General features: G+C 39.4%; 1 protein-coding gene across 3 annotated transcripts; it reads right to left on the reverse strand.

The window, feature by feature from the left end:
- Positions 1 to 10673: 10673 nt before the first annotated feature.
- LOC149303244 (neutral amino acid transporter A-like) lies at positions 10674 to 32060 on the reverse strand. Of its 3 annotated transcripts, none has more exons than XM_089481489.1 (8): positions 31525 to 32060; positions 20917 to 20959; positions 19941 to 20003; positions 16474 to 16640; positions 15834 to 16067; positions 12419 to 12613; positions 11560 to 11694; positions 10674 to 10908 (listed from the first exon to the last, which is right to left on the reverse strand). In XM_089481489.1, the coding sequence occupies exons 1-8, from the start codon at positions 32058 to 32060 to the stop codon at positions 10674 to 10676; spliced, it is 1608 nt and encodes a 535-aa protein (XP_089337615.1). The 3 variants fall into 3 exon arrangements, with proteins under 3 accessions (XP_089337615.1, XP_089337616.1, XP_089337617.1); XM_089481490.1 differs by lacking the exon at positions 19941 to 20003 and adding an exon at positions 19509 to 19531 and having other exon boundaries at positions 16474 to 16647; positions 20851 to 20959; positions 31525 to 31925; XM_089481491.1 differs by lacking the exons at positions 15834 to 16067; positions 19941 to 20003; positions 20917 to 20959; positions 31525 to 32060 and having other exon boundaries at positions 16474 to 16613.
- Positions 32061 to 72089: the final 40029 nt, after the last annotated feature.

Here is a 72089-nt window from a genome sequence, read left to right on the forward strand (position 1 = left end):
AAACATACCCTAACGTGGCTCACTTTATCGCCTTCCGTCCACCAAACCTGAGACATTAACGTTCGGTAGAGTGATGTCAAGATAATGATACATCAGCTAAAAGAACACAATACTTATGATTGCAAATTGAAGAACAAGATATACGATTTTTGATTAAAGGGAATCAGCATCTCACCCGCGCCACATTCTGTATGGGGTCCGCAAAGACCCAGCCGGAAGAAGCTATATTAATACTAATTGTTACATTTTGCTCTAAAAGCTACGATTTCATGGCTTTAAGTTTTAACCCTTTGTGGGTCATAGAGGAGTGATTGTGTCACCTCTGAAGATGCTTCGGTTAAACTGCAGATACTACAGTAATATATATATATATATATATATACATACACACACACACACACACACTGCATGATGTGATACATATAGTAAACAAAAGCAACTAAATACAGATACACAACAATAAAACATTCCAAACATATTTCAGAATCAGAAAACTATCCAGGAAATAAATAACTGCAATGCATTGATTCTGCTTTCGAATTAGTCCGCTATAGGGTGTTTTCACATTATCGCAACATACATCAGATAGGCGTCTATAAAGCAACACAAACATTACCTTAGCGATATGGCGGTATGCTGATATGAACTGGCAGCCTCCTACTCACTCAGGCATGACAAGACTGGTTTGCAAACCAACACCTCTTCCGGTGACCCATCGGTAACTCGACTCTCAGCCCCGGCAGCTGGGAATGCCTGTGCCAACCTCAACATGGCCGCTGGGAATGTCTATGACAACCAATAGGAATATACCAATGCCAGTCGCAACATGGCCGTTGCTTCTGCTTGGGTGAACTGGGAGTCCCCTTTGTCCGGGGTGTGTGTAATAAACGGCTCTGCGGCGAAGACCAGTGACAGTTTTGCGATATGTTGAGGGAGGGTAGGTTTTTCCTTCATTACAATAACCAGGGAGCTGTGTGGCTAGCCTGCTATATATTGCTTTAAGTAGCAGCAAACTACGATTTTATATAATTTTAACCCTTCGGTTGCCAGAGGGGTGAGGACCCCCCACAGACAGTTGGAAGGAGTTAAACTGTCACTGGTTTTAGTTTATACACGTTGTAGCTAGGTTTCTTCTTTTTTTATCTTGCATATGCATTAAAGGGACATTCCTGCCATCATCAGTACTTTTAATGTAATGGAGTTTCATAGTTGATCAAGGTCAAACCAAGGCAAGATGGAGGGGCAGGACAAGGATGTGGTGTTAGAGTGATAGTATATATGCTTGTTATGGGGAAGGGGGCGCCACAGAAGTACTGCACCTTAATGCTTGCCCTTGTTCTCATAATGTGTGCTGTATGGGAGACTCGTACGGCCGGTGATGAGTGGGATGGATGTGGGGTGAGCTGGTGGGTGGCCGGACTTTATAATGCATAGTTCATAAATTGCAACTTGTTACCTTATCCCCATCCCTTTCGACGTGGTAGTTTAAATATTTTGATTATTGTTATTCGGGGTGCACAGACAACACCACTGTATGAGTCTAGACTTTGTAGACTTCTATCTTATGAGTCACATGTTTGATCAGAGTGAGAGGTGAAATTCACCATTTCCTACCTACTGAATATTTCTGTGCTCCTTCCATTTTGGTTTTCAATGCAGTTCTTCCTAGTCTGTTCCATATTGTATTGCACAGGATTTCTCAGATTTATTGGGTAGTCTGTATATATACTGCGCATGATTATAGGCTACTACGTTAACAAGGGTGTTTTCTCTGGACTTAATATGGGATTCTGTGATTGACCAGACAATGGTCACTGGTAAAAAAAAATGAAAATGTAAAACAAAAAAGGAAAACCCCAAATACTCTGTAACGATAATATACATTTCCTCCGTTCTGGCATTTAGCATACCTTCAGTTGTTGCTGCAATACAACTCTCATAACAACCAGCAACCATTTCACCAAACACTGACTGGTTTAAAATACGTTGCCGTTCCTAAAATATTTGTGCTAATAGCTTTACAAAGGGACTGCATGCATATGTGCTTTTCATATTAACAATCTCTTAACTGATTCAGGCCTTTCATCCCACCCTCTATTAAATGGAGTTATCCCTTCCCCCAATTCATTTGGTCACCTCTCATATCAGTTCAGGGAAATAAAATATAAACATAACGAATAGCAAGGCATCTTTGGGGTTTAAAAAAAAAAAAAAAAAATTCAACAAAACTGCATTACTATTTGTGTTGCGTTCACAAATTGTTTTTAAATAAAGCTTACAGTACATTGGCAGTGGAAGGGTTAAATGTGCTTTGTGGTGGATGGAGCCTCTCCTGCCAGCTGTCATTGTGATGACATAATAGAAGCTATGTATATTACACTTGTTCTCCACACACAGAGTGCAAACCATTTAGCAACCATTAGCAACAAATTAACAGATATAGGAAAGGCTGAACTTGATGGACGCATGTCTTTTTTTCAGCCTATATAACTATGTAACTATGTAATTTTGAAGAAAGTTGGCTACCTGACAAAGAGATCTGCTTATTGTCGGCTACCTGGCAAAGAGATTCGCAGAGTGTCGGGATTCCAGCAACAGATCTGAAGAACTGCAGGCCTTTCAACCATAATCACCCAAATTAATAATTTGTTCTTGTTTTTTTATCTTTTTATTGTTAGTCAGAGTTGACCTCTTAGTGCCCAAAGGGAAGGGGAGTTCTACAAGCCATGGTTCCTCCTGTAGATGGGAGTTTTTTCTTTCCTGTGTGAAGAATGACTCTTCGTGAGTCCAGAGGTAGCTCCTTTATCCGTACTATGTATTCTATTAAAAAATAAAGGTTTGTTTGTTCCAGTAATTGTTGCTGCCTATGAGTAATTCTTGCTAAGTACTAAAAGGAATTAAGTTAACATTTATTATTTCAATATGTCTGCACTGATGTGCTAATGAACCTTCTTTTCCGATTAGCAATTTTATTTTATATCATTTCAGTTTGATGTTACTGTGAACCAAAAATTAAACGTTTAATTTATTTATTAGAAAAACAAAGGTAACTAAAATAACAATAAAAATAATGCACGTGGCAAGGATCCAAACGGGTATGGACACTGCCAACACTTGTACTATTGGCTACCGGTTGTGGCCCCACAACAGAGCCAAGGCATGTAACAGGACGTAATTTGGATACTTGGAAGAATTACGTTTCTTGGCCTTTTTATATAAAGAACTTAATGTCCAAATATAACCAATTTTCTATCATACAAGACAGTTTAAATCCAAAATCTGATGATACTCTTTCTTTATAGTACTGTTAAGCACTGATACACAAAGGCATAATGCATATAGACACCTCCCCAATATGTTGGGTTTTTGCAGCACTGTTCGTCCGCTTCTCCATGGTATCAGCTTCGTTGACCAGGTCTTCTGTAGAGCTTAAACCAACAGATAAAACACAGCTACTATTTTATTTTCTGTGACATTATTAGCCTCCTTATACAGATCTAGATGTTCCACCCATGCTGCCCATGGGTGGAAATCCTGCAGTGTACCTATGAGGGACATTTTACAACATTCCTAGGTAGATGCTGTCAGTAATGTTACTATATTCCTTGCTTTGTGGGTTTAATACTTATTCTCATTGCCACTGTTATGTTCTCTGTCACTCATACTCAGTATATACAGTATCTCACAAGAGTGAGTACACCCCAAACACTTTTGTAAATATTTTATTATATCTTTTCATGTGACAACGCTGAAGAAATTACACTCTGCTACAATGTAAAGTAGTGCGTGTACAGTCTGTATAACAGTGTAACTTTTATTCTGTTAGTATCTTTATTGTAGAAATACAATGTTGGCGTTGTCACTTTAATTTTATGAAGTGCAATATAGTATATAACATAGATACTTTGTATCCTATTCAACTGTCATCAGCGCTTATTCACTGGCCTAGTATTAATGCAAATGTCTCCTCACTGTCTTGCCAGTCAGGACCAAGATGGAGGTGTCTCTGCAGGGACAACCAAGATGGCACTGCCAGTAGAATGGTTTATAGATATAGATAATAGTTTGAAGATAGTTTGAAGATAGGACAATGGATAAGGGCATAGGTGATTAAATGGTTACTCTACTATGAGGGCCAGAGAGGGTGTGGCACTTCAGTGGTACAAAATTATGGGAGGTTAGTACACAGTATCAGTATTGCTTTATGAAAACACTAGTATTAAAGACATTTATGTTTTCATCACATTTTCGTCAAACTTTATCAATCATCTTCCTGGTTATTATAGGGTTATAATAGAAATTGCTTTCAATTTGCATATATGGAGGATATATTCTCAGACGAAAAAATTAATTATATTGATTATCATATACCTCAAAATGATCCCTCAGTATCTTTATCTTATGAGTTCTCGTGATCACTACAGTATGTAGAATTAGTGACGTTCTTTAATTATGTAATAACCTACCTTAAACAATAGGTGGCAGCAATTATATACAAAATTGCAGTACGCAGATAGATCTGTCCAGGTCTACAATTTCCTCTAAGTATCTGCATCTATTGCCAATGATGCTTGCCAGAATGTAGGACAAAATGTCTGATGCCTGTTAATATATCTTGTCTTTTAATACAATTATTTAGTTTACGTTATTTGTAATAAAGACACACATCATGGATGCTCCCTGTGCACATTTCCACCCCAGGTACATAAGATAACAAACATTCAGGATTGTAAGCTCATTTGAGTAGGGCTCTCTTCACCTGTTGTTTCAGTTTCAGTCATCTTGTTATATTCTAATTGTTATGTTCTGTCTACCCTTTGTACAGCTCTGCGGAATCTGATAGCACTATATAAAACAATAAATAATAATAATAGTAGTAATTCATGATTAACAAACAGAATTCATGTTCCTGCTGTCTAATACTTCACACTTTCAAATAAGCTCCAATGAAAATGTGAGAGGTACAAACTTTCCCAATAGCCTTTGTGCACAGCCAGGCAGAATAACCTAGTAAGAGAGGTACTTCAATAACTCTGATATTTCAAATTCTTATGATAAAATTAAAGGGTACAGTTGGTATTCCCATTTACATTAAATGTTTTAGAATGTAGGTGGTTACATTGATGTAACAAACAACTAAATTGAAGTTTGCTTTTGAGATTGTTTAGAGCAGAACGGGATGTTCCGGTTGAGATATTTGGCTATTGACATTAACCTTGAATGCAAGATCTTTTAAAACAGAATCCTGAACACTCGGTTACTTGCATTAGAATGATCTGCATGTCTTTACTGATTTATTCTGCATAAACTATACCCAAGTAACGGTTTCTATTACATGGAAAATAATATGTAAACAGCTGCAGGTTGGCTGCAAGTGCCATACACCTCCCTTTGATACTCTGGTGTAACTTTGTGCACTTTTATGGCTGGACACTCACGACCGCACGGCAGGGGTATCTAGCTGGCTGCCATGCATATGTCATTAAGTGTCCGCTGGCCTTCAAGTGCCAATGCTGGTTTTCTTCCAGTCCAGCCCTGGTGAACATTATACGTTATATAGTTTGGAGCAGAAGTATTTACACAATGCATTATTTCTGGGCTGCAGAACTGGATACTTTGTTTTAGCTGTTAGTCCAGGTACCAAATACCGTATTTGCTCGATTATAAGACGACACCCAAAATCTGAATATTAATATAGGAAAAAAGAAAAAGCCTGATTATAAGACGACCCTCTAGGAAAAAAGTTTTACTAGTAAATGTTAATTCATGTTAACAATTTTTTTTGTTTTTATTTCCTTTTATTTACCAACCTGCCCCCAGTTATGCACATCTGCCCCCAAGCTTGCCACTCTGCCCCCTATATGCCACGCTGCCTTTTACCCTCCTATATGCCACTCTGCTTCATGTTATGCCTTTTAACCCCCTATATGCCATTCTGCCTCCAGAAATGCCATATGCCCCTATATGCCACTCTGGCATATAGGGGGTTAAAAGGCATATCATGGGACAGAGTGGCATATAGGGGGACACTTACACACCCAGACAGTAATATACCCACTTACATACCCAGACACTAATATACCCACCGAGACACTTACCTACCCATACATTAACATACCCACTCTGACACTTAGATACCCAGACAGTAATATACCCACTTAGACACACTTCCAAACCAAGACACGCACTCAAGCAACTAAGGCACTTCACTCACTGCGATGCCGGGATTACGCAATGACGCTGTGTGACCCCGCTAGGCCCCGCCTCCTCCAGAAAATTGAAGAAGTGAGTCTACCGGATCAAGACGCAATAGATTTCACCCAATGAACATTAATGAATGCAAAAACAAATGTAAATGAAATACAGGATTTTGAAAGAGCATTTCATGACCCATTGTACAGCGCTACGGAATTTGATGACACTAAATAAAACAATGAATAATGATGCAATGTCATCAAACTGGGAGTGCGTGTGCACGAGGGTATCAATAGTAATGTGCAGGGCAGAAATGGCAAATGCTGAATTGATTTATCTTAATTTAAGTAAAACAATATTACTCCTGAGAAATTGTCTTATGATTATCTAATGTTTTGACTACAGTCCGTTATCCCTCACAGATAATAATTGCTGAAATTATATTTTACACAATAAGTCCACATGCCAGTGGAATAACAATTCTCTACACAAACATTAGATATTAGGGCCATGATGTGCTGGTAATATTAACTCCTCATATTCTGTGATAGGTGACTAAAGCTGTGAAGAACGTACCTGGAACTTTACAATGGCCTGATTATCCTGAATATACAGGATCTGGAACAATGTGGACATCGCCAAAAGTCAGACTCTGACTCATTTGTTTAAAAATTTTTACTTTTGTCATAATCAACACTAGACAAGCAACATGAAGCCAGTCTAAATATACATGCAAATACAACACTCAAATGGTACATATGTAAAGTTTACAGGTGACCAATAACAAGACACTTAATTTTGCAATTCAATTATTATTGGTTTATTCACTAAAACGATACTTTGTACATCAGCCAACCTGCTTGGTTGGCCTTGTATAATGCATCGTAAATAAGAGGTTTGGAAGATTACCTCATTGATTGAACCATGCAATACTTTTGACAAAGCAATATGCAAGAGTTGGTCCTTCATAATGTATAGTGAAGCCGGTGGGTTGAAATTGCAACTCCCCATGCAAAATCCTTCTGTGGAGTGTATTGCAGAGGAGCAATTCATTATTCATTATACAGGGCCACCAGTGGAGTGTTTCCCCAGGAATGGGCCCTTTATAAGTCAAACTTATACATTATACCGGGCCACCCAACCTTCTCCTGCAGCAGAACCTCACAAGGGTTGGACCTTCACAATTTTAGAAGTCGAGGAGCTCAGTCCACAACTACCCTGCAAACTTTCCTTGCTACTCTGCATTTACTGAATAAACCCTTTTAGAGAATAAACCTCCTTATTTTTTGAAGATTCTGAAACTATATCAAAAAGCGAACACAAATACAGTGGCTATTTCCAAATGGTCTCTACAACCACTCACATACAGTAGGTCTTACAAAACAAACATCTATTAGGCACTATACAATAGATTACAGCCCGTAGACAGTAATAATTCTTATTAAACCAAAGCTGTTTTTAAGTCTTGGTTGGACCAAAGGAAATACCCTCATATAAAAGGCACCTTTCATATAGACCATTTGTTTTTAAACTGTTGATTGTAGATGACCGCTGGTTCGTAAGATATTTCGAGGTGTGTTTTTCGGGATGACACGTGGTGTTTATAGATGGAAAACGTAGCAGGAGAGACCATCATCCAACTAGATCATTAGGTTTTGTATCGCCTTTAAATATTTTTTTTTACATTTTCAACTTTGAAATCCAGCACAGGATAGGAAGGTGCCCCTTGAGATACAACACATATTATCAAATTGTGTTTAAAATCAAGATACAAAAAGTTAGTCGATATAGATTTGAAAATGTAATGCTATTCGATATGTAAGGGGTGATGAAGCCCATGTTACAAAACATAACATACCTGGGAATTTCCTAGGGTTGTCTACTCTAATCTCCCACTATCTTGGGGGTGACTGCAATCAGAAGGTGGGGCTATTTTCATGTAGGAGAGGGCTAGCCCCAGTTAGACTTCAATGAGGTGGGAATTAAAAAGTAGGAAGGAGTGTTGAGAACATTGGTGGGGACTGGACTTGAACAAACGTCCTTCCTCAGAGATTGAATATACTGAACCAGAGCCATAGGGATGCAGCACTTCACTAGGGGACCACAATTGAAACTGGGAAAGATCTCAGCCAAACATTAGCCAAACATTTCCGTTCTGTCTGTTACACTAATGGCAAGTCTGTTCCAGCTCTAATAAGTGATTATTGAGCTTGCATTGACCTTGTAACACAGTCATTTATAACCCGTTGAAACAGACTCATGGTTCTCTCTTTGATGTAGCTCCATGTTAGGAAAAAATCATTATTGATCTCTAAAGCCCTTCAGTACATCTTGTGTAGGATATATTTTTTTCAAGGGTTTTAGAGTTGTTTTATAGTCATTATATGTTTAAAACAACACTTAATAACTAGGGAGAACTTAGTAAGGATGAATTCTGAGTTCTCTAGAGAAAGGCTAGAACGCTTTAGCTAGGAGGGATGGGTGGCAACGGCGCAGTATGTCTGACACAGACAAATCTATCCATGAAACATTCCAAGACCCCACAAAAAGAGCTGGCTATGGCAGAATGGTAAATGATCTGGCAGCATTCTATTAACTCTATCTTCACTGACCATAAGTGGAGCTACAGGTAAAGCGCATATAAAAAAAATTAAACTTTCAGTAGAAAAAAATTCTAATTGTTAGTCACACTCCCCTCATTGGAACAACACACAACTCCATCCTAGATAACGCCTTGGAATGTCCCTATGGTTTAGAGATTAGAGATTACATCTTGTTTAAAAGGGAGACATTTGTTTTTTGGCACAATGAAGCAAACAGGTTTTATAAAGTTGACCCAATCTTTATCAACCTAATAATTAATATTTTACAAAAGGTATGTAACAATGTTACATACAGATGAAAATATTGTATTAAAATCGTATTTCCATATTAAACAGAATATATAGAATTTGTTAAAAAAGTTGCAAGCAAATACTTTAAGAGTTGGTGCTAGTAATCTGTTCAGCAAAATCATTATAAAGCCATATATGGTATTCAGTTATCCTCCATAATACCAAATATAATGCTTTGCAGTGACATAATAAATGATGACAACAAATAAAACCCATGTTTTCTGTGTGTTCAGAGTTTAGTCTATTGATACATTTATGCTCGGCATTCAGGAGGCATAGCAACTTCACTTATCACACAACTATTCCCCTATCACCGTATTCCTCCCTAAAACATTTTGACTGATCAACAGCCCTTGATTTATGTTCCTATAGATAGAATCTTATATAGATAGGTACCTTAGGGGCGCTTAACACTTTGGAAAAAACAGCTCAACATTAACCTATTGTGCCACATGCCAGTTTTGTTTTACCCTTGCCCTTTTACAAATGAACCTTTAAATACCAAGCAATATTAGCCAACCCTTTGGCTCACCATGTAGTCCCATGCGCCATATGGCCATCAGGTACACCCGGCAAATGGCTGGTGGGTTGGTGGCCAACAGTCCCTCCGACTCATCTTCAGTAGCTCAATTCCCCTCAAGTGCAAAGGGCAACCTCATGTATACAGTAGGAGACTGCATACTTGTGATTTATCACTTGCTAGCCTTCAAGTGCCAGGGGCAATTTTTCACTGGCAATTTAACTTTTTTCAGAAAACCTAAAGTCCAATGGTACGATTAGCTGAAATAAAATAAATAACAAACCACTTTATGCTTAATAGCACAATTGCTGAATAAAAAAACCAGCATTAAGTGAATTGGCTAATACTTTTATCTTATAGAAAATCCATATTCTGTGTAAACATGGGTTATTTCTAAAAGGGTTTTCATGTTCAATCTGAGCATATCTGCTAGTCTAATCACTTATTCCTAGGAGCACGGCTTCCCCTCTTTTCAACACTGTTGTTTTAGACAAATGGCAAAATAGTTCTGTTCACAGCCTTTCAAGATGTAATATTTTGGCAGTAAGCAGAGAAAACCCCCAGGATCCTCTTTTCTTTTTTTTGGTTCAATTAGTACATGTATAGGCACACCAAGGAATGCAGAATTATTAGGACACATTTTAAGTAATATAAAAATGCAAAAAAAAAACATTTCTAAATTACACAGATTATTAGTTTTCCAACTATTCACAAATTAATCCACTCTCAATTGTTCCCCAGGTACAGTCCTCCCTTATCCACATAAATTAGCTATTAAAAAAGCATATGAATGTTTGACCTTCTTTCCAATACCAATGGTTTTGAAATAAGACCCCAAACTATAATAGACATGTAAAATGTATTAGTGTCCTTTGTATATGTGTAAGAGTTCTTTGCATGACTTGATTTGCCAGTTGTATTCCTTGAAAACTGGATTATTACCCCCTATTCTAGACTCTACAGTGGCCAAAAAAGCAGTAAACAGATGGTCTCTAAAAGCTGAAAAGGTCTCATCTCTAAGTCTTATGTAGCCAATCACATGACTCTAAGTCTTATGTAGCCAATCACAGGACAGATTCCTTTGATTCTGGAACACTAATATCAGGAGGATTTAAAGACTGGTCCCTATGCATTACAAGAGGAGATGTCTCTGCTTCCGACTTGAGGTTTGGCACAGCCTCTACATAAACATCCTTGAGTTCCGGCTGGTTCTTCGCGATTTCTTTTTGGTTCAGATAATGAAGAATTCCCGCACCGAGAGCATCTCCTTCAACATTTACAACTGTGGTAGTGCGGTCCCTTGGAAGAGGAAACAAAATGTAAGTATGTATAAATATAAACTTCACACATAAATGAAAATTATTTTGATTAATATCCCATTGGTACTTAAAATGGTTTGTATGCGAGAACCCAATAGATGTTTAGTACATGTATTATATAACATGGCCTATCTAATAGTGCATGGAGTCTCTACCAGTAATGGAAGACCCAACTGCTACCTAATAATTATCTTCCAAAAAATGTAATAGTGAGTTGTACATAATTTAACTATATATAAATAAACCATTCCCTGACTAGGAGTTACAAAGCAAAAGTGCTTTGAATATTGCTCCTGGAACTTTTGAAAATGTACACTAGTAAATTAAATAACCCACTGCTGCACTTAGCATATTGTGGGATTGCATGTCCAAGGGTGTATTGATACTGGCTACATCCAAATTATATTCTGAATCATAGCGATGCATGTCGGAGAATGTATCACTTTAATTCCAAAAGAAGAAAGAAGCCAAACCGTTTATACATCAGGATTAATTTAATGAGAAAACATGTAGAAACCTATTGTTTTTATAAACAGTGATATTTCCCATTTAATAATCCAACCCAGCATGAATGCTCTGTATAAGGGCACGCAGTTTGGTGATCAAAGAACATTTTTATTTGGATACTTACACAATCCAGTCTACAGCCAGTATCAGCGACAGGTCATTTGTGGGGAGTCCGATAGCCTCCAGGATAATTGCTATTGTGAGAACGCCTCCTGCAGGGATTCCTGCTGCTCCTACGCTGGATGCTGTGGCAGTGACGCTGCAAACGAGTTAGAAATTACCTTTAGCAGCTGGGTATAATAGACAAAAGGGCAAAGATATTTATCTATTATTAAAGAGCTTATGGGATGTGATCTATGCTATGAACATATTTATATATTGGGTTTAAGTCATGAATTTATTAATATCAGCCCTTCTATTACTCTCCAAATGCGTTAATGTTTCCTCAACTCTATCTCCACAACCCACCTCCAAAAGCCCTATCACCTATTTTGCAGCAAGGGAATTTGAAAAATAATCTTGTTTCTATACACATTTTTGTGACTATTATGACTGTAGAAGACGCCTACACACCATACATTCTGAAAATTGGGACATCATGGAAGGAAAGATGGACTGAGGGATTTGGGTTCCAAAGTTGGGCTGTCCCTATCCTGGCCCGTATTCTTCACCATTTTGGAATTTATTCTAACGCAGGAATTTGCAGTAGAGTTGCACATATAGTACTTCAAGACGTTTTAAACAACCAACAGCGTAGAGTGTTTCCTGCAAGAACCTTATCCATCAGAAGAAGTGACCCCTGAGTTTCCTAAAGCTTATGTGACTAGTAATCTTTTTTCTATGCTGGCCCAATAAACAGTATCACCTTTGATTACAAACTGAATCATGGACTAAAATGTCTTTATTCATTATTCTTATCTCTATTTTCTTGTAAAATCTTCAATTTCTCCATAGGTTTAGACCCTGTTAGTTTGATTACTTACAGAATAGTGAAGATTTGTCCGGCATTAAGTTCATGATTGTTCATCTGAGCAATGAAAACCGCAGCCATGCACTGGAAGATGGCAGCTCCGTCCATGTTCACAGTGGCCCCGATGGGAAGGATAAATCTGCTAATCCTTTTATCGACACCATTGTTTTCTTCAATACATTTAATCATGGTCGGGAGGGTAGCAGAACTGGAGATAAAGTGTGACATACACAGTCAGATGGTTGGAATGTTCTTGCTGTTTATCTAACCAGAGCTGAATTTGAAAATATTATATATTTGTACAAGGCCAGATTAAGCCACTTGGGGACATGCAGCACTTATAGAGAAAGGGCCCCTTATTTCTTGCTCCCATCTATTTTCCCACAGTAACATAAATAAAACATAGTTAGTGTAAAATAAAACAAAAAGCAGTTTATTGTGAATTCTTCTACAGTCCTAGAATGATATCACACCCTGTTCATATTAAGTGTTGATATAACATTATGTCCCAAGTAGGTCTGGTGACTGCATATATGCAATCCTGTAGAATAGGCACTTCGTATGTGCTGCCAGTCTCTTGGGACATTGCACATGACTGTTGGCAAGTGGCACATAACTCTTGGTCAAGACTGTCCCGTCCCGTTCACACAGGACAAAACTGTAATGTAGGGCACAAGATATACAAAACCAGCTAGGAAGCAGCTAGGCACGTAAACTGCTCTAAACTGCCCTAGACTTGCAGTTTATCAGGCATTGTTCTTTGAGACCCTTGAAGCCACTTGTCTGGGGGCTGCAGTCCTCTAATGATCAGGGTACAAGCTCCAGCACAGCCTGTGACTGGGCACACAAGCCCACGTAACATGAAGGTGAAGGAAAAAAAGGACAGTGACGCAAGGGAAGAAGAAGGAGGCTGAATGAGTCTGTGAGCTAACGCCCTCCCGCTCTTTCTTTCTAGTTACAAATACTATAAATCAAGTAAGTCTACTACAAGATGGAGACCCAGGGGATGGAGACCCTACCACTCTGGGGCCCTGGAGCATTTTCTGCACATGCCCCTTGGTTAATCTCACTCTGCAGTTGTATAACCACACAGTACTTATGTTATATTCATATAGAGTTAAGCCTAATTGACTTATTTCAACATAAGTTGAGACTCATGCTCAATGATTTAAAAAGCAAGTTCAATTTGGTAAAGATGATACCTTTATTGGTTAAGGGAAATATAAGAGATTCCAAGCTTTTCAGACTATGTAGGTTTATTCTTCAGGCCTATTATGAACAGCTACACATAACACCCGTCACAATCATAGGCGTAGGAACCCCTAAAAATCTGGGGGGATAGCATTTTTACTGGTAGGCTATACCTGACCATTTCACCAACAGGGACTTTTATGACATTGCATTATAAATACATAGACATTAATATGTAGTTGGCCCCCCTTTGCAGCTATAACGACTTCCACTCTTCTGGGAACGATTTCCACAAGATTTTGGAGAGTTTCTGTGGGGAATTTTTGCAACCATGCCTTTATGGACCTTGTTTTGTACACTGGGGCACAGTCATGATGGAATAGAAAAGGACTTTCCCCAAAACTGTTCCCACAAAGTTAGAAGCATAGTGTTGTCCAAAATGTCTTGGTCTATCACCTTCAGCTCATAAAACGTTCTACTGGATGAATGGGAGAAAATTCCCACAGAAACAGAAAAATCTTACAACCACAGATGGACCCCACTGGACACGGCCACAGAGACTACTATGATGTATTGAGGGATCCATCTAAGACTCCTAACACGTCATGCACACAGGAACATATCCACACACTTAAGCACTTGAAAAACATACATACACAATAATACATCCCAAAACATTCCCACCCTAATATACCTAGACACATGCCCACCATAACACACCTGGAAACATACCAACATACCCATAAAAACAGATATGCACAATAACATACCCACAAACATACGCTATCACACCCAGACACACATTCAAACACATCCTTCACTTACTCTGCCTACCCCTAGATTTAACATGTGACGCTTTGTATTAGTGATGCCCTAGACCAAGTAGAACCCCGCAATATTCTCTTGTGTCTAAATGCTACATACAGTGACACGCACTCATTTTAACCAGAAATAGCCCCGGATTTAACCCTAGGTGCCCCTTGTTAAACATGTGTTACAGGGAATCATTCTCTTCCCTTTAAGTACGACATGCCTGCTCATACACACACATATGCACTGCTCTTACGCATGCCTGCCCACAAAAACACACATATACGCTGCAATTGCCTGCACATACACACTTGCCAGTACTCACACATATGCACTACCCTTATACACGCCTGCCCAAACATACATAAACTGCTCACACACACATGCCTCCCCATAAATATACACTGCCCTTGCACATACTTACACAGACGTATACACTATAAGACAAATACACTCCTTATATACACACATATACACAGCCCATACAGACGTACACATATACACAGCCCATACAGACGTACACATATACACTGCCCATACAGACGTACACATATACACAGCCCATACAGACGTACACATATACACTGCCTATACAGACGTACACATATACACTGCACATACACACGTATGCACATACACTGCCCTTATATGCGCGTGCCCATACACGCACATATACACACCTGCCCTATACACACACACACACACATATGCCTGCCCAAGTGCCCATACACATTCATAAACATTGCCCATATACATGCCTCACCATTTGTATATGCACACACACATATCTACCATCAGACCCCCCCTTCGTTTTGCACATCAGACCCCCCTCGTTTTGCACATCAGACCCCCCCTCGTTTTGCACATCAGACACCCCCCTCGTTTTGCACATCAGACCCCCCCTCGTTTTGCACATCAGACCCCCCCCCGTTTTGCACATCAGACCCCTCCCTCGTTTTGCACATCAGACCCCCCCTTCGTTTTGCACATCAGACCCCCCCTCGTTTTGCACATCAGACCCCCCCTCGTTTTCCACTTCAACCCCCCCTCGTTTTCCACTTCAAACACCCCCCCCCTCGTTCTTCACATCCCTTACCTTTCTCTTCTTCCTTTCTGCTTTCTCTTCATCCTCTCCTTCTGGTTTGCCGCTCACTCTCAGTGCAGTGCGGCTGCGCACAGCTGTTTATGCTGAGCGCCGGGGCTGGGATATAAACGTCATATCCCATCGCCCGGCGCTCAGCGACAGAGAGCACACTGATCTCCCCAACCAGTCCTGCACGCTGCAGCTGCTGATCGGGCAGCTGTGCACCACTTACAGCCCTGGGGGGGATTTCTCTATTATCGGTCCCCCCACATGATTTCCTGGAGGGGATCCATCCCGTCCCCCCCGGTTCCTACGCCCGTGGTCACAATTACAACAGACTTACCTTGAGCATGTTGCAAAGGCTGTTGCAAAGGGTGTAATCAGTCCCAACAGGAACCTGAATGGGTTTTTACGTGTAAACGCAAAATATATCAGCGGAAGCACTATTCCTCCATGAATGATGTGACCCAGGATGGAGGCCATTATATATTTCCCCAGGCTGGTCACCAAAAGCACAATGTTCCCCATTTCAACAAACTTGCTTCCAACGAGAAACATAATTCCAACAGGAACATACCTGTTTGAAAACACACAGAAATGCCAACTAAAACATTGCAAAGAGCTGCGTCCAAATACTGCCCATTTAAATGGACACTTCAATGTCCCAGAAGTATTTTTAGCTTCCGGCTGTTGAACTACAAGTCTTATGATCCTTAGAAATTGGCAGAGGAAGATGACAAAACACTGGCATGCCACTGAAAGACATTATATGGAAGATGGAATGGTGTTTAAGAATATGGGAAGTAAGAAAAAAAAAGTTTAAATAAAACAGAAGAGTGTCCAGTCAAAATAGTGAAATTATACTGTGAGGAAAATGTATGGTATGGGGTGTAAATGTTATAAGAGAAAAATAGCCTTGGGGCTGCAGTTTGCCCATCCATAATGTAGACTGTAAATTAACTCACATACCTGACGTTACTTACCACATAATCCAGGACACGAGAACCATGGTGGCTTCGTTAAAGGCGTTAAAAAATCTTATAAGTTCTTCACCTTCTGGCCCCAACTTTTTTAACGCCACTCCCAGCACAAGTGCAAAGAGGACCAGTCCTAAAATATTCATCCCATCAACTTCCGCACCCACAGGCACCTGCAAAGTCAGATATATCACTGATGTTCATGGACTGTTTAGGAAGAGTATCAAAGCTTTCCAAGGTACAATATAGAAAAATCAGATCTCCAAGAAAACCCACATCCCATACTATTTGAAGCAGCAGTTCAGACCCTAAAGTGCTTTAGAACAAGAGCTTTCATTCTCAGCGATTAAGCTTCAATTAAGAAAACAAAGGGTTGGGTTTTCAAAGGCCTTGCAAAGTATGTTCCTGGTGATTAGTTTGGTCGCTGACTTCAAACGTTCCAATATCTGTTATATTAAAACTACTGGCCGTTCTCCGAGGAAGTACAAGAAAAACATCCTGAAATTGTATCTAGTGTGCATTAACCCCTTCGCGACCTTTGCCGGTTCAGGACCGTCATAACAAGAAGGTCACTAAATGACCTTTGACGGTCCTGAACCGTCAAAAAATTAAATAAGCTTAGAAAGTGATCAAGGATCACTTTCTTCGCTTAAACGGCCTTGCTACAATGCCTCGATGTCGAGGCATTCAGCAAGGCCGAGATCGGCATCGGGGGCCATGTCTGGCCCCTCCCCGGGGCGTCAACAGCCGCCATACATTGTATGGCGGCGGACGCCCGTTTTAAAAGCGTTTAGGAGGCGATCAACGATCGCCTCCTAAACTTAAATGGTGTCGCTGGAATGCCTCGATCAGGAGGCATCCAGCGACACCAAACACTTACCTCTGGGTGGGCTGTGACCGCTCCGGAGAGCGGTCACAGCCGCCGCTGCCGGTGATCTTCGCCATCAAGCAAGATGGCGGCGGCCCGGGAAATAAAACAATAAAGACGAAAAAGTTCGCTAGAGGGTCTCCAGACCCTCTAGAGAACTGGCTCCACTTGCTGGTTGAATACAGGTACTGCATTCAACCATGCAAGTCAATGGAGCCCAGCTTTCTAATCACTATGTGATTAGTAAAATATTCAAAAAAAATAAAAATAAATAAAAACTGGAAAAAAAAATTAAAAAAAAATGTGCTAACATTTAAAAATAATTATGCAGTGATGTCACTAGATGAACCATCCAGTATCAGCAAAATGTGTAAAAAAAAATATAAAAAAAGTATTAAAAAAATAAAATAAAATTAAAAAATAAAGTTTATTATTTTGAGCAAGTGCTAAAATTTCTCAAAAATCTCAACAAAGAGTTAAAATAAAAGCACTTCAAATACCCAAGGGGTGTCTAATATATAAAAAAAATGGCTGATGGGGTAAATTGGAGTGGCCTAGCTCAAAGATAGGGCATAGGTACAGACTGACCAAAATGGAGAAAAAAAGCGCACTTCCCAAATGTGGCATTTTAAATCTGAAACAACCCGACAAACCCATGCATGTCGGGTATCACTGCACTCAGGAGATGTTCCTGAACACACATTGGCGTGTTGTTTGACAGTGGCATATACCAGGACCTGTATATCTATAACTAAATTACAATTTGTGTGAAAAAAAAATAAAAAAAATTACTATTACAAAGTTTGACAAAGTGTAGTTCTATAATTGGTGCATGGAAAGGGTTAAAATAACAGCATTTGGAATACCCTGGGGTGTCTAGTTTTCAAAAATATATGGTTTGAATGGGTTAAATTGAGTTAACCGGCTTCAAAGATATTCCAAAGAGGAGAGGGAGGCAGAATGACCAAATGACCACCTGAATTACGCATTCCCCTAAAAGTAGCCTTTTACCAGCCAAACAATCTGACGAACCCATGCATGTGGGGTATCGCTGTACTCAGGAGATGTTGCTGAACACATATTGGGGTGTTGTTTGACAGTGACATATACCAGCACCTGTATATCTATAACTAAAGTACAATTTGTGTGGAAAAAAAAATAAAAAAAATTACTATTACAAAGTTTGACAAAGTGTAGTTGTATAATTGGTGCATGGAAAGGGTTAAAATAACAGCATTTGGAATACCCTGGGGTGTCTAGTTTTCAAAAATATATGGTTTGAATGGGTTAAATTGAGTTAACCGGCTTCAAAGATGTTCCAAAGAGGAGATGGAGGCAGACTGACCAGATTTGTTAAAAAAGATTTGGAAATCATAAAACGCTGCTTGTACTTATTGCCCTATAACTTACAAAAAACAGCAAAAAAACATAAAAACATTGGGTGTTTCTAAACTCAGGACAAGTAGTAGAATCTATTTAGCTAGTTTTTTACTTGCTTTTTTAGGTGAGTAAAAGATTTTTCAAATAAAAGTCATAAAATGTGTTTTTTTTTTCAATTTTGCACCATGTTTTTTTTATTTTTTTTTATAGTAAATAAGATGATACGATCAAAATAATGGTATCTGAAGAAAGCCCATCTTGTCCTGAAAAAAACAATATATAACTTATGTGGGTACACTAAATGGGTGAGGAGAAAATTACAGCTGAACACAAGCACCACAAAAGTGTCAAAACAGCCTCGGTCCCACAGGGTACAAAACGAAAAATGAGCCCGGTCCTTAAGGGGTTAATTTCCACTTTCCTGTAATCCACTAGACAGCAGTTCATTAGCATTAGAAGTACGAATTCTAAAGAGATCATTAAGATAGCTGTCTGCAGTACAAACCTAAAATCAGTATGCATACTCTTAACTGCATGAGGACATGAGTTAAATGACGCATGATATTACATCAACTTTTATCCACTTCCGATAAAAAAAATGTTTTTCCAAAAAAAAAACAAACAAAAAAAAAAACAACACATCAGTAGTTACAAGGGTACAAGGGAGGTTACTAGAAAGTCTGCACAATAGCCTATAAAAGTCTGCATATGTTTTGTGGACAGCACCAAATCATAGCCCACGGTCCATGGCTGTACCATAACAGTATTCCAGGGATAAACTAGACATTGCAATTTTACAATGGACTGGTTTGTGACCTATGGAAGTGTACACTAAAACGTGGATAGAGAAAAGCTTCTTCTGTCCTTCTAACTACATCAATAAAATAATTGGAGAAGATAGGAGTATAGAGGGAGATAGGAATTTACATTTAAACAATTTCTGTACGCCAAAAGCCCTAGAGTCGACATAACTGATTTTTTGGACCAAAGCTGGTCCTTCAGCATCCTGCTTCACTGTGACATTCAAGGAAACAGATGGAAAATTAGGATTAGTGACCCTGCAAGAGCTCACTTTTGTCACTTTGGTGTCTTGCTTTCTGGGCAGGAGATGTGTCCATTGACGTAAGAGCGTGCCAAATAAAAGAGACATTTGTGTCCTAATATATTTGTATCATTTAATACTAAAAATAATCAACCCATTCCATATTATTTTAAATTAACTCACCTTTTCAACTGTTACATTGCCATCGGTAGTGTTCCTGGTGTAGGTTACATAGTCAGTGGCATACTGTAATAAAAGAATACATTATTCGGGGACATCACAGTGGGTTTCAGTAATAATATCTATTTAATCCATCCAATCATACGATTACTGTTATTAGTGTAAACTTTGCAGCCAGGGTCCACCGGCATCTCCCACTGAAAAAAGTCTCCTTGCTTTATACGGAGTCATTAGAAAGAATATGGTTGGTCCTGGCCAATACATTGCTTTATAATGTTTTTTGAGAAGACTCAAGCTCTCCAGTTACATTTTTTTTTACTGTTATTTACTCACTTAATCACAGATTCTAGACTTCTACAAAACAAGCTTCTTTGTAAGCAATCCACAACTTCTATTAAGCGGTTAAATGGGTTGCGCAGAATATTAGCTCATCTACGATGAAAATGTTTTATATGCAAATTCCAGCTCATAAAAAGAAAGCTTCATCTAGAAATTCAATGCACTGTAGTAAGCTGAAACACTCTGATTATGGGTAAAGAAGCAAAGGCATCATATACCATTTACAATTTAACACTTTCAGTGCCAATATACCTATTATTGCATAGAGAGCCACCCCACTACTCCTGCAACCGCCACCAGTCATTAAAATGTAAAATTCATTATCGTGTATTTACTATTTTGGAAATATAATATAATACTACAACAATCTTTGAGACTTGCCTTTGATCTAATGGGGGCTGCAGTGGTGTGCTTTGATCTGATTAAACAAGCACTTGGAATCTGTGGATGCTGGACTGTGATTAATCAATACTTTACTGTATTAAATTCCCAGTTGGAAATTGACCATAACTGTTGTTTTAGGAAGTAATGACACATATGAAAGGCAAAGGTGGAACATTAGCTTCCATGGGACTCCACAACTTTGCGTCATGTCTCTGATGAAAAGTAAGGCTTAGCGTAAGAATTGTGTCCTACTTACCGATCGAAACGCTGCAGCTACAAGGTTGGAAGGCATCAAGTTTCTGTAAATAAAAGTACGAATATATTGTCACCGTGAGAAAAACATTATCAGTATTTGTGTTCAGTCTTCATTGAACCTTCTATTCTAATTTTGTTTAAGAATATAAATGGTTAAATTAAACATTTTAAATCTGTTACAAAACACATAAAAGTAGCATGAGCTTTCCTCCCAATGGACCTCACAGCTAATCCAGGTTGCCCAGGTTTTAGGAGTAGGAGTACACATTCCACTGATAGTAGCTTCCAATATTGCTTGCCAACAAAGATGTGTTTTGGTAAAACAAAAACATGGAAATACATTGTAGTAAGAATTTCATTATTTATTTGTTTGTAAATCTTTGCAAATAAAACTGATTTCGACCTATAACAGTAACATCCCTTTTTTCCCAGCCAACAAGGAAAGAAAGCTGGTTCAAGGTCTGCAACCAAGGAAAGCAGAGTAGATTTACTGGTAGATACGTACAGACTGGGGTATTGTGATCTTGGATCTGACACAACTTTATATTAATCAATAGGGCATACAAACCTGTTTATGCTATTTACATATCTGTTGCATAATTTATATTCATATATATTTAGTAGAGAAAAGAAGGTAGATGTATGGCTTGCCAGCCAGGTAAGGCTTTATTAAATAGCATCCTTTACTATTTTGGAAACTGAAACAGCGAAACTCAGCTCAAAGACACATCATCCATTGCGAGTCTTCATGGTTTCAGACTTGCAACAAACTTTGTAGCAAGTTTATCTGCAATCAGTAGTTTGCAGTGGCCAAGGCATAATGCCAAATTAAATTGTAATACCAGAGGAACCAAGGATGGAACGCACTATTGAACCCCGAATGAGAACACACTCAAGGAATCCAGAAGACCTCAACAATGAACGCTACCAAGATCATTGAAAAAAATGCTATGTGCCACACACCTATTCCAAACTAATCACACTCATAACTGGACATGCATATTTATTCAGACATGCATATTTATTCAGACCTCATATATGTTGATAGTTTTTCTTGGTTTAAACTGATTTGAGTGAAAATGAAACAATACTTAAACACGGTGATCAGAACATTTGCTTTGTAATTCTTTGGAAATCACTGAAACAGCATCACAGTTTTAATGATCCATGTTTTGCAGCATTTGAGCTTAACAGAAAAAATCTACTTGAGCTAAGCATGTTGTCCACATGATGACCGATGAGTGGCCTCTAATCAGATTGTTTTTTTTTTCTGAATTATTTTATTGCTTCTGTTAAATTAAATCATAATGATATGTCTCAAAATGTGCCTTCCTGCAACCATCCCAGCAGCTCATTAACTTGCAGATCATCCTCACTCAAAAGAAAAACGCATTATTTCTTCTTGGCAGTAAAGGAACATTTTGTTGCTCCTTAATAATTTGACCTGGTGTATAGATGGCAAAGATGAATTTATATATTTTGTGCTCCTGACTTTTATAAGATTTGTGCAGTTGATATCTCTCTCTCTCTCTATACAGTATATGATACATTTGATATGATATATATATGATATACATATATGATATGTATATCATATATGTATATCATATATATGATATATATATATATGATATACATATCATATATGTATATCATATATATATACATATATGATATATATAATATATTTAAAAAAAAACTTTTATGTATAAGCTTACAACTAGGTTACTATGAAAAAAAATCAAATTTCTGTGCATGGAGTGAGAATAAATAGGCTTGGACGATATCTAAAATGAACTCAAGGTGCTCATTTCAACTCCCCACTTATATGCATTGAAAGCTGTGTCCCTAACAGGTGTAGAGTTTTTAAATGTTGGAAATTCATCATCCCTACAACGTTATTGGCACCCAGCTCTTTGAGGTATCCATTACAGGTCTACACAGTCATCAGATGTCTAAAATAACAAGGACTTTAGGCAGCATGCCCTAATGACTCCATCGGTTGGAACTGGACAGGACTGCACTGGGTGCTTTCTGTGCCAAATGTATTATGGGCTATAATATCAACTGAGTCATTTGACTGAGATCCCCTTGGGTTCAACATTGCCATGAATTCTCAGGAGAGTCATTCATGAATATCTAGTTAAAATAAACTGTGCATCACATTAAATTATATAACAGTATCAATGCCAAAAAATGTGGATTGCACATGAAGCGCGTGTAGTTACATATAGTTACATATACATATAGTACATAAGGTTGAAAAAAGAGCTAAGTCCACCTAAAACAGAGCACAACATACTGCAGAGTAGGTACACAAAAGGAGATAAATAGATAAATGATACGATTACTAGACCTGTGCATTCAGACTTGTCCAAATGTTATTTTTACTAATGTCCAAAAAACAAAGGGGGGGACCCCAAGGAAGCAGAGACCTCTGAATTTTCGTTTGCATTTTGTAGCTTTTTCACTCTCATGCTCTTACTCACAATGTCTCACACTCTCACTATCTCACACTCTCTGTCAAGGTCCCCCCACCTTCTCTGTTGGCCACTTCCATGTCTCCTTCTCTGCAGCTCTTCATTCTTTCTTCATCTGCTTCTCCCTGGTATCAGCTCTGCTTACGAGGCCTCCCAGAGCACTTCTGTAAAAGAATGGCACCTCAGTGCACATCCTCTCCCTGATTGAAGGAACGGGGGGGGGGGGTTTGCCCCTTTGGTTCTGTACTTTTGCGGGAAAACTTTGAGAGGCCGGAATAATGCAGATGGATTCGCTGAGAAAGAAAGGTGCAGAAACACTTCTTTCTCCGAGGATCGCTCTGCATTATTCTGGCCTCTTGGAGCACTTCTGCATATGGGGGAAGCCTTGCCATGTGCCACAGGGACAGCCTCTCCATCATTCCCCCAATCGGTGGAGAGGGTGCGCAGAGGCGCCACCATTTTGGGGAAACAATCCTGAAGGCCTGGTTAAGGGAGTGGATACTGGAGAGAAGCGATCTAACAGAGAAGACAGAAGAACAAGAGGAAGCAAGAGAATAAGCAGATCTCTGAAAAAGGAAACAGGGTTGTGGAAGCGGCCAGCAGAGAAGGTAGGGAGATGGAATGAGTACAACAAAATGCAAATGTAAATTCAGAACTCTCTGCTTTGTTTTCAAAAAGCTGGGGAAAAGGAGACAGGAACATGTTTATACTAGTAAAGCACTGTCCAGGTCCAAAGGTTGCCACCCCCACTGTATGGTTAAATATACCTCAGGCACAACACCGAATATACCGTATTTGCTCGATTATAAGACGACCCCCCAAAATCTGAATATTAACTTAGGAAAAAAAGAAAAAGCCTGAATATAAGACGACCCTAAAGGAAAAAAGTTTTACCAGTAAATGCTAATTCATGTAAACTATTTTTTTAAATAAAAGCTATGATTGAGAAAAATATTTTTTTTGTTTTTATTTCCTTGTATTTTCCAACCTGTCCCCCAGTTACGCACATCTGCCCCCAGGCTTGCCACACCAATATGGCACTGTGGCCCATGATATGCCTTGTAACCCCCTATATGCCACTGTGCCCCATGGTATGCCTTTTGACCCCCTATGTGCCACTCTGCCTCCAGAAATGCCTTATACCCCTATATGCCACTCTGGCATTTAGGGGGTTAAAAGGCATATTATGGGGCAGAGTGGCATATAGGGAGGTATAAGGCATTTCAGGAGGCAGAGTGCTCTATTAAATGCCCCCTTAACGCCACTCTGCCTCCTGAAATGCCTTATACCTCCCTATATGCCACTCTGCCCCATAATATGCCTTTTAACCCCCTAAGTGCCAGAGTGGCATATAGGGGTATAAGGCATTCCAGAAATGCCCTATGTCCCCATTTAACACACACACACACACACACACACTTACCGGTGCTTTCTAATTTCCTGCTGTATTGCCGGGGCAGCGGGTTGACGTCTCCTTCCGCTGCAGCCAGAAGGAGGTGGAGTTGGCAGCGGGGGTTTGTCTGCGTCCGTCGCGGATACCTTCCCCGGCTGTCAGAGATCAGAGTTCCCCGCACCGGTGGGGGGAACTCTGATCTCTGACAGTCGGGGAAGGTATCCGCGACGGACGCAGACAACCCCCGCTGCTAGCCACACCTCCTTCCGGCTGCAGCGGACGTTGTCTACGCGGATCGCGTAGACGTCAACCCGCTGCCCCGGCAATACAGCAGGAAGCACCGGTAAGTGTGTGTGGGGGGGGGGACAGGAGGATCCAGGTCCCCTGCAGCGGTGCAGGGGATCTGGATCTTAGTCTCATAATCAGACCTCTATTTGAGGTCTGATTAGAAGACGACCCCGATTAGAAGACGAGGGGTATTTTTCAGAGCATTTGCTCTGAAAAAAACCTCGTCTTATAATCGAGCAAATACGGTAGTATCTTAATTTACAAATAAAAAAAGTACATTGTATGAGGATTCCCTCAGGTTTCCACATTTAGCATCAAATGTACTAAGGCTAGACCCAGTGGTGGGCTGGTCTGGAGGCAATTGCCCCACAAGTAAGTTTAGCAGGAACTCGGTGGTGTCCCCTAATGCAACTTTATGTGACCCCACAGTAAAGGCGCAGTTGCTCTAACTGTGTGACATGAAGATATGCGCCAGACAAGCTATGTGTGTATGTTAGAGTGAATGTGTGAGTGTTCAAGCCACTTGGCCTTACATGCCTTCCAGGACAGAAGGTACCGGCCCTCTCTTGGCTAGTCTTGCACAGATCTATCTAAATAGAGGTAGCTCTTTTCATCACATGCAAACTTTACGTTTATTGCATACATTTGTAATCAAAATAATCTTGTGTGAAAAGAAACATGTGCAGCCCAGAGAAGGGAACACACCTGCTTTCATTTCTGGTTTATCATTTACCCATGACCTTCATTTCAAAGCAAATTAAAGCAAAAGGGGTATGCTGACATCATAATGTTCTGGAAACAGAACTTTGTTTAGGCTGATCAGTCTTGATAATAATCAAACTTTCGATGAGACATAATACCAGGAATGTTAAAATTAGTGCCCACTGTAAAGTTCACTCTAGGAATGTAAACAATAATTGTAGTAATACATTCTAATTATAGATAGATAATAATATAAAACAGATAAAAATTTAAAATATTGCATTAAAAATATAGTTACTGATTTAAAAAATATGCACTGTATGGGTATGTGTATGATATACATCTGTTTACTTTTATAGTGAAATACATTTTGAATATCTTAATCATTTGCCTTTTTATTTACTGCCTTACTTATGCAAGAAAAACAGCCTCAAAAACGATCTTGCACCTGGCCTCAGAAATCTTAAAAGTGTCAATTTGGGCCCATTTAATGCACCAAATATCCCACTGTTTGTTTAATCTATAAGAATTGGCTAACTGGAAGATGTAAATGGCTTGCAATAGTTTTTGACATAGTGGCGGGCTAAGCAATTTACACCTATCAGCCTGAACATTATGACCACCTGGCTAATATTGTGTAGGTCCCCCTTTTGCCACCAAAACAGCCCTGACCTGTCGAGGCATGGACTCCACTAGACCTCTGAAGGTGTCGTGTGGTATCTGGCACCAAGATGTTAGCAGCGGGTCCTTTAAGTCCTGTTAGCTGCAAGATGGGGCATCCATGGATGCATCTTGGTGCCATGTGTTCTCCAGGTAAGTGACGCACACACACCCGGCCATCCGCATGATGTAAAAGAAAACGTGATTCATCAGACCAGACAACCTTCTTCCATTGCTCCGTGGTCCAGTTCTTATGCTCACGTGCCCATTGTAGGCATTGTCGGCAGTGGACAGGGGTCAGCATGGGCACCCTGACTGGTCTGCTGCTACGCAGCCCCATACACATCAAATTGCGAAGCACCCACTGTTATTCACTTCACCTGTCAGCGGTCATAATGTTATGGCTCATGGGTGTATAGTGTGACTAAATCTTCAATATTTATGCTTTAGATTTTCGCCGGGTATGCTTTGAATTCTTACTTTGTTTTATGCACTAGTTTTCACTAGTCTTTAAACACCATAGGATGTATTGTGCATATCGTTAATCTAATGGTATTTAAAACCCCAGCCTTCAGTACTAAAACATACTGTATATACCTTATCCACATTAACAAATAGGCAAAACTGTCACAGATGCTTTCAAAGCCCATCCAAATAAATTTGATGATGATTGATAAATTATTTATCCGTTTCCACTTAAAGATATTAAAACGTATTCATTTAGGAGGTTGGGCCAAAAATCCCCCACCAATTTATGATATGGGAAGAAATGTATACAGTTTGCCGTAATGGTTACAAAGAACTCACAGTGTTAATGAGAAATGCCAAAAAATTCCAAATAAGAATTCAGCAAGTGCCAGGCAACTGCTAAATAGTTGTTGGAAGAATGGGACAAATGCCAGGGTTCTCTTGGGCCTCCTTCCTTTGTTGAATAGAAAGCAGCGAAGCTCCTGTTTGACTAAACACATGCAAATATCAGTAAAGAATGGTTAGAAAGACTTCCTGAGATCGGAGAGAGCTGAATATTGTTATAAAGGTGTTATCCAAACCTTCCCAAAGGGCCGATACATTTTCTTTCCTCATTGATGATTAAGAGCTCGATGGGTGATTAGAGGTGAGCTATACAAGCGGAAAAAAAATTTAGATCCACAACTCATGTAACGTAAACTCAATACATGACTTCCTGAGACATGGCGTGTAAGTACGATAACGTCGAACTGCATGAGTGGCTCCAAGCTGAACTACACAGGGGGAGTAAAGAACAGTCTAGCCCCAAAATTGTATTTTTATGCAAGCTATTATTAGTTATTATTTTATACAGTGCCATCATATTCCATAGCCCTGAACAAAGGGTAGATAAAATGATTAGTATATAACATAACAAGATGGCATACAGAAACAACAGGTGAGGACGGACCTGCTCAGAGGAGCTTACAATCTAGAGGAGCCTAGGGGTGTCCCATTAATTGCTCAACTCCCTGGGGTGTTCATTGATAATGATTATGCAGCATTTAACATGCTGTTATTATTATCATTTAAAATACAATTGAAGGCAAAATACAGCAGCTTGCGGTTGCATAAGGTAAGATTCCAGCTCTCCATCCATAGTGGCAAACAGGCAAGATATTTTATTTTATTTGTTATTCCCACACACTAGTATTTCCACAGAAGCCCTGAATATTTAGCACTGAAAGAAACTATTACTGTAGAAATGCTTAATCTCAATCAATATGTTAATCTATTTTTGCGCCAGGAGTTTTGCTATGCCGTCTGCTGGTGTTGTGATCTGCTACTCATATCACACCCAGCCGGTAATACATTTCCATTATATTCTGTAGAGCTGTATTAATATTTATTCTTGTAGTAGTCTGTTGGACCAATGATAATGGCTGTATTGACTGATCTCAAACTTCAACATAAAAACACAAAATAATATTTTAGCTAAAATGTATTTTTAGCAAAGTAGCCTATCTTGTGAGGTTTGCTGATTATTATTTATTATTATTTATTGTTTTATATAGCGCCATCAAATTCCGTAGCGCTGTACAATGGGTAGACAATTCTGATTCTTTGTTGGGGCAATTGGGGCAACCAGATTCCCCCTTTGAACAAGAGACTATTGTGTAATATGTATAGTGCTGTGTTTGCAATAAAATAATTTGTGTTCTCGGAGCTCTAGGCATCCTGCACCGGTTCACAGCACAAATCATTTACACTGGTGAGCTGTATTAACGGATTTCTAAGCGATGCCTTCAGTGACATGTGGAGAAAGCCACGTGAAATCCCATAACAATGCTATTCTATTTCTATGGTGAGCATAAAAACCCAGCATACCCACACTATATGTTCTTATGTGAAAGCACTTGCTTTATCCAAAAATATATGTTCCAAGGATTTCCTCCTAGGCATCCTGATTAATGCCTATGTTCCAAATTGTAACATTTGGCAATCACTGGGGTGCTAACCATGTTGACGTTTTCCTACAAGAAGAATTTAGCTCACTTAATCACCAAGATTTAATTGAAATTACCTTTGACCAATCCCACCTGTCCCTTAAGAGAAACCCACTTTGGTTGTCTCGGCAAAATGCATAGTGAGGTTTAAATTTATTCTGTGGGACTTTTGAAACCTCACTTAGCATCACTATGCAGTCTGACGAGAAAACCAAAGTGAGCGTCTCTTAAGGGACAGATGGGATGGGTAATTTCTATTAAATGTTGGTGTGTCCTGCCGGACATCAAGGTCTGGCCACATGAGATCTAGAGCGGTAACCCCACCTACAACCATTGGCGGATCCAGAGGTAAGTGTCGACACCTGGATTTATCTCCCTAATTTCCAGAAGGAAGATGGGTTGAGCGGGATGACGCAATGTGACGTGGGGAGTAACGATGCACCTCGCCAGACGAGCTGCATCAAAGACGGGCTAAGGCTCCCTCAGGTGTGTCTATGTATGCGTGTCTGTCTGGATATGTTAGTGTGTGTGACTGGGTGTGTTAATGCGTGTGTCTCCATATGTTAGTATGTGTGGGCATGTCAGTGTCTGTGTGGGAATTTTAGTGTGAGCGCGTGTGTTTTTGTTTGGGCATGTTAGCGTGTGTGTCTAGGTATGTTAGTAAAAAGTGTGTGTGTGGGTAAGTTAGTATGTGTGTGTGTGTGTCTGGGTACATTTGTGTGAGGTGACTGTGGGGGTATTTTAGTGTGTGCACATGTGTCTTTGGGTGTGTTAGCTTATATGTGTGGGTATGTTAGTGAAAGTACGTTTTTGTGAGTACTTGTGGGGTGAGTGTTTGTGCGGGTATTTTAATTGGGTATGTTAGTGAAAGTGTGTGTCTGGCTATGTTAGTGGAAGTGTGTGTCAGGGTATGTTAGTGGAAGTGTGTGTCAGGGTATGTTAGTGTGAGTATTTGTAGGGTGAGTGTTTGTGCGGGTATTTTAATGTATCTTTGTTTGGGTATGTTAGTATATGTGTTTGGGTATGTTAGTGAAAGTGTGTGTCTGGCTATGTTAGTGGAAGTGTGTGTCACGGTACGTTAGTGTGAGCATTTGTAGGGTATTGTAGTGTTTGTGTGGGTATTTTAGTGTAAAGTGGGCGCTGCAGAAAAAAAGGACACCCCTGCTATTGCAGTAATTATATAAAAATGACATTGTATTGGTTCTGGCTATTTTAAATCTACATACAGGTCATTTTAGATGTAAACCCTAAAAGCGGCTTATAATTTTCCTTGTCTCTCATTCCAGGAGACAGGAATTTTCATCAATTAGCAAAAGCCCTGGCTCTTAAATCATCCGATTTTTAGAACATTTTAGCAATTTAGTAACTCCAGTAATAGCTACAAAAAAAACAATCCAAAGAGCTGTGCAAGTCAATCATATACATACAAAAATGCATTTATACATACAATTACTGTGTTCGTTATGCACATACAAAGGCGTAATTATGTACCAGTGTTGTAGGTGCCGCCTTGTCTCCTTTATGTGTCTGATTTTCAGCGGCTATTTCCATTTGGTGCTTTTAACCCTTTATGTGCCAGTTGTGTGGCTACCAAGCCACTCTAATGGTTAAGTTCTTACGCTAATTTAAGGCATGAATACTCAGTTCCTTCTGTTCTAGTAATTCCTTGGAGACAGTATAATGCTGAGAAGGGATTTGCTTCAAGGAAGCGTGCACATTACTCTAAGGCAGCGTGCGCATTACTCTAAGGCAGCGTGCACACAATAGAGATGTAAGGCTATGGTGGGATTGCATCATTTCTGCAAGTCGCTAATGTTCTTGATAAAGTAAGAAAGCTGACAAGATACTGCATGCTATGAGAAGGAGTATGTGATCTCCTTACCTCTTTAATGAAGTCCGGGAATGGGATAGGTACGCTGATAATACAATGATAAGCAGGTGATGGCTGAAATGGAGAAGAGCTAGTCCAATTTAAACATTTTGGACCACTGCTACCAGTCAGCTACCAGGGTGTCTAGAGTGAGAAAGGCTTTAGATGGCCTTTCCATGATGACTGGATCATTTTTTATGGATTTTCTATACATTCTCTTTCTGTGAATGTGTTTTGGACAGGAAAGGATAATGAACAATCCAGTGATGGGTGCATTTGCCACAGTGTTGCTTCTCTATACATTAAGTTACCATGGGACATTTAAACAGCAATGTAAAAGTTTAAAAATTGTTGGCAATTTACTTATCGGTGCTCTTGGACCAAAACTCTTTAGTGCCAAACTCAATCAAGGTTTATATTAAAGGAGAATATTTGAGGTACTGCAGCAGCTGAATTATTAACCCCACAAACTCCACAGACTGAAGAACTAGTCCCTGGACAACAAATCACATCACACTGAGGCATATTTTTGTTATGAATGAATAATACTAGTAACCAATGTCTCCAAACAGCTGCCCCGATGTTTAAGCCCCTATTGTAACAATCTGCTGCCAGGTGGCATTAACCTCTTAGATTAAGCAGGTTTTGAAGCACCAGACAGATCAGAACTGCCCCGATCCGCTCGGGTACCAAATAATGCAACACACACAACCCGCAAACTACGTGCCGGTTTAGTGGATGGTGAAACGCGTGAAAGCGTTACCTGGCCAGGTCTAGGAACGAGTCGATTGTCTCCTTGTTGGTAGTCACCGTGCCCTCAATGCCCAGCGCGTTAGAGTTCAGTGCACCTGCCCCAGCACCCGGTTTAATGATGAAGCCAAGGGCTATGGCCAAACCTGATGCCATCAGGGTAGTCACCAAGAAGTAGCCCACTGCAATCCCGCCTAGCTTGCCCAGCGACCGGGTGTCCAGACTGGCAGCCCCTGAGATCAGGCTGCATACAACCAACGGCAGGATGATCATCCTCAGCATCCTGAGCAGCATCTCTCCCGGGAAGGCGAAGTAAGTCATCTGTGCCTTGGTCAGGTTCATGCTTCTTACTGCTGTCCCCAAACCAACCCCAAGCACTACCCCGGACACAGTGAGGATCACTATGGCGTTCTTCTTCAGGAACTGGGTACATCTCTGCCCCGGGGCAGGCTTGCCAGCCTTGGCCGCTTCCCCTGCGTCCTCCACTTCGCAGACCGAGTACTCAGGGTACTTGCCGACGTGCCCGTTAGATTCACAGGGCTTCTCCATCGCTGATCGGCGGCTCCTCTGTGTATGGCAGTGAGAGGCTGGTGTTGCAGGTGGAGATAGGTGTGTGTAGAGGCAGGTGTGTGTCACGGGCGCGGTGGCAGTGCGCTCCTCAGCCGCAAGCACCCTCTGCTCAACTCCAGTGACTCTCACTGCTACTAAAAGAACTGCAGCTCCAGCTGATGCAACAGAGCCTCCTCCTCCCCTCCAAGACAGACAGAATCCACCCCGCCCCCGAATCTGCCTTTACCATCACCCTCACGCCCTATCTTCACTACTTGGATCTCTGCCAACCGCACATCCACATATCTTTGCTGTCAAACGCCTGGCAGCCCTGGCAGCCCGACCTAACAGGGCAAAAACAGCAGGCTGGACCTTACTGATAATCTCCAGTACCCACCCAGATATATAGTACAGGGAGTATAGTGACAGCAACATAATATGCACTAATCACAGCCTTCCCATGATGACTTATGACTGATCCAAACCAGTAGACAAAAAATAGTTCAATAGATGCCACTGTTACGGTAACAAACCCCACCATACTGGATTGGGAATGATCAAATGAAAATGAAATAAACACTGCTTTTTTATAGAAAGAAGGATCACGTAAAGACTATATTTTATATTATATAGTCTCTATTTTCAAATGTTGAAGATGAAGGATGTCACTTAAAAAAAATATTTTGGTAAAAAGTATTCTCAGAATAACAAAGCAAGGAATCAACACACACCTGGCAAATACATACAGCATGTTATTAAAAAACATCTATCTTAAGTGATCAGCTCACTCAATCAATGTCCCTCCTCCTCTTTCAAGGAATGGCGAGCGCCATCTCTATATCTCCCTATTTTGCCCAAATCTTTCCTCCATCTGGTTCCTTTCTCCCTATCTCTCATCTTTTTTTTTATTTGGCATCCCTTTCTTTCCCTTGCCCCTCCCTCCATTAACTTACATAGACAGTAGCACACATTTTTACACACTCTCTCACATTTGCACAGACTTGCACACTTGCACCAAGACACATGGACTAACAGTATTCAAAATAATAGACAAGCTTACAGCCATAATCAAACACACACATCCACACAATTGCACATACTCAGCCATGCTTACACACACATCCACACAATTGCACATACTCATCCATGCTCACACATACACACACACACATCCATGCTCACACACACTTACACATACATGGTCACATACATACATGCTCACACACACATACATACATGCATGATTACATACACTTTAATTCCTTCCTCAATTACCCTCTCTCTCTCCTTCCCTCATTCACTCACCTTAGCTCAGTTGTAGATTTTACTGCAGGGTCTCATGGCCTCGCATTACGTGACCCTGTTCCATTACTGCCTCCCTGGGCCAAGTCCAAAACCCCTCTCCCCGGTGAGTGTCACCCCCCAATGCTACGTATTCCGCTGAAGTTGAGATTCAAGGTTTCAACCCCAGTAGCCCCCCTAGCGGCGACCCTGGATGATGTACGATGAGCAAATTCCATCCAAGACCATTATTTACTCCATTTCTGTTAGTCAGTCCTCTACTTTTTCAAGTTATAATTAAGCCTCCCAAAAGGTTGTCACCCAATAGCATATGGTTCAATTCATTCTAATTACCGTACATCCGCAGACTGAAATAATATTTATCAATTCAGCTATTTTATAATGCTATTTTTAAGCTGCAATCATTTCTAACTTAGACCAGGTAGTTCCTTTGAGTATTTTTGCTATTTTTTTTTTGTGAAGATTCCTCATAACCTCACATAAGGAAAAAGTGAACAGAAAAGCTAGGAGTTACAGAGGAACGATACAAAAAGCAATGAATCTAACGGATAAGGGGTTTCCCTTGACTAGCTAAGCAGATATTACACCGCATACAATTTGGACCCACAAGGGTCCAAATAATTCTCTTGGTCTAAAAGCCCAGAGGGTATTTTCCCTAGATTTGAGCTAGAAAGTGCTCAGAGGGTCACTCTTTACAGTCCTTCACTAAATCATTATTCACAAATTTCCCCAACTTGTTTCTAACAATATCAGCTTAGAAAAAATTTACAACAATCTGCCAGTATTTACCATCAATGGACTACATATATTAAATCTTTTTTTTGCCTTGGATATACGCTCCACAGTCTACATGTCACTTTCTCAAAAGAGGCTATAGGAAAGGGGTATATGGAAAACCCACATCCAGGCCCAAGGCACGATAAGTTTTAAATTCAGATATATATAATATATGGATATGATGATCTCATTTCTGATGTTAACAAAACCTTCAAAATGATGGTTGTAAATTTAGGGAGGAGGGTTACAAAAACAAACTGTCATGATATACTTCTGCTGCTTCTCCAGTTCTTCAAGGCACAGAGCTAAATCTCCAGGCCATGGGAATGGCCCCATTCTCCCAACCCCATACAAATTCAAAGTGTTTGGGGCTAGCCCAACCCACATATGGCAATAGTCCTGTCCCTCACAAAGCCATTCTCCCCTCTTGGTCCCAAAAAGTGAGGTCTCCAATTAGCAGGAGCCTGGAAGTTCTCAGGTATGATGATATATTTCTTAACTGAGAGGTAGCCAGATAGGTGGAACAGCCTTCCAACCAAAATAGCAGAGGTTGTCAAAATCTAAGCATGTGTGGTATAAGCATCTTTGGGACCACTGGATTCACGTTGGGATGATTTGCACTGTTTGGCAGCCAAAGGGTTACAAAAAATACCCCAAAAAGTTATGAAAGGAAAGCAATGATAATACCAGCATTGCATAACAACCATGATACTTTTCCCGATAAATAATGGAAGTCCTCTAGACAAGTGTGACAAGGAGTTTGCTAGTAGACTTGGCACATTAAACAGTGAAGGTTGTGTTGCTGTTAGATTGTCCATTCACAATAGTGTCAGCACTGTTTGTTTCTTTAGTTTGATCCTTCCAACAAGCAATACATTTTCCCAAGCTTTCTAGTAGAACAAATATCTGCTGATGCAGTAAAGTTCCATAGTAAAGGGTTTATGTCCAGAAAGGAGTGTTTTTACAGCTGAGTGAAAAGTTGTGTGGCTTCTGCTATTGCACATTTATTGCGTTATTTAATTTGACAGGGCAAAGATTACCGTTTGTTTATTTTTATAGCCACCAGTATGTGTACAGAGTCATTACACAGTGGCTAGATGCAAAATAGAGATAATTGGTGATAATATGTTAGATATACTGGCTAGATTCCATGCACAGCAGCTAGACATGCCTCCCAGTGGCCTAACCAGAGTTACGGTCACCCAGAGCAGAATAACATTTTGCACCTCTACCTCTGTCCATCTGGTTGTAAGGCTAGTCTTCACGCCCATACATACACACATACACTACCCTTACACACCTCTGCTCACACATTATACTTATACAATGCCTTTACAAACACCTGCCCATATATACACATCTACACATGCACTGCCCTTACCCGCACCTGTCCATACACACACATATGCACAGCCCATATACACCCCTATACGCTTCCCTTAACATGAACAGAGGGTTGGGCAGGTGGGTTACCAAAAGGAATGCTTATTTGAAAAAGTAAATAACAACATTTGGCCAAAAAGAAACAATGTCCGCAAAATAAAAATTTTGTACATATACATGAAAACATGCATAATAAGGCAAAATAAGAATTGGTAAACCTGCTTACGGAGCTGCCAAAGCAGTCCAAAGGAGGTTGAATACATTTTATATCTTGCAAGGAGCCTTTAGCTCAAGATGGTGGCTTTTTAGAAGATGCGTGATTTATGTGCCAACTGTAGTATGAAAATGAATGCCAAATGTGGTGAATCCAGTGAACCGCAGATACATGTGTGAAATCACTTCGGTAATAAGGATACCCGAAAACTCTCTGGATCTCCCCAAAGTATCTGGGTCCCCTTGCTTTGTCTCTGGGTTGCAGGATCTTAAAGAAAGTAGTCAGGATTAAGCTATCTACCGAAGAAGGAGGGCTCTGGGTAACTTAGAAGGGAAGTTCCCATGCATGTTAATAAGAAAAGTCAAATACAAGTGAACATATAGGCACCTTTGAGCACACAAACCGATGGGCTACAGTAGCAGAAGACCATTGTGGTAGATAGGTGTATAAAGTGGCCAAATTAAATTAAATTAAATCAAATTACATGTTTTGTCTTATTTTATCTCAAATATGGAGCTATTATTTAAAATGTATATTTTCTGTATGTTTTCTTGAAGCAATATTTTACCTAGTTAACACTTTTTTGTACTTTTATGTTTTTTGAAGAAGGCTTAAAAAGTGAACAGTCCAGGATGGCTTTTTCATAAGCGAAAACACCGAAAGTGACTACATCCTTTTAAACAAAGTAGTCACTGTAGATGTTTTAGCTTATGAGTAAGCGCTACTCTTAGCACAAACCATGTAAAGCTGCTTTTCCACAGGTGTGGATAGTATGATTTTGTCTACATGTCGACATGAGGAATTCATTTTGAATTTTTTTATATATCAACACCTGTCCTCCGGCTTGATTTACTTTCTGGCCGTTTCCTTTGGATTACAAAACACTTTGCATTACAGATTGAACATCGGCAGCTTTTTGCTTGTTCCAGAGAAGATAAATAGCGATGAGTTTATACTTTCCCTTTTATATTTTTTTCGGTATGGTTGTTGACATGGTATGTCAGTAATGACTAGTTATGTGTTCTATGGACAGCAATGATAAAAAGCAGCTAAAGGTTAAATGAGAATTATTGATAATGTTAAACGAATTCTATTTGTAGCGCCATATGTAAAAAGAGACATACCTGAAAAATCTTTGGTATAACATAAAAAAAATAAAAATTTAAAAAGAGCTAGTCAGCAAGTCTATTATTTATACATTCAAGACCTAAAATCACCACTTCAGCAAATACTTCCATGTATAAGCAGTTCAGATCGCTTTTAACTAAAAGGAATTTCCCTTATTTTAAGTAGAAACAAATGTAGGGAGCGAAGTAGAAGATCCAGATGAAATTCAGTAAAAGAAGACTGTCTTTGTTTTAAATATTTATTTATTTTTTATTCCACTTTCTACTGTGCTGGAAAAGGGATTCTCATCTCTGTGATGAAATATATACTGTGTTTGCTCAAATAGAAGTTGACCCTGATCATAAGGTGAACCCACCGTACTTTGGATCTTAAGGAAAGAGGATTTCCTGCAAAGGAGTATTGGTTTGGGGAGTAATGTGGGCCCCTGCAGCTCCACGGGCCATGGTGCCATGGTGCATGGGATGCTCTATTTCCCCAGGTGTCAATTTCCTCCAGGCAGGAGAGCAGTGTGTCAGGGGCCACAAGACTTGAACCAACAACCTTGTGCTGGTAGGACGATGCAGGTTCTCTGCCTTGGTTCCATCTCTTCTGTGGCTAACCAAGCCATTAGGGGAACGTCAGTCCCAGATTTTTAAACCCATCAATGGACAAAACAGGTACTCAGGTGTGCTTACTGCCAGTTTGACCTGCAAATTTGTTCTGTTTTTGGCTTCTGACTTTGTTGATAAATGGTGCTGACCTGGCTCCTGGCATTGTTTTGTGCTCCTAGATTATGCTCTTGGTGTTATGGGTTTGATTGATCCCTGACTAAACTATATGATTTATGGCATTTGCTTCTAATGTGTCCCTCATCCTTGGAGCTTTGGATTGATATCTGACCTGCATGTTCCTGCCTTTTGATCCTGCCTTCTCTGACATTGCTGCATGTGAGTTCCACTAGTTCTACCCAAGGCTTAAACAGTATTTGGCTAAGTCCACCTCCCTACTACTCCCTGCACACTATCAAGGGCTAGCCTTCCAACTATAAGTCACCCTAATGCAAGAAGAGCTCTAGGTATCCTACCCTGGTAAGTTCCAAGGTATATGAAGAACGAAAGCTTGCATAGCAGTAGCTGCACTGCGCAGGCGATTGTAGCCATGTGGTAGGCTCTCAGTAGAGTCATGTTTGACATAGAGTCTTCGGTGAAGCCCTGCTTCCCCAGTTCTCCTGATCAGCATTTTTGCTCTGTGTGCAGGGGAGTGGTATGTGGTCCCACCCAGTCCTTGGCCATATTCTGCCTACTCCCTCCCCAATTTTCCCTGTTCCCCATCCAGTTCCATCCCACTAAAGTCTCCCTACCCATACCACTAGAAAGTGTGTCAACTCCCACCATGTAGGACCAGAACAGGAACCATGAGGCCAATGTTTTTGTGTGCAAAAGCAATAGTTCTGGGATGTTTATCCTGAATTTGGATTTCGCCTCTTAAACTGTATTTTTGTTATTCCCTACATTGTGGTTCAGAATGAACTTTTTTCACTGTGAGAGTGCCTCTTTACTGGACTGTAAAAAGACAGAAGCTGTCATACTAACCAGAAATACATCATAGATTACTTTTTCACTAATTACTCTAAACAAGAATACAAGTTCATTGCTAATGGTAGAAAAAATGGTTTACCGCTCAATGTGGGAGGAATGCCACGCTTCAAAAGTAGAGCAGCAAAGACAATGAAACAGGAGCACCAGGAAACCCACAGCTTCCAAAAGGGCTCCCGTGGCAGATACTTCAGAAATATATTGTATACATTGTCAAAAAATAAATGACATTCAAAAGAGATCTTTAAATGAGCATTTCAGTTTGTAATTTTAACGTACAATCCAGTTTGTATGGATTGCAGTACATTTATTGCAGACAAATTAATGAATCCGTTCTTTTTTTTTATTATTCGCGTTGGAAGCACTTTGCCCATTTCCCTCCTCCTCTTCTAAAGATGATGCCCGTGCATGCAAAGTAGCACAATAGATCCACTTGCATACTTGCTAGTTGAGCTTCCACTGAAATAAATGGAAACTTATCGGAACTTTTAATGTAGGAGAAGAAAAAGGTATATAGCTGATGGAGTCTATAGCTGAAGTTGACCTTTTTATTGGGCTAACATAGAAAAAGACATAAAGTTACATAAGCTTTCAGATCTCTTCTTCATACAAAGAGATATAAAAAGCAAAAGAAGGGGAGGCTTTTTAAGACTGAACTATCTGTAGACTGTAAGGTTGCGCGCCGTGCGCTCGTAATGTATCGGTCTGTCAGTTCTGGTTTTTTTTATATCCTTCGAATGTATGCACTGTGAGAAGCGCTGCGTAACTTGATTCCGTTATATAAATACCATTACATGAAAGATAAGAATAAGCCATTTTTTATGGCTTTTTTTGAATATTCATTTTTATTATATTTTTAACACATGGATTGCTTGCTGCTGTTTTCTACTCACTTATTTGTAGTTTCTGTTTGGGAACATTTTTAAATTACAGCAGCTACTTTCCCATTTAATCATTATTTTTTTCTCAAAATGTTTCTGGAGGCACCGTGGTAATATATATATATATATATATATATATATATATATATATATATCGCTTAATTTAGGCAATCTATAAAGCTTTTGTTGAGAATACTGTCAGATTGTGTAAGGAAAGAGGATATTGGACGTCTGTGGCTCTGTTATGGTCTGCTTCCTTATCTGTTGTGAAGGATGTCTCCAAGGCTAAACGTTTATCACAAATGTAATTTTCTGCTGCTTGTGAAAAACTGTGCCCATATTACATTTTAGTAGGACGTCTTTTATTTATATATATATATATATATATATATTTAACTGTGCTTGGGAGATTATAGATAAGCAATACACTATTAAAGTACATATGATGGATGTAGTGTCCCTTAAATATACCACTGACCAGTATTGTATTCAATCATATGATACTGCCCCCTAATCCTTTGCAATAAAAGTCTACCAGCCAGTATGAACTCAACCACTACAATGGAGTAGCTTGTTTGTTTTACATCAAATTGTTAACCCAATATATCTGAACCATTTCCTAACCTAGTATTGACCCTGACAGGTTTATACCATAGTTCAGAAACCTCATCTAACCTTATTGTGTTAAGATTATTAGCACAAAATAGAACAGCATTTGTTTCAAACAAAAAAGAGATGAGACAGGTATTTTCCTGATATGAATGTAAGCTTCATAAAGGTAACAGGCCAGTAAGTTGAGAAAGTGAAGAACGGTGGTGGTTTGCCACATGAGATAGCAGAAACTGTTCTTCTGCCACTTCCTTTTTATTCATTCAGTGTATTTTTATCTCAATGTACATATGACATTTATTGCGAGTTTAGGTTTAGTTGTACAATATCAGATTCTACAGATATTCTGTATTTTCAAAACCCAGGGTTGCAAAAGGCTTCCATTTTAGTTAATCTATAAATCACCAAAGGAGAAAAGGGCTGCTGCGGACGAGATGCCCTAGAATTTGTAAGGTATTAATCTGTCAATTTTTTCCCTCAAAATGCTATGGCGCTACAGTTACATGCTAGATTTTCATTACCTGGAAAATATCGAGTGGATCCCTATATAATGTAAGCAAACTAGACTAACATAAAGTATGTGAGTACTAATTAGTTGAAGGAACCATTTGTCTGGTTAATTTAGATAATGAACAATAGTTCCCTTTTTTTTACTGGTTACACCATCGACGTTCCACTGCACACAGTCCTATAGCTGTGAATACTATCACTTATATTTTCACTGGGGCTCTACTAAGTCAGTGGGGCTTCTACTCTCTAAGTAAAGATGACTTAACAGCTTTGCAACTTTTAGTCTCTGTCGTTGTTTCTATAAGTTAATATTTTAAAGGGTGTATTTTAAATATACTGTACATTATGATGTTTCTGGGTTAGTGGGCTACTCAGGCTTTTACTTATTTACAGCCCTTAGCAGCTATAATTTATACTTTTTCTTCTGATGCAATCAGAAAACAAAATTGCATGTTTTACTATGTTTTCCAAAGCTATGTACTGTAAGATGGCTTAAATTGGGCTAGACGTACCACCATGATAATCAAGAAGTAAGGTGCTGTTAAGGCCTACCTGGTCCAGACGTAGAGGGATGTGGAATCCTATGCAGATTGAACATATCTGGTGCTCCCCACTACCCAGTCGTGAGTAGTTGCACGACTAGTAGTGAACGGAGAATGTAGACAAGATAGAACTCTTCTAGGTAAGGGTACTATCAGACAGCAGGTGATTTGAGACTGGCAGACGGCAGGTGCTCTGGTCCAGGCAGTCAGTGGGTGGACTGGTGCAGGCAGTCAGTGGGTGGACTGGTGCAGGCAGGCAGTGGGTGGACAGATACTGGCAGACAGCAGGTGAGCTGGTACTGGTAGGCATCAGGTGAGCTGATACTAGCAGACACAGAATGAACCAGTGCGAACAGAGAGAAGTTCAAGGCAGACCAAAAATTGAAGTCCGAAACACTACATCCAAGCTAAGCAGAACATCTTTATTTCCTTCTCTATATAACCACGGAAGACTGCCACACAAGTATTTTAAATAAGTAGTTTAGTCATAGGTTGTAACTCCACCTACAGGACAATGTGCATATTGCTGATTCTCAGACTTCATGTAAATTCATATTCTGACACTTCTGCTTAATGGTTTCTGGTTAGTTGAGATAAGTTTTTCTGTGTATTTGGCTAAGCTAATTTGTGTAAGCTAAGACCTGAGTACATTGTGGCAGAACATGGCAATCTACACTATAGCCAAGTTGTAATACCTATGGACTTTATTGTAGTGATAATCCATGGTGATGACAGGTATTACCCATATTTTATTTAGCTATATGTGAATACTTAACTGAGTTTTCTTCAAGATGGGACAAAACAACAGCTTCTTATGGCCCCAGCATTTAAGATGGTCCCATAGAGGCTAACCTTTTCAAGATAGGCCTTCGGGTGCACAAGTAATATTCCACTACGTGCTCAACTTCTACCAATGTTTTCCCGATTACCCTATGTTCTGCTGATATTTCCATTGTAAAGGTAAATACTGTATTGCTGCCCCAGTAATAGCCAGCTAAGGGTGAATAAGCAAAGGAAAATATAATGACACGGAGGAAGAAGAGTTCCGGGAATGATACAGATGAGAACTTAAAGAAGGGAGACTAAACCAGACAAAGGAAACTGAAATTATATGGTTTACCTGAAGTCAGGGTGGGTGGCTGGGTAACTTCTGGGGTTCTAACAAGCACAGACTTACACATACACATATTTACCTCTGTCCATATGTAGATGCCCACCACTGGAGTGTTTTCATGCTTCCGAGCTGTTGATCACAAACATAGAAACATAGAATTCGATGGCAGATAAGACTTGTTCGGCTCATCTAATCTGCCCATTTTTCCTGACTCAGACCTAATTAGCCCTTGGTCTCGTTTAAGATTTAGGATAGCTTTATGCCTGTCATGTGTATGCTTACATTTCTTCACTGTATCAGCCTCAACCACTTCTGCCAGGAGGCTGCTCTACTTATTTACAGCCCTTTCAGTAAAGTAAAATCTAGATTTGACCATGTCTACTTTCCAGTGCTACCTATTTGGATTTACTGACCCACACCTGTTTACTCCCTCAAGATCCTAACTTTTTTTGTGCTCACTAAGGTCACATTGTGGTTTCAAGATCTTCAATCCCAACTTCCTGGTGACAGTAGTTACTCATGTGTGGCTAATTATAAAACTTATTCAATAAATTATGACTCTTGGAAAGCAAATTCTTCTAGATCTTCTAGAACTGCATCATTTTAGAAATAATATATTCTGGCAAAATAGTGGTGTATTTCAAGACGAATTGTAAGAGAAAAAGACTGAAGTTGCAATATTACTGTATAAAAGCGAAAATAATATCCATTTAATACTGATCATGGAAATATGGTGTTTGTCATGTTAGAAAAGCTTGTGGCTACAACTTGGCTGGGTCTCTAAGTAGCTCAGATTGTGATTTTTATGTAAAACCTAAAGCTCACTCCAGAGATCAACTAACTTGGAATAGTTTCACCAATAATTGGCATCTTTGGAAACATTTAAGTATTTCTTTCCTGTAATGTTTTACTTTTCTAGCAGTTGAGAATATGTAAGCTCGTCTTTGTGTGAACCTTTTAGTACCAGTACAATTATTTGCTATTTTAAGTGACCGGTGTGATCGCTGAAGCCTAGGCAAGTTGTGGTGGTAGGGGTAATCTGTGACTCTGATTGCAGCAATGGAATGGTTTGCAGTCTCCTAGGTGGCCTGGTGCGTCACTGAGGTCTTCACTGAGGATGTCAATGCAAGAGCCTCCATTTTGGTGGAAGTTCCCACCCGGTTATGTCCATGGAAATGCAGACAAAGATAGAAGATAGCAGACTGAAGATACAAGAGAGAAGAGAATGGAGAAGATAAAAGATGAAGAAAAAAAAATGCAGTAGAGGAAGTGGTCACCAGAAGTGGTCATCAGAAAAGGTATGGAAACATTTGAAGAGAGTGATAGAGTGAACAAGAGTGTGAGTGAATTATACACTCACTGGCTACTTTATTAGGTACACCTTACTAGCAGTGGCGTCGCTACAGGGGGGCAAGGGGGGGCAATTGCCCCCCCTAGGTTATTCCTTGCCCCCCCTGTTGCCCCCCCTCCGAATTTGTAACCACTGTAACAAGGTGCGGGGTGTTGTCGTGGAAGGGGTATACATTCCCCCTCGATTTTGCAGGGTTTTATACGACATATAGGGCAGGCTGGTGCTCCACCCCGCAGTTTACATGCACCTGGATTGACACGGGTTCCAGGCCGGGAGTTTAAGCTGACTCCCATGCACTGGTCAGCTGCAGGTAATTAGCTGCACTGACTGCAATATACCCTGACCTGTTGGACAGAGGGGGAGAGAGAGTTTGTTTGGAAGCAGCAGAGCTTGCTATGCACAAAAGAGACCATCAAAGAGGTTGGTGGGATTATGTTTTGTTTTAGTTTAGACCCTTAGTAGTGAGGGAGTTATATGTTAGTAAGCGCTCAGACGAGCTAGGCTTTTGTTTGTAGGGAATTTGTGTTCTATGTAATCCTGTAAATAACTTCATACGTGGACTACAAATAAATCGTGGGTGATTACCTAACTGAGATGTGGCGTTAATACCCTAGAGGACCGTGCTGTTTGGTACCCTGTGTGGGTGCAGGATCACACCACCCAGGACAGTCCCAGTCAGGTGCTAACGACGGCACCATGCCGTCAGTAGCACTACCTTACCTTGATGGAGGTCTGTGGACCTCCATCACCACCTACCCCGGCGATCTGCCCCTCAAACTGAAGGGCATCACCGGGGCCAACTCCAATCCGCCCGGTGCCGTCTCGCGCAATGACGCGATGACGTCACCGCGCAACTTTATTAACAACTGACAATTGTCAGTTAAAGAGGTATGGGTGCATGCTGCTTAGATGCCTGTATCTCAGGCATCTAAGCAGCTACATACCCCCAACATATACCGTTGGAAAGGTAATCGCCTTAAAAGAATAAAAAATATTAAGTTAAAAAAATAAAAATGTAAAAAAAATGGATTTGGGGGTCTCTAAAGGCAGATAAAAAAAGATAAAAATTGCCTAGAGACCCCCAAATTTAATTATTTAAACATAAAGTAGTTTAACTTTAAAAAAAAAAAAAAGTTTAAGTATTCTAGCTAAATGATCACTGTGGTAGCCAATGTTACCACAGTGATCATATAGCTATAAAAAGTTACATTCCCTTTTTAAAAATGGCCGATACTAATTTTAAATCCTATTATGCCTTTGATCATGGGGTTAAATTTAGCCAACGGTAGAGGGAGGCAATTTTTGAAATCCTGATGAACTGCAAATATTATTAAAATCAGCCATTTAGCCTGTGCGGTACGTGAGTAACCATCTCATCCCTGGAGCGCCTTGCATTTTTACTGCAAAACTTATTTTTGCTGTAAAAGTGATTTTTTTTTTTCTCCCTTTACCATCATTTCTTTGGGATTGTAACGAGAAAGAATGGTGTGTGCTTCTGCGAGTGAATGGAGATATGAAAGGCGTGTGAATGATCAGTAATTAGGGTTGAAGCCTTGACGTGGCATTACTGCTCACGTAGGAAGTTAAATTATGGCACAAAAAGTACACATTTGCAAAAACGACATCCCTTGGCGCATCAAATGAGGGGCTGCATGTGTTTCTAGTACAAACCTGGAGTCCGCAAGACAAAAATGAACATGTTGCTATGGTTAGAAAAAACATATTTTCTAGCCAAAGCGACATATTCCATCATTATTTGTGCACTCAAATTTTGTCCTAGAAATACATCTAGCCCCTCATTTGAAGCTCCAAGGGGTGTAGTTTCTTAAAATGGATGAATTGCCTGAATGAGGGAGAACATGAGTTAATATGTGGATGATTTGTCTGAATGAGGGAGAGCATGAGTTAATGTGATTGTGTGTATTATAGATGTATAATTGTGTAAGGGCAAAGATGGCACTAGCAGGATGTTTGAGCCTTGGGGAATAGGATGGCACAGACAGGGTGTATATGGGACAAAGATGGAAAATCTTATGTGTGTTATCTGGGTGCTGACCAGGTTCTATGTGGGCAGCGTGGTTGGGGTGTGCAACCTGTGATCTATCCCTGTAATTTAGGGGTTTTAAATATACCTTTAATGCCATGTTTTTATGTGAATTCCAATTGATCTGTACCTGCAAAGCTTGGTTTGTGTGTTCTTCTGTAGATCCATATCTGCTATGCTATGTTTCCATACATTATTTATGTATACCTGCAAATACAGGGTTTGTATGTCTTGTTCAGTTGATTAATACCTGCAATGCTTTTTCCATGTATTTATTTGATCTATACCTGCAATGCTACATTTCATATATTATTATTGTATACCTGCAAATACAGGATTTGTATGTCTGATTCTGTTTATTTGATATACCTTCAGTGCTGAGATCACAAGTGAATTTCAATTGATCTATACATGCAAAGCTGGGTTTGTGTGTTAATGTGTTGATCTATACCTGCTATCGGCAGCAGGGTCTAATATATATATATATTTATATATATATATATCGGCAGCAGGGACTAATATTAATATATATATCGGCAACTGGGGCTAATATTAATATATATGGGCAGCAGGGGCTAATATATATATATATCAGCAGCAGGATCTAATATTAGGCCCTGAAATCATTTAGTGCAAAAGTTAAGGTATTGTGTTGTTTAAAGGACAAACAAGTATTGTATTGGCCAATAACAAAAGTATCATTACATAGCACATTACTTTCGGCAATATATATATATATATGTGTGTGTGTGTGTTTTTTCAGTGGTATGATTTAATGGTGGAAATTATTAATGCCCCCCCAGTTTGACTGTGGTATCTTGTGTGCCCCCCCTATATATTGTTTCTAGAGTCGCCACTGCTTACTAGTACCAGGTTGGACCCCCTTTTGCCTTCAGAACTGCCTTAATTCTTCACGGCATACTTTGTACAAGGTGTTGGAAACATTCAGTTGGTACTAAGGGGCCCAAAGTGTGCCAAGAAAAGGTCCCCCACACTATTACACCACCACCAGCCTGAACTGTTGATACAAGGCAGAATGGATCCATGTTGTTTACGTCAAATTCTGACCCTGCCATCTAAATGTCGCAGGTGGAATCGAGACTCATCAGACCAGGCAACGTTCTTTAAGTCTTCCATTGTCCAATTTTGGTGAGCCTGTGCAAATTGTTTCCTGTTCTTAGCCGACAGGAGTGGCACCTTGTTTGTTCTTCTGTTGCTGTAGTCCATCTGCTTCAAGGTTTGACTTGTTGTGCGTTCAGAGATGGTATTCTGTATACCTTGGTTGTAACGAGTGGTTATCTGAGTTACTGTTGCCTTTCTGTCATCTCGAACCAGTCTGCCCATTCTCATCTGATATCAACAAGGCATTTTTGTCCACACAACTGCCGCTCACTGGATATATGTAAACCCATAGAGATGGTTGTGCGTGAAAATCCCAGTAGATCAGCAGTTTCTGAAATACTCAGACCAGCCTGTCTGGCACCAACAATCATGCCACATTCAAAGTCACTTAAATCCCCTTTCTTCCCTATTCTGACACACAGTTTGAACTTCAGAAAGTTGTTTTGACAACGTCTACATGCCTAAATGCATTGAGTTGCTGCCATGTGACTGGCTGATTAGCTATTTGTGTTAACAAGCAATTGAACAGGTGTACCTAATAAGGTAGCCAGTGAATATATATTTACTATATGTCAGATGAAAATTCAGAGCTTTGTACTTAGGTTTGTCTGATTCATGGGGGGTCTGGCCTAATTTACCAAAATTCTGTAAATTTGCAATTTGTACGAATCCGAATGAGGAAGTCTAGTTATTTCACAGCTTTGAGAGTTGTTACTGCGATTATAGTGCCACAAGGGGGCAGTAATGACTTGCACATAAAGAATCAAGTAAGCAATCATTCTCAAGGTGGACACCACTAAGGTCAAATGGACATTTTCTTTTGTAGAAGCACATGAACAGGAATTGCTGGATTTCAAAGATGCTCTTTGCTGCATATATGTGCACCCATATATGCCATTTTTCCACATTCTCCACGTAACAATGAATGCCAATCAACAATTTATGTACGTTAAAGACGCCTAAGAAAGCAGGATGGTCCTAGATTTTTAGGGACCCTAAAGATTTATCAGGGCCTCATTTTTAACACAAAGGAATGCAATATTTACGATCACAAAGAAAAGTGCAATACACTGTTAATACTTTATAGTGATATAATTCCAAAATATTATCAGGGCTATACCTCTGTACAGGACTCTTTCCTCTTTTCACAATTTATTGCATATACTGGGCAGAAATGAGCACAGACGTTTTGAGGCACGATTCCTTTTTTGAGTGTGCTAGTGCTCTCTTCGTAGCAAACATGCTGCTCCCTTGGATAGCGTCAGTGCACTGGGACTGGATGTGATATTACTGATGTGATCCAAGAGCAGTAGCAAGGTGGTTGAGAAAGCTGCAAACCAGGTAAAAAGAATACATTCTGAAAACAATTCCAGAGACCCTAGTGCCATCCTAGTTTCCAAACAGCTTGTCTGTGCCACCTTTGTCCCCAAACAGCTTGTCTGTGCCATCTTTGCCACAAAACAGCTTGTCTGTTTCAGCTTTGTCTTCAAACAGCTTGTCGGTGACCTCAAACAGCCTGGCTGTACCATCTTTGCCACCAAACAACTTGTCAATGCCCCCAAACAGCTTGTCTGTGCCATCTTTGCCCCCTAACAGCTTGTTAGTGCCATCTTTGCCACTAAACAGCTTGTCAGTGCCCCCAAATAGCCTGTCCGTGCCAGCTTTGCCACCAAAAGAGATGACTGGAAGATAAAATCCTGGTGATGTGGAGGGGAAGTCATCTGGGGAGGAGGGCCCAGACCATTTGTTCTGTAAAGGGCCCCAACATTTCTGATGGTGGACCTATCTTTACAATAAAACACAGATGCCCCAATCCCTACCCTATTTAGAAACGAGATGCATAACTGACAAGTGTTTCATGGGACAGATAATACTGTAGCCCATTTACTGCTGGCGAGCATTGAGAAAACTGCAGCCACTGTACATGCACAACGTATGTTTTGAAGCTAAATGCTTTGCAGGAGAGGACTGATTTTTTACAAAGAATGTATAATATTCATAGGTTGTTAGCCAACATGTGAAGCCCTACCCTGCAGTGTGTGGGATGTATAAGATAATAGAAGGAAATCAGTTACTTGATCAAGTAATATGTTGTTGCAGGAAACAACTCACCGTGTATTTATTTTGTAGTATATCTTATTTTTGAGCTAGCCTGCCCTTTCATGTGGAGAAGCACCCTTACATGTACCCAACATTGTCATATTAAGTCTTAGAGCATTGGGACAGATTTCTAACTTCTTAAGACGTTAATGATTTTTGTGTTGCATATCAAATGGTGATTATTGTAAACATGTTTAAATTGTACATTGAAAATGTCTTTATTAGAACAGGTCAAGCTGATGTGAGCTGGACCCCCACCCCCCTTCCCAAAGACTTCTAGGTCCTTTCACATGTCCAGAGGAATGCTTGGCTTGCAGTAGCCTGTAGTTATTATATGCGTTCAACTGGCTAACCACAGAGATAAAGGTCTAGTGAAAATGTAATCAAAATGTATAACAAATAATATGAAGTTCTGTCAGTTTATGCACATACAGTAGACAGTGAAAGTGATACATTTTACAAAAGTATAACATACATTTGATAAGTAAAGGATTTCCTTATTCTGATTTGCTAATAATTATTATGGAGAAAGTGGTTAATTTATTATTAGAAGCTCTATTCCCCTCCACATTTACAGATGACTTGAACATTTTAGGATGACATCATCTGTATAATGATCTTCACTGTTTGGATATTGTATACCATAACTGAGACACAAAGGATCTACAAATATTCCCTAAAATGCGATGGGATTAAAATCTTGTGACAAAATGCCAGATTAATACTTGAAAACAATTGCTTCTTTACAAATATACATGTATAAAGAGATGGATGGGCAAGGACAAGCAAAAGCAGAACTAATGGTCTGGTACGGCCACTTGCCTCTTATAACGCTACTAAAAATAACTGGTGGGGCTAGTGTCTAGTATACCTTACACAGGAATGTAGAACTACTGCATACAAGGGAATTTTTAGGCTCTGATTACATTTTCCTAGAAATCTATATACAGTGAATTGATGGCATTCATCAATCACTTTCATTAATTTCCAGATGTCTTTAAAAGATCCAGATCCTTAAGAGCTTCACATCCATTCATTCCTTCTGTTATGTTATCGTTTATTTTATGTTGTCATAGTTATTGCATTTGCATTTAAATAATCTAGGTTGGTTGTTTTCTAGTTTACAATTGAGTAAAGCAAAATGTTTAGTGCAATGAAATGCACCATTGGCTGTTAAATGGCTCTACTTTTTGCGTAATGTTTTCAGACAATGTATGTTACCCATTTTGGTGTGTTCTAGCTTTGTTATCTTAATTCAGTCTTTTAGACACATACCCTGACTCCTTATCATACATTATATGGAATCTCTCCACCTAATGTATCGGTTTGTCTTAGTCTGTCAATTCTTTTTTTTTTTTTTAAATCCAATGGATAAAAGTATAGTTCCCAGTCAGTAGAATTTAGGGTCAGTAGAGCTGGATTCAGTATTTCTTTAGCTACCCCCCCCTTCCAAAACACACATAGCTATAATACACATATACATTTACATTTAAAGGCAATGCATAAATTCAGCATTTGGCTTTTCTCTTTGACCTTTCTGTTTCACTTTAAAACAGTGATTTTTTATTTTGATGATGACTTATTCCTGACTTATGTCAGGCATGGGCTTCTATGCCGCCATCACCTACCTACCTACCTACTCTTTCATTGTCTAGACACCACCTGATGTTGTCTAGGGCTAAGAAATTATTATTATCTTTTATTTACATAGCGTCGACAATTTACACGTCACTTCTTACAATACATATATTTAAGGGGTATGACAAGACTAGAATTGACAGACTAAGACAAACCGATACATTGGGTGGAGAGGCTCTCCAAGCTGCAAGCTTACAATCCTGAGGGAATTACATCATAGACCAGATTCCAGCATCAGATGATGCTCAGACCCCAAATGGAGAATGCATAGTGTAGAAATTCGTGCCAGCGGCTACCATCAGGGATGGAGAGTGGGCTGGGGGTCTTAATTGCGGTGGCTTTCCACGCACCCCACTATGATTAAAGAAGGCCCTTTGCATAGGCATTGTGACCTCTTGTTATTAATGACTGATGGAGGCCAATGCACATGCCCCATGCATTAAAATTTGTTAAAAACAAAATTACCGTAAAAGGGTTTAGTAAGTGAGGCATAGGTGGAGAATGGCCAGAAAGCTATTATACTTTCAAATGGATAAAGTAGACATTGTACATTGAACTAGGTAGACTCTAGGCCTTCTGGAAAAGTTTTTTTCCAAGCAAGGCTGCTGCTGGCTTCTAGTTTGGGGGGCCTAAGGGGTTTCATGACTGCCGTGCCCCAGGAGTGAACACCACGGGAGTTCTTCACCCTGAAACACCCAGCAAAGGGTTGAATCCCAAGACAGGCAGACAGATTGGTACACCGAGCGGATAGTCAGACGAATCCAAGGTTAGTACCAGATCGGATAGTCAGGATAGCCATGTATGGTTCACAGATCAGGTCAGCAAGGTACAAAATTGTGAGGCAGAGGGTAGTCAGAGAATCCCAGAATGAAAGTCAAAACTTCCGGAATCAATACAGCAATCACAAAAAGCAGGACCATTCTAGGGTGCCTTGGCATAGCAGTTCTAGATTTTTATATCTGCGCTTCACAGGTGTGTCTCCCTTCTTGCCTTCCCGACAGGACCACTTAGCAGGTAAGCAGCTGTCTGCCTGCCGGTAACGGCATAAATCTGGGCTTTAAGAAATTGCATGTAGGGTTACAAAAAGCTGTCATTTACTAAAATAAACCTTAGAGTTGTAGTAACAGATCCTGTGCTAACTATTACCTTTTTACCGATTGTAACGGTAACCTGTTTCCTAAGGTTTTCAGTTTCTTTTACTCGTTTGCCCATCCTTTTCGTTGCTTCCAATCTGTTTTTCCCAAGCAGCTCGCAGGATTGTGCAGCAGTTTTATTTTCAATGGCTCAATTTGACTTTACAACCAGTATGTTGTATGGTAACTTGGCAGCATCAGTGGCTTTTCTCTCTCTCTCTTCTCTCAGCCTCCATTATTACTTGGCTGGGCTTTCTTGTCCCCCCCGCCTTACATGGGTAATTTGAGGATAAAGTCTCGGCTCAATCTCCAACTAATTTCTTCTACTGGTGAGAGGCATGGGCTAATATAAATAAAGAAAATATGAGTGGGTGTCATTTGAAAAAGACCTTTATTTTTCAAGCAGAGCAGCAATAGGTAGATATTGTTCCGATACATAAATACAGGAGAGATAATATTTTGATGAGCAGAAAATGATCTCTTTTGTATCTAACTGCTGTTACGTAGTTTTAATCCCCAGCCCTTTCCAGGAAATCCTGCATATTACTTACCATGGTCTGCAAAAAAGGTATGTATCATCTCTTTAAGGGTTATGCGACTCCCTCACATTTGGTTTTCACAAGAAGTGAGCCACCTACATAAATAACATCTGGGTATATATATCAGGGAACTCATTCAAGAAAAACTATGCAGTAGTAGAAATTCAGCTGGATAAAGTAAATTAATTTGACAAAAGTTTTAGTCTCACATTATAAATACCAGCCCATATATTGGTGTTAATAAACCCAGAAATAATTCAGATCGCCTTGTTCCTTCAGGAGTGAAGAAAAAATAGTGACCAGGGAATGGATCTGTGAAAATGAATTTATTAATGGTATAATGCATTAAACTGGAAAAATAAAAAAAAAGTTATTTTTTATTGGCCAACAAATTTTGAGAAGGCAGCTTGTACTCTAAAAGAAACATGCTGGGTTTTTTTTCAGGTCAACCAGTGCCTCCTGCTTGCAGACAGTAATGCAGTCGCTTACAGTCTGCGTGATGCAGTGCTGCTTCTGCAGCAAGCAATGCAATTTATACCGGTAGAGAGGATGTTAACCAGTTCCTTTCTACCTTTTTGAGAGCTAAAATGAATAATTCTCAATGCAGGAGCACTGGCCCCAGCTGATGGGCTTGAAAATAAAAATAATCACAGAATGGAAAAAGACGATGCAAATAATTCAATATTCATGATGCAAGAATGGTGAAAATATGTGTATAGTGTCACTTTTTCCTCCCCTTCATTTTTAAACTCCTTGTAATGGACACACCTCCTCATTAGCCAGACATATTAAAAGACAGTTTTAAATGAATAATTTTTACCATTATATTTATTTATTTTTTATTCATAGATACAATAGTGTTCACAAGATATTCCTCATGTGCGTTTACCAGAACATGACTTCATCTATGTGGAAGAACACAGAACAAGTTACGCCAAAGTGCAAGGAAGCAGGAATCGAGAAAAGAAGAATGACTGGATTGATATACGATATACAGATATCTGATTGAATTCTGTACAAAATCACTGGACCATGGTATAAGCATCATCAGCGATGAGACATGCCTAAATCTGCCACATGAGCCACTTTTGTTTTTAATTTTAAAAGGCATTATGTATTTATATGGGCCTGGGCTATAAAGGTATGGCTTAATACATTTGCAAGTGTAGAGGTATAGGGAAGGGTTTGTCATAATGGACCATGCCATGGAATAAATGAGGAAATGCCTGATAAAGCAAAAACATGGAGGATTCTCTATGTAACCAATTACAGACGTTAGTCAAATAGCCATACAGCAAGTCAATATTGTCTTATGTAGCCAGGGCTGCCAGGCTGTGGTCAGGTCCAGGGGCCCCTACGAGATGTTTTTGGAGAAACATAGGCTCTTACTGGCCATCTGGCTTGCTAGTGCAGGTCCCTTTTAGTATGTGGCCGTCAGCTTCCATACACCTTGTTGCATGGTAGCCAGGGCTGATTTAAACACTAGTCTGGCCCTAAGAGATGCATTATCATAATTAGCAAAAGAGTTCACTTTTGAACACTTCAGAACAAAATGGAAAAAAACACATACCATTATTTCCAAGGAAAATGTGCATTTTGGAATAAAAATACCTCTGCTGATCTGGAGACACATATTTATTTTTCATGGCCCAAGTAATCCAAACATGGGTAGTACGTCTTTCCACACCAAGACTTATTTCGATTAGTTTTGTTCAAACAAATATCTATTTATGTACGACATTTCAAATTAATTATCATTGGAGAATAAATCAAAATTATTTCTCATGCAATCTTGGAAGTAAAATGCTAATATTCTTTATGATGTAGCATTAGATTAAAATCTATTTCAGGTTTTAATGGAAATCACATGAGATTCCCATAATTTCATGACCAGTTTTAGTAACTTAGCACTCCATATAACTAACCATAAAAGTGCACTAATACTACTACACTACTGGACCAAAATGACTATCCTCTTCTCATCCCTCTCTTTTCTCTCTCCCTCTCCTCTCTTTATATCTTTTTATACTTTTATCTTTTTTATTCTCTTTTTTTCCTTTATTCACACTCACGTTTCTCTATTAAACCAAACATTTTAGCTGTCACCAGTAAAGCAAACCCCAGGGATAGACCCCCTGACCACACCACCAAGCAAAACCTCTCATCCAGAGAAAATGGCTCAGCAAATGGTGGCAACTCCAGCCTGTGGGCTTCTTATGCTGGAATCTCACATAGAATTTGAGCTATTGTATCCCTTTTTTCTTAAAATTCCAATTATACCCATGAGACGTAAGAATTTGACCTGTTTTTCCTGATGTAAAGACTCAAACTTTATTCATACCTTGGATACGTCTTAGATTTTAAATCTCGTTTAAATCCCCCACTGTAGAAGCCTCTACTTCTACCCCATTTAATAAAAAACAATAGAAAAATGTATCTAGTGAGGTGTACAATAGTGCTTGGACAACATTTCAACATGTCTTTCTATGTTTTATATACAGTTTTGTGTGGGGAACAATAGCCATGTCTCATTCATGTGGAAGGTTGCAGTAGTATGTGAATGGTTAATTGGTTTTTGTTCATAACCGCACTGGCCCTATTGACAGAATACAGTTGTATAGACACTTTTGGTGTCTAATAGGGAGAGAAGCTCTTTGCCTCCATCTGTGTTACACATTGCTGCCAGTGATACTGGTGCCATGGTGCAATATCATATATGTCGTTCCTAACATCAATGCATCAACTTGTGGGAGCAAGGAAATTAGATCTGTGCCACCTAACATATATATATTTACATCAGAATGAAGCCTCCGTACTGATCAGTAAAGGTCTATTCTTCCAGTAGTTGCTTAAACATTTAACTCGCAGATGAGGTCCTAGCCAAGGAACAATATAACTGGCCTTAATTAAGGGGATGGTAGAGGATTTCTGTAAGTCTGTGCGTTAATATACTGGTTATTGGTTAATAGACTGCTTATTAATAGAGTGTAAGCTTGCAAACCCAGGGCACTCATCTCCTAACGTACCATGTCTTAATGTGCATTTAATGGTTAATGTTATTGTCAATTATATATATTTTAAGTTTAATGTTATTGTTAATTTTTACTTTTCCCTATTGTAAAAGTGCTATGGAAATCACTGCCGTTGCATAAATCAAATGCAATGTAAGGCTGTAGCCACATAGCAATGGGCATAGCTTTAGTTGCTTAGTGGTTAAGGTCCTCTGGTTAAAGATATTTCCATCAGGGTTCTAGAACGTTAAACTACACTGCTGTTTGTCAATGAAACTCACTCTGATTTCTGCCAACTTCCTTTGCTACATTTGAAAGAGGTATGAAAAATCAAAATATTATTTCACATTTTTAATGTCATCAGGGTTTGTACTGAATGTCCAAATTCCCCACTGCTCACTGTAGCTGTGTATTAATAATAGTGTGCCATTTATACCAACGAGTATACATGCATGCTTTTGACACTGTTTAATGAGGTGTCATTTTAACAGCTCTCGCCACCTTCCCATGCTTATAGTACTCTCGACATCTCTAATGATGTAAGCTCTTGCTAATCTGCTCTGATCTTCTCGCCCCTCGGACTAGTCGCAGGAGTCATTCTTAGCTAACCTCCACCTTTTGCAGTTTGGGTACATTGAATTTTTTTTTAATAATATTCATGTACACTTTGTCCTTTGGACAAGTTCTCAGTGCTTATTTTATAACGATAGTATAGGTTATTTACGGAGGACCTGCCACTCTCTATCATTCACCTACTCTTAAAGTAGTGCTGCAGCTTAAAACTGCTTAGGGATACTTAGTTGGGTTGGCCATGTAAGTATATTTTTGTTCTTATTAAACATATTGCTTAAAATTAGAAAACTACCCAAGGTCTTTACCATTGGAGCAGCCACCAAAACTTCCTGTTCCTATGACTACATAATTATTACTTCTACCTCCCTGGCAGCCTAAGTGTCAAAGAAAGTAGACAAGTACATCACAGTAATTAGTTTTTCTACCAGTTGATAACCATATAACCTCTGGAACGTCTCAAAGGATATTGTTAAAATAAAAAACTTTTAATATCCTTTCAATAGCCTAAATTGATTAAATATTCTTAGAACAACATATAGCTGTGATTGAGGAAAACTTTATCTTTTTGTAATTTTAGTAGGTTATTGTTAAAGCATTCGAAAAGTGTTTAATATTGTTTTATACCTTTTCTAAGAATCATTTTTGAGAAGTACACTTATGGCTTTTTAAATTATTACAAAGGTAACACCATATTTTGTTTCTAGCAGCTAAACCCATTTATGTTCTCTTTTTTCACATTTACTTCCAAACTGTAAATAATACTGGAGAATACAACAATAGCTCCCAGAGAGTGTTTCAAGTGTATTTTGGTTTTCAAAATCAGCCCCCCCCCCCATTAGGAAATAATCAGTGATGTAATTACAAAAATGGCCAATAATTCCCGTGAGTATACCACTGGACTAAACAAGTCTGGGGTGCACATCTGGTCCTGACTATGACATCACATGAGATCACCAGGAAGAGACCACTCCTGGCCTGGAAAGTTATGTGACCTTTTAGACAACACGCCCCAACACTGATGATAGGACACATGGTTTTGACATTGGTTTCCATAACCAATAACCACCATTGCTATTAACCTTTTTGCCGTTATACACTATAACTATCTGTGTTAATTTTATGGGTCAATGATAGTAGTGATTGCATTAAAGACTGCAGAATGCATAAACTGTGGATAAGAGCATTTATATTACGTTGGCTTTGACATTGCGTTCGCTCATGACGGGTCACATAGCCAGTAACTATTATCCCATACCCTCAAATATTTCACATCGGGACTGTTGGGAGGTATGTTATCCACTGCTAAAGACTGAAGAACTAGATTGATAGTTTGATGAGGGCTTGTAGGAAAAAAACGAGATGAAAATTCCCATCTTCCTGGACTCTAGTTTTATTGGTCACAATAAATAGAACTTAGAGCCTTGTATTTTCTCAGACGAAAGGTTCACACAGGCAGCGTGCCATGGACTGCCCTGTCCTGATATACAATTTCTCTGGACAGAACACAGCGCTGTGCACACAAATCTTTCGGTAGTCTATTGTATAAGAAGTCAGGACACTTGCTTGTGTTTTCATGACTTGGAGGCATAAAAAGGTGCTGTATAAGCCTCACAGAGAATAGTCTATGAGCATTTATAAGACCAGAATAGGCAGTGCAATCAATGCAAGGACAAAAGAGCATAGTAAATGATAGTGTTATGTCAGATAAGGATCCATATTGTTGTTTTCATTTTTAACCACACTTTTTTCTAGATCTGATTTTATTGATTTTAAAGGATGTCTTTATTGGCAAATTGCACAAAAAAAACAAAATACTATTATAAAGTATAAATTAGTAAATCTGTACTTTTTTGTTACACATAGAGATCTGTGGTATTCTGGCAAGTTTTTACAGTTTTAATGCCAAATAAACATCTATAAGGACATTTGCACACTAAAATAATGTATATATATATATATATATATACTGTATACCTATTAAAACTTACTTTTATTGTTTACAACATGGAAAGTTATCTCATCATCTGTTTCGCAGGATCTGCATGATTATCCTCCATTCACATCTCTGCCCTGTTGTTAAGTTGCTGTTTTTTTGTTGGAAGCTTTTGTAAGCTTCTGAGCAGGAGAAGAAAGAGAACTTTAGAACAAGAAATTGATTAGCTAGTACTGATTCTGCCATAGGATGCCCTCTCTTTTATCGTCCACGAGATGAACTTTAAACTAAATATCTCATTGTGACACCGTACTGCTATACCATAGACAGGCATTAAGCATTAAACAGAGCTGGGCAAGGAGCGGGGAATCAATATATGTCTGTGTGACGGGAACGATCTGTACCCTAACTGGGTACACCTGCCAGGTGATCCTTCCTTCTCCCCATGGCCACCAGGAACACAAAACTTCCACTGTCAGGCAGGACTAGCGTCGAGGACAGCAGAAAACATAGCTCTTTGGGAACCTCTGCTGCACTGTGGTATACAGAAGAGTGCTTTACCGCCCTGGGCTTACCCCAATAACAAGACAGGACTCACTTTATTGAAGAAATAATCACCACCAGCCTCCAAGAGCCTTTCAATAGGCTGGCAGTGAGTTATGACCAGCATGCATCACACCATATGTAAAACACAATTTGCAGATCATATGCAAATTAGTTATAACAGATAACCACACCAACTTACACAATCCTGCCATCAGAACCAATCATTTTGGTCAGACAGGCAGGAGAGAGGGGGAAACTGGGGTCTAAAGAGCTCTGGCTCACTCACTGGTGCCACCTGTACCCCTAATGAGGTACAGGATGACTTAAACATAAATCCAAGCAAGGGAACCAGATATTGCACTGCAATTAGTGTCCACTGTCGCCTGCTGGAAGTATGCAATGCAATCCAGAGGTCCACAGTCTATAATGGGAAATACAGCCTCCTAGCGCATCCCAAGAGCCAACCATGACAGTCTGTACTGTATGTATATGTGTGTACAAATGTGTACATGTTTGTATGGGGACAGTGTTTGTTCCTGTGTGTACGTGAAACAAAAACAGTAGAACTGTGCTGATTTAGGACTTTAGACCTGACCTGAATTTTCTGCTGGTCTAGAGAATCCTAGCTATCTGCCAATATCACACAATGCCAAAATACTTGCCCATGCATTTGACTGACAAGCCCCTCCACTAAAACTATACCTGCAATGAAGACGCACCTCCACCATACCAGAAATTCACAAAATGATAATGTGGATTAGCTCAAGGGACAGGAGAGCCCTATCACCACCCATTGCCCATCTTTCCTTGTCTCTGCTTACTTTTTAGTGTCCCACCAGAATATATTTTCTCATTGTGGTTCAATGCATTATGGTTCAATACAGTGAGGCAAACAGGACAGTTCAGCTAGATCTCCATCTTACATGATGCTTCTGCTTACTGTTGTGTTTTTACATTTGCACGCACTTTCAACAGGAACCCTAGTTGTGCTGCCATTGTGAGGGCCTTTACAGGGACTCTTTTGGTCTATGGGGTCACACTCCTGCAGCAGCTGGTAAATAAAACCTCCTTTTGTAGTCGCGTGCTACAGTCGAAGGATCAGAGATCCCCTTGAAAGACAAGAGTTTGGTTCCATGTGCGTGAAAGTCAGTATGCATTTAAGTGAGTGTATTTATTTGGGTATGTATCTGTATGAATGCATGTAATTGTGCTTATAAAATGATTTAGACGTTGAACATATGTGATAGTAGCAGAGATGTTGCTATTTTCGTAAATGCTGAGTGCATTTTCGTAAAATGTATATCAAATCCAGATTTTTTAATATCCCCCAGCATCTGTACGGAGGTGCTGGCTAACAAATATATATATATACATCCATATTGAAGTTGGATCAATGGAGGTGGCATTGCCCCAAAGCTTGTAGGACATTTAGATAGTAGATGGAGACAGCTACTTGAGCTAGTTGCTCATATTTTACAGACTCACTGAAAAGGAACTCAGGCTCAGTATTATATTTTTTGTATATTGTGGTTAATAATTTTCACTTTTGTTTACTACATCTACACTAGTGAGTGTCTCCAGCTCAAGCCTGAAGCTGCCTTTTATTTAAAGTGATATTAAAATGTATTTTTAAAACTTTGTTTAACTTAACTAGAAATTAAATTATAGTTGGATATTGATGCCATATGAAAACTGCATGCCTGTCCACACCCCTGTAATATGAAGAATGTAGAGTAGTCACACGATTAGCTGGAAAACAAGTACAAAACTGATACTGATGTTACCCGTGCATGAAATAGCTCCGACCTCATCTGAATAAACAGAAGGGGATGTTACGTGTGTTGAGAGAACTTTTAGCTATATCTTCATTTTAAACAACATAAACAAACTGCAGGCTATAGAACCTACTGCACAGACACCTAACAATAATTGGGGGGAAAAACATTATTGGAGATTAGGGAACAAATGCCCACCATCACAGCAAACAATTTAGGCTAGGTGGGAAATCAAAGGGAGCCAAGGTCACTCTGGATGAGGTTGATCCAGGGACGTTAATATCAGAGAAGGAAATACCTTATCACTGCAGGTTCTATAGAAATGATCAACCTGAAGGGAACAGGGCTGGTCCTCTTACTTGAAGGGATTGTTCAAGTACAACCTCAACAAAAGAAACCAAAACAGTTTTGTACCAGTATGGTTTTTTTTTTTATTTCATCCATGAAAACACAAAATTTTAACAATGGTACCCTTCGCACAGCACTGTGGACTTTGCTGCTGCTTTATACATTCAAAAGTATTAAGTCTCACTTTGGATAAGTCCTGACAGAGCAAACAGAAGTCAAGGTTGAGCAGTGTCTGAAAGGTCAAGGAATCAGAACCAATTCCTGTTAACGTATCAATGAGAAGAGAAGGCAGATGTGACTCTGTGGTTATAAGCAAAGCATCATGCTGGTTTTGCAAAGGAGACAGATGTTTGCTGCTGCTACTACGACTTTACGAATTACCTTATACAGCTGGGCATCTGGATTATTTGACTCTTGCAACGAAAAAGCAGAAACATTACACAGAAGCAAATGACACCTGAGTAGAGAAATGCATCCCGAATAATAGTTATTGTTTGAAATGATTGTTACATTGTAGTACCATGTAAAACAAAACTGCAAATATTACAAGATTGCTGAATATGCTTCTTAAACTGGATGCCGGTGCGATCCACTGCAGAGTTTAATTAGCAAAGTCACGTCTTATTTAGCACAGCAGGTAAATAAAATGAGTTGCTCTGTAATGGTTTTCCAGTCTTCAAAATAAAATATTGCCTGTTTTCAAAAAATTTGGGGGTATTTATATCACAGTAGAATCTGTTTTTGTCTGCGATTGTGTATATTGGGATTCTTGACATTCCATGTCACCAAGCAGCGCAAAGGTGTACAATTTTCTATACTGATGCCATTTATGAACCCTGAAAATTATCCTATATGCAATGTAGTGAGACTAATAAGAGCAGCGCATTGTATTATCATGTGCTTCAGGGATATGTGTAGTTATTTACTTTAGAGATGCACTGAAGCCCATTCTTAATTCACAGAGTTCAGTGAAGTAATAGCGTCTAGTGATGTGCGCTATTGCGATAAAGAGGTGTTTGGCTTTTCCATGATTCCTTGGACATGTGTATTTGTTTTTTTGCATTATGTAGAATCACTGCATAAAAGGTATCATATTTTTCACAAAAGGAGTTGCCCGACCCAGTTCATGATAAAATTACATTGCTCCACAGGGGCGTTATCCACAAAGCAACTCGCATTATCAAGAGATAAATAAACTATTGACTAAAATTTACCAAATTTCGCTGTTAGGTCCACCAGGTGCCAAAGTTGCCCTCAGAATTCCAAGAAATTACAGATCTTTTACAATTTCTTCTTGATGGGTAAGGACTGTAGGCAAGATGGATGTCCTATATGGATTGCACCTCTTCAACTTTATCTACTGATAAGAAGATGAAGGTAAGAAGTATAAACCAGGAGCAGACTAGTCCTCTGGCACACTGGGCAAATGCCTTACACTGAGCATAAAAACGTAATGGGCCGCCACACATATCCAGACATTGGCCACGTTTATGTGATTAGGTGGCAGCTGTCCTTAAAGTGCCAGGACCATTCGCTCAACGCCAATCTGGCCCTGTTGTAAACTGCTTGGAGGTTAAGCATTTGTTATTAGGTTAGGTTATTATTATACTAAGTAGTGTGGTTTTGGAGGTAAGTCATGAGGATGTTGGTCTAACTTAATGCATCAATTAATATTTCTGTTCAGTTGTACAGAATGTGACGGCAACAGTGATATATTTATCTGAATCACCGCCCTAAGCCTGACTTAGGGCAGCACACCCAACAACCCCCTCATCGGCGGTCATCCTTACTGCTGAGCACCAAGATATGATGATGCCCAATGTATCACTTATTAAGGATGCCCAGAATAGCATGCTATGGAGTCTGTGCCTTTTAGCATTGCTGGGAACAGTGTGCACCTACAATGCTGTTAAAATATAGCAGTGCAGAGTGAAAAATTTTATTAAAATAAATAAATGTATACACATATATAAATAAATATACGGTATATATATATATATATATATATATATATATATATATATACACACATAAATCCTAGCATGTGATAAAGTACCAGTAGTCAAGACAGAATCAGGTGGGTTATGCAAAACAAAAAAGAAGATATTCTGGTGCAAAGATGTAAAAGTGTAGCAATCATCAGAATCTATTTACTGATTGCTATAGTGATTGCCTCACTCTTATTCCTTTGCACGATATTTGCCCTGTATACATAACACCCCCTTCAATGGTATGAAGAGACTCCTTTTAAAACTGGTAAATAACAACACCAGAAACAGCCATTGATTATACTCAACCTTTGATTAAAAATCTAATTGTGGTCTTCTAAACAGAAGCTTATCTGCCGTAAATTAAGAGGCATATTTTTTCCATTTGCATTGCTATATAAACTGTAAGTATCAGTTTTCTGTATTTCCAAACATTTTCACTGTCTACTTCTTCCTGTCTTGCACCGCGCTTTACAAAAAGTCTGTGCTGTGCAGAGTCTATAAATAGAAGCTGGAGTGTTCTAATAACATTACAATGCGTCACCCTGTCTTCTCTCTTAGACTCCTCGCTTTTGCTGCAGTGCTCACAAGAGGTGCCTGGAACTAACGCATTGCTTCCTTGTTTGGACAGCATGTCCCTTTATACATATATATATATATATGTGTGGGTATAAATATATATGTATATGTAAGTAACGTATGCATATATATATATATATATATATATATAGTATATATATATATATTTACACACATAAAGCAAGGAGTACGCATGTGTTCTTATAATATTTCATAATAATATTTCATAAATACATTAGTTAGCAAGCAAACACTGCAATGAATGACTTTATTGAAATATTCCTATGTCACTGCAGTTGTTTTAGTAAGATAGATTGATCGTATCCCCTAAGTGTCCTACTTTACTAGGGACAGTCCATCTTTGAGACCCAAATCCTTCTGCTTTTCTTTCTTCCCCTGATGGGCCTCTTTGCTAGAAGATTAGATATGGACAGAAACAACAGAAAAGTTGTATATTAATTCAGTTGTGTAAATATTTTGTAGCCTTATTTACTTAGATAAACCAATACCAAGTGACAAAATACACATAAAATCTTGTTGGAGCCCTGCACAGTAGTCTCATCTCTACGCAAAGATAAGGGATGTATGGTAGACTTGAAAATTAGTTTTCGTTTGCACTTTATTACCTGTTTTCTGCATTCGTACAAATCAACAAAAACAAGGAGCACGAAACTGACAAAAATTGACTTGAAATTTGTAAGGATTCATCCATTCCTGCAGCCGCCATTACAAGCCGGTTTGGCGCTCGTTGATGAGGTAAAGTGGGAGGGACTATGAATAGGAAGGTATATTTCGATAACCGATAGGTAGAAGTAGCCAAGAAAATAGGGGGTGGTCCCATTGATGGTAATGGCTGTGATTGATGGGTCCAACAACCCATGGGAGTTCTTCCTTCCTCTTTTACTCTGGCCAATCAGCATTAGATCAGATAGCTAGATAGATAGATAGATAGATAGATAGATGACCAGGGCAACTCCCCTTCACGGTTGCTGGCCACACTGCAGAATGCTGGCACTGATGTGTCTCACAGGCACGCAGCCTAAAGCAGTCTGTGGAGACTGTGCCATCTTTGAAAGATGAGTTGTCTCTCAAGTAACTACCCTATTTAAGCAGCGACATACCATTGCGCCTGATCATCCAGGTTTTGAGGCACTGGCCTCGGCCAGAACATGTCGCTGGATAGATAGGTGTGAGCAGGTACTTTCTGACAATGTATTGAGTAGTTATACCAGCTCTAAATCACTTGAGTGTGTATGTTTGTTTGGTAGCGTGAGTGTTATATAGTGAGTGTGAGTGCTAGTGTGTATATTATCGGGTTGGGGAAGAGGGTTACTCAGCTGGACCTGTCCCTGGCCCAGAAGGCGCCAGCCCCCCTGCTGGTATGTAACCTGTTTTGGATCTAAAAAGCTAAAATGCTTTTTTGGCAAATTAATATTATTGATGTTATTTTTGATTTTGATATTAGTCTTTATTAATCACTGAAATTTTTTGTGCAGATTTCAAAAATAGAATTGTGTTTTCCATCACACTTCAGATGGAGGTTCTCATCATAATAATTCGATTTCGCAACTGGACTTGGGAACCTATATTTTATCTGCCACAGACTACGTACATACATTGCTATGGGAACAGATGGTCTGTTGTGTGGTGAATGAGACTTAATATTCAAAATTACTTTGCATTTTGCTTCTTGTTCAGACACAGTTTTATATGTACTAATGTGTTTTTCTATAAAAGTTGAACAATCATTTTTCCATAAATCATTACCATAAAAAAGCCCCCCAAAAAATTAAATTATCATTGAACTCAATTATAGTCCTTTATGTATATTTAATACATGTCTGTATTAAATGTACATAAAGTCTGTCTTACAGACACTTGCATTAGAATTAGGTTTAATCACAAAAAAGAAAACTTAAAGGAATATATTTTTTCCCCCTTGAACATAAAATACAGGGTATTTTTATTTTTATTTTTTTACAGTGATATAGGTTGGCATTGACAAAAGTATGATTTTTGTCAGTGATGTGATATTTTTTATGCCTTTCTCTGATCAGTCACTACACTGAGCTGATTCTTTATGGCAATGCTAATGTTTTTATTAGTCCAAGTGTCCAAATGGATTATTAAGATGGTGACATTCTATTGTTTACCATTATACTATTATACTGGCTAAGATAACATATTAGAAAACATACATATAACTAATATGCATCTGTTAAACATCATGTAATGCAAAAATTAGAACTGTTTTTAAAAAACGAAAGCAGTAAAATATTTGTGAAAACTCATTTTCAATCTGATACTAAAAAAAGGAACCATGGAGGTCCCCCTTTAAGAAGCTCTATTTCCATGGCAACAACATATATGTACTCGCTTGATGATTCAGTGTTGCTGACAAAAACTATGAATGAGACAGAATCTTACATCATGAAATAAATATTTTAGGTTATCCAACAGCAATTTTTTTTTTGGTTTTTTTGCCTTTAAAGTTAGCCACATTTTTATTGTTAACTAATTTAGAAATGGAATCAATTAATTTTAGATTAGGAACTGTGTAGCTCCTGAATGCGTTACCGGCAGGTCTCCGTATGGAGTTTGCAGATGAGTTGATAAATAATATCTTACTAACCTACATTACAATATTAAGCTTGTTTTGGATGTGTAATCATAAAAAAAATGTAATATTATTATGATGACTAATTCTTCAAGCTTTAGTATGAAAGCCCACCCAATGATGACAACTGCAGAGGGTTTCATTTCTTCCTACAATATAATAAAAGAAATTAATGAAGAATATGTATCTCAGCCCTCAACTACACTTTGATGAGGGCTGTTAGATCATTAAGGACCCTGAGCAGTTGCTTAATCTAGTTAATGTTTAGCTCTACTACTCTTTAGTATCATTGGGTTCTTGATGCAAGTCTATTTAATTATGTACTAACTCACCTACTGACTGGATCACCTTAGTAAACAAGTCTTTTAACATTCGTCAGTTCAGGACACGGAAAGTAAACTGAAACTTGAACTAATGCAGAGGTTCTGAGACCTTCAGCATACCTTGATATTATCAATTATTAATGTTAACGAACCCTATTGGTTAATTAGACAACTGTATAGAATTTAACAACACAAATATTAACTACATTTTCTGTCCAAAAAGATTTTTTTTAAATGTTAAGTTTACATATTTTCATTGCAGTTTATTCAAGCATGACTGAATTAAGAAAATATGGTTTTCTTACCACCTACCCAAATTTGTAAACATTCCTGCCAGGCCCGCTGTCTGGGACACCTGAATCATGGGAATGCCAGGCAGTAGGATATTCTTCCTAGGAAAATAAGTCTGAAGTGGTAATAGCCCTTGGGTTGCTTTACTAGGGGCAGATCATGTAATTCGAACCAACGTCCATGTGCTCCCCTTCCTCTTCTGATGCCCATCCCTTCTACATACACATAAACCTCGCCAATCAGTATAATTATGCTTCTAATGCTTTCTAATGAGTTTCACAATTTTTTTTTACAAAGATCTCAACACATTTTAGGTATAATGTTATACAGTATGAGCCACATACATGATGGGGGGGGGATATTCTAGGTACACCCCTGATGTTATAGACTAAATCACAATTGAAATTAAATTTGAAAATGAGGGTGATATTGGATGTGCAGAGGTTTGATATTAGACAAGCATTGGATGCCGTGCTCTGATTATAAGATGCGCCCGCTAATCATCTACACATAACTAAGCAATTAGCAATTGTTTTTCAGATTTGTGTCCTCTGAGATGAATTACTTACCCCTATACATTTAGCATGAAAAATGCATTTTCAGTAAAAGTCTAGTTTGTAGATGGCTGATTGAATGAAAACACAACAAAGCAGGAGATAAGTTCACACCCAGCAAATGCTGTTTACATCTGAGGCATAAATATTGGACATTCTGTCACACTATATGGCTTAGCCCGCTTCCATGCCAAAGTAGCCCAACTACTATCCCAATTAGGGTATTCTGACGTAGTGCTGGGCTACGCAATATAAGGCCACATAGCATGCCGAATCCCCACTATTTGTGCCTCAGACTGGCGCTTTTAAATAGTATTTGCTGGGTGTCCGCTCATCTTTTGCTTTGTTGTGTGTACATGTTGGTCAAGCAGCCCACCAGAATTTGAATATGTAGGCTTTTTAGAGAGTGCTTTCTTTTCTGTATTTATTGAATGAAGCCCAATGTGTTTATGTAGATAGTTTCGCAAATTTGCTTTATTGAAACAAAATACCTTAAAAAATGAATTTATATGTATCTACATAGATATGACAGGATCCCAAAAATATTTCAATATGCTTTTTTTCACAATTTCCTCTTTTCATCAATCTACAACTATCCCCTTTTATATATTCTAGGTCTGACATGGACCAGGCATAGTCAGGGCATCTCTTTCCTTAAATCTTAAATGGTACCCCAGTGAAGTCATAAAAACTAACAGTTATTTCATGTACAGAGATGGAACACACGTTCAGGACTGTATCGGCTGAAAATAATACAAGGCCAAAAAACTTTATATTTGCGGTCTTACAGCAAGTTAAAAAAAACACAGCCAAGCATGAATGCTTCTGATTAACGATAAAATTCTATGTCTTTATGAATATGATCCCTATAGCTTGCCTATCCTGTGAACCCTTGGACACGATGGTGTCTGCTGCGTGAGCTCCCTTTGATATGAATTGGATAAACCATCGTGCAATGCCAGCCTTGCATAGGATAATCATGCGTGTTTAATGTCTGCATCAACTGTGCCAAGAGAGGCCGGATTTTGCTGTCTTCAGCTCGGTGAAAGTTGGCAGCATCCCATCTTCAGTAAACAACAGGCTGATTCGAGTTTTAGCCGTGGTGATAGCTGCTTAACTTTTTAATGCTTCAAAATGGCCCGGCTGTAGAAAAGCCTGTCAGAGACATTGATAAGTTCTGACTACATGTTAAAGATTGGCCGTGAAAATGTGGATTGGCAATTGACAGAAAAAAATGGCACAAATCTTGATAAATGCCGCCAGATTGAACAGCAATGCTATATTTTTGATCCAGCAATTTTCTTTGAGCATTGAAAATATTTTATTAGCTATTTATGGAAAGGAGAGGCTTGTGACACATGCATTGCCACATAGTATGTGCAATATAAAAATATGTGACAAATAAGTGATAGGGACACCTCCTCTAAAAAGTGCAGCAAACACAATAGTGTACTTTCCAACCACTGGAAATGACAAACAAAACGTAAACAACAGATGTGTTGCTCAGAAAATATAAGAAAAAATAAAAAGAAATACAAAACTTAACAAACTATATATTAAAAAAAATATACTTTTACCATAGAATTTTTGTTTAGTGAGGACAAACAAAGTGCAGGGAAGGGTCCATTCGTGCTTCCAGTGTTCTTACCAGTGCTATCAACAAAAACCCCTCACCAGCACACCCGTGTGACCAGGGCTGGCCCAAGGCAAAATGCCGCCTGGGGCGAATTTTAAAATGCCGCCCCCCCTCCCTTATCTACCCTTCCTCTCCCTCCGTCCCTGCCGCTCCCCCCCTTCTCTACCCTTCCTCCGTCCCTGCCGCCCCCCCCCCGTTGTATTTACCTTTCAGCTGTCCTGCGGCGAGTCTCCCTGTTCGGTCTCGGTGCCGGCTTGTAATGCTGAGCGCCGGAAATCTTCCGGCACTCAGCATTACAAGCCGGCACCGAGACCGAACAGGAAGACTCGCCGCAGAGAAGAGAGAGAGGGGCGCCGAGCGGGTACTGACAGCTTGGTAAGCGAAAACCACTCGGCGCCCCTTTCTCTCTCTTTCGCTTTAAAAAAAAATAAAAAAAATAAATAAATAAAAAAAAGGAGTGGTATTCAATACCTGTTTTCTGTAGGGCTTCTTGGAAGGGCAGTTCTGGTAGGGGAACCTTCGAGTTCATCCTATGCTTGTAAGTGGTTTAATAGTGTTCACATGGGGCGAAACCACAGCAGAAAAAAAACCAACAGCTTCGCACGTTTTGTACTTAATCATGCTTAACCATAAGCGTGGTGTATTCTGCCCCATGTGAACACTATTAAAACGCTTACAAGCATTGGATCAACCTTTAGGACTCCGTAGTTTTTTTCCTCTTTTGTTCTTGCTGATTGGTGCAGGTGTGTCAGGTGTGTCAGGTGTGTCGCTCCCGCTGCCTGCAGCTCAAGACCGCCGAGAACTCTCCAAAGCTGTCTTTGCCAAGAAGAAGACATATATGCTGTAAAGTAGATTTAATAAGCAATGCAAACTTGGGTGATTTCAGTTTGTTAAAATGTATAAAACTACCAGTTCTCAATACTCAGCAATACTCAGGAACTGAATGAAGAATGAACTTTGGATACAAACTGGGGATGTGGAGGTTTAGGAATTGGGAGGTCACCAATGGTCTTTGAGACACAGTATCTGATCTCAGATCTAGGCCCTGCACAGGGAATAGCGATAGTATAAATAGGCAGACTAGATGGGCCAAATGGTTCTTATCTATTGTCAGATTCTATGTTTCTATAGAATTCTTCACCTTGGGGAAAGACATAATACATGATAAAGGTGTAACACTTAACAGAAGAATACTTCCCCAATACTACCTTGTTTGTCTTTTGAGCTAGTTTCATCAAAGCTGCCACTAGCTGTCACAAAAAGCAAAAGCTGTTCCGATGATGGCACAATTTATATTACGAAGCACAAATATTCCAAGCTATTTATTTAAAAATAATTTGATACGGCGGACCTAACTGCTCAACCTAGAACTTTATACCAGCTTTTCCTTGTATCAAGGTAAAGCAGAACTTCCAGATTTCAGGCACCATAAAGAAAACATGTATCAAAACATATATATAAGAATTCAAACTTTTCTTAAGGAAACCTATCAGTTAAATAATTTTAGTCCCGTTCAGAAGTTCAGTGTGCAAGATAATATAATATCTTCAGAATGTTGGCTTCATAAAGTTTGAAATTGTATCATAAACAATGTGGCTTTTTCGAGCACAATTCGAATAGTAAACAAACCTTTAAGGAATTAGAGGCTGTCCTCTTTCACAGCAGATTAGCGGCACCCAACTGGCACACTGCCCGCTTCCCAAGCTTTAAACAAAAATGGCATTACTGAATATTTCCCTTTACTGTGAGCTTTTTTCATTTTCTTTAGTTTATTTATTTGCCTTTTATCTGGTATAAACAATTTCATTTAGAATACTTTAAACTTAAGAACCTGAATAATATGTGTAAATTAAACTCTTGTATATGTTTCTTAGGAAGCGGTGGCAGTTTTGATTTTGAATAATAGACCCGGTGTAATATTATACACTACAACAAAGCAAGCAATCTGCCGTCTTTTCAATGTGTTTTTTTTCCCCCCTGTTTTCTGAGTGATAGAGTGAAAGCAGCAGTAACAGCTGCCGGCCAAAGCTCTGCACTCCTATCCTCAAAGCCAGGGTCCTGCTGAGAGTCTGTGAAGCAGCATTTGAAGCCTGCCAGACGGAAGGTGGGGCCTCGCCAGCTTCGCTCTGTGAAAGGGAGTCACTGCGCTGCTTTGTGTGCCGAGCAGGAGATCACTTGGGTTCACGGGGGGAACTGCAAAACAGTGTATCGCAGGCATACACCGGGCTGCCAGCAGAGGGTAGAGCAGAACCAGCCGGATACCCGGCACTCTGCCCTCAGGACAGGCCTCTGCATGTTACACGCAATACAAGCAGTGGGCACTACCAGGTGTACCCTTGCCAGCTCAATTATACATAAGATGTTGTGCTGTCAATGTGCGCCTTGATCTGATCTTTATGGACACACATGGCGTGTTTTCAATGTCTAAAAAGTCAGTAAAGTCGGAACTTTATTGGACTCGCAACTAAATAATCCCACAATCGTAACAATTAGTGGCAAAGGATAATGTGCCCTCTGTCTTCAATGCTCCACTCTAAATGCTCTATTTTAGTTGTGCATCTTGATCTTGTTTTATTTTTTTTTTTTCTCATGCTGGGCTAGGTTCCACTCCAAACGAAAACCCTTCAGAGCTTTGGTGGTTTTCCGTAATGAAAATTCACACTATGAGATTAGCACAACATTAAGGATAGGAACACCAGAAAACAAGCACAGCGTGTACTGAGGTTTAAATAATAATAGAGAAGGGCCTTGGTGATTTCATGAATAAAGTTCTTGTTGCATGTGTAGAACTCTTTTGCAGGTGTGAATGTGTAGAGCAGAGCTGCCAAGTGTCCGGATTTGATTTGGACAGTCACAAAAGAAGCACATGTCTCCACAACAGCAGTTATGCGACAACGCTCAATGAGGGGCACCGCCACCATGCAGAAAAACAGTAGGTAGCCCACCAGAGGATTTCAATAGCACAAGCTGATTCAACGAGGTGTTTGGAGTTTTTCTAAATGTCGACAGCTATACCTTGTCTACATGCAATTATTTCACAGTGGTATCTGTCAGGAAAGGTTTTCATGTGATCAAAAATGGGACATTAATTGAAATTGTATGATCTAGGCCTAAATAAAGCACTGTATGTGAGAGTTGGCAGCAGAGAGCACATTAGCATACGATATATTTCAGCATCCTTTCTATCTTAAAGGCCAACCTCACAAACTAGAAATGTGCTTTAAAATCTTGCTATGTATGCATTTGTTTTGTTGGCTTGTTGTGGTTTGTATTGGGATAACGGTCACCTTCTTACAAGAGACGGAGCTGGTAAAGGTACAGTTAGACTTCCGCCTTACAGGGCGATTGGGTGTTTCAGAATTAAGGTTTTAGTACTCTGGGTGTGGGCCAAGAGTTTGTGAAATTGTGGCGGGTATGTATTTTAAGTGTTTACATTGTTTATAATTTGTAGTGTTACAAGCTAGATAAAAGACCATCCTAATTTGGTGTCAGTTTGTTTATTTTGGTCAAACAGTCATTTACATTGGCAACATTACCTTGTTCCACTACATGACTCAACCTCAAACAATCTATCTAATCTCAATGGCCACATCAATACATCCAGTTTGAACTTCTACCGAGTGCACTCATTTACTCTTTTCATTTCATACCTCAGAGGCCAAGGAACATGCATATGTGGTTCATATGTGTCCACCATAAAGGGCCACACATCACTAAAGCCAAACCCAGTTGTTCCACCCAGAGGCAGCTATGTCATATAGAGCAAATTATGTTTATAAGAGATAACAAGTTAGGCTTTGTTTTTGTATAAATGGAGCACATACTCCCCATTTTCACAGGCCCCCATCTAACCAGTGAGCATGGGTGTTTTGGTAGAGTAATTACCCAGTATGT

Source organism: Sceloporus occidentalis, unplaced genomic scaffold (genome assembly GCF_023333645.1).
Source record: "Sceloporus occidentalis isolate IW3139 unplaced genomic scaffold, rSceOcc1.0.p SCAF_15, whole genome shotgun sequence".
Classification (NCBI taxonomy): domain Eukaryota; kingdom Metazoa; phylum Chordata; class Lepidosauria; order Squamata; family Phrynosomatidae; genus Sceloporus; species Sceloporus occidentalis.

Coding starts and splice junctions, on each gene's coding strand:
- LOC149303244 (XM_089481489.1), bottom strand. CDS start 32,060: ATGGAGAAGCCCTGTGAATCTAACGGGCACGTCGGCAAGTACCCTGAG. Junction 20,004..20,916: donor TAGCTGCAGCGTTTCGATCG/GTAAGTAGGACA, acceptor CTTTTATTACAG/TATGCCACTGACTATGTAAC. Junction 16,641..19,940: donor GCAATGTAACAGTTGAAAAG/GTGAGTTAATTT, acceptor CTGACTTTGCAG/GTGCCTGTGGGTGCGGAAGT.